The sequence below is a fragment of the Heteronotia binoei genome, chromosome 1 (assembly GCF_032191835.1).
Source record: "Heteronotia binoei isolate CCM8104 ecotype False Entrance Well chromosome 1, APGP_CSIRO_Hbin_v1, whole genome shotgun sequence".
Lineage (NCBI taxonomy): Eukaryota > Metazoa > Chordata > Lepidosauria > Squamata > Gekkonidae > Heteronotia > Heteronotia binoei.
The window spans coordinates 267,524,196-267,594,501 of record NC_083223.1 but is presented as its reverse complement, the minus strand read 5'-3'; the positions used below and the strand labels follow the sequence as shown (position 1 = coordinate 267,594,501).

At 50.2% G+C, this 70,306-nt stretch overlaps 2 protein-coding genes across 2 annotated transcripts in view; one reads left to right on the top strand and one right to left on the bottom strand.

The window, feature by feature from the left end:
* TDRD10 (tudor domain containing 10) overlaps window positions 1-35,225 on the top strand; it is a 66,748-nt gene extending 31,523 nt beyond the window's left edge. The window contains exons 6-12 of the mRNA XM_060255450.1: window positions 2,845-2,893; window positions 8,449-8,527; window positions 9,145-9,292; window positions 21,269-21,414; window positions 25,795-25,949; window positions 31,079-31,149; window positions 34,686-35,225. Of these exons, the coding sequence (XP_060111433.1) occupies window positions 2,845-2,893; window positions 8,449-8,527; window positions 9,145-9,292; window positions 21,269-21,414; window positions 25,795-25,949; window positions 31,079-31,149; window positions 34,686-34,757 (720 nt within the window). The 3' untranslated portion in view covers window positions 34,758-35,225. The remainder of the gene's footprint in view (window positions 1-2,844; window positions 2,894-8,448; window positions 8,528-9,144; window positions 9,293-21,268; window positions 21,415-25,794; window positions 25,950-31,078; window positions 31,150-34,685) is intronic.
* A 5,948-nt stretch (window positions 35,226-41,173) lies between these two features.
* Window positions 41,174-67,069, bottom strand: UBE2Q1 (ubiquitin conjugating enzyme E2 Q1). The gene is made up of 13 exons (XM_060255748.1): window positions 66,731-67,069; window positions 65,702-65,806; window positions 64,105-64,209; window positions 58,601-58,651; window positions 56,789-56,929; window positions 52,646-52,730; window positions 52,410-52,470; window positions 50,270-50,360; window positions 50,095-50,153; window positions 47,061-47,109; window positions 46,084-46,179; window positions 44,859-44,925; window positions 41,174-41,722 (listed from the first exon to the last, which is right to left on the bottom strand). Exons 1-13 carry the CDS (start codon window positions 67,052-67,054, stop codon window positions 41,691-41,693), a joined length of 1,266 nt encoding a protein of 421 aa, XP_060111731.1. The 5' UTR covers window positions 67,055-67,069; the 3' UTR covers window positions 41,174-41,690.
* Window positions 67,070-70,306: the final 3,237 nt, after the last annotated feature.

Genomic DNA, 70,306 nt, shown 5'->3' with positions numbered 1-70,306 from the left:
TTATCTGGGAGAACTGGGTTTGATTCTCCACTTCTCCACTTGCACCTGCTAGAATGGCCTTGGGTCAGCCATAGCTCTCGTAGGAGTTGTCCTTGAAAGGGCAGCTGCTGTAAGAGCTCTCTCAGCCCCACCTACCTCACAAGGTGTTTGTTGTGGGGAAGGGAAGGGAAAGGAGATTGTGAGCCGCTCTGAGACTCTGCGCTTCAGAGTATAGGGCAGGATATAAATCCAATATCATCATCTTTTAAAGCCACCCACGGCAGTAGTATTTCCTGTGTCCTTGTGGCAGGGAGTTCCACGAGGCTGCTTTTACACGCGCTTGGATAATCCATTTTCATTGCGCCTCAGCAGTCGTTTGCAATGAGGGTTTTTTTGGTTTTGAGTGGGAAAATTCAATTGCGAATGATAACCAGCACCAGGGCTTTTATTTTTTAGCAGGAATGCAGTTCCGGCTGGCTTTAGTGCCGGGGTGTGTGGCTTAATATGCAAATGAGTTCCTGTTGGGCTTTTTCGACCCACAAAAGCCCTGGCAGGAGTGCATGATTTCACATGTGTGAAAGCAGCCTAAGTCAGTTCCAATTTGTAAGAAAAAGTGCTTTGTTTTATTTCTTCCACATTGGTCTTCCATCAACTTCACAAGCCACCCCCCCCCCCCCCCCCCTGTTTTCTGTTATGGGATGAGGAGAAAAGGTTCTTTATCCTCTTCTCTCAGAAGCGAATGCAGAGTGATGGTTAAGAGCAGTGGACCTCTGATTTGAAGAATCAAGTTTGATTCTCCACTCCTCCTTCACATGCAGCCTTTTGGGTGACCTTGGATCGGTCACACTTCTCTCAGAACTCTCTCAGCCCCACCTACCTCACGAAGGGACAGCTGTGTGGAGAGGAAGGGAAGGCGATTGTATGCCGCTTTGTAGGGTAGAGTAAAGTGGGGTATACAAATCGAGGGCTTTTCTTGTAGCAGGAACTCCTTTGCAGTACAGTACAGCTTCAGTACAGTACAGTTACTCCTTTGCAGTACAGTACAGCTGGTCTTGAGGACAAAAGGAGATTGAGGAAGAGTCGCACTGCTACAGCACCAACCCCAAATCAGACTTTCCCCTGCAGCCACTGTGGCCGGACCTGCCTGTCCCGCATTGGTCTTGTCAGCCCCCAGCGAGCCTGCAGCAGACGTGGACTACTGCACCCTTCTTAAATCTTCATTCGCGAAGCCAAGCCGAGAGAGAGAGAGACAGTGTCTTTATACAGCACCAAGCCGACAAAAAACGCCTAATAATTAAACAAATCTAATCATTCAGTGGCAAAATTATCCATGGTTAAAATAGAACAGTGAAAATTAATAAAAGGAGCAAGAAAATCAAGAAATAAATGCATTTCGAATACAAAGACGAGCATTACAAAACTTAGCTAACCTGTTTTGTGATATTCTGATTGGCATCTGAGAGGTGCAGACTCTGTTAGCCCTGGCTTAGCCTTAACCCAAGAGAAAATGTATTTAGCATGGACCAGGGGTGCCCAACCAGTCTGTGGCCTGTTAGCAACCGGGCCGTGAGTTGTATAATTATCACATTATATATTGTAATGTAATAATAAAAATAAGATGACATTGGATTTATATCCTGCCCTCTACTCCGAATCTCAGAGTGGCTCACAATCTCCTTTCCCTTCTTCCGCCACAACAGACACCCTGTGAGGTGGGTGGGACTGAGCGAGCTCTCCCAGAAGCTGCCCTTTCAAGGACAGCTCTGCAAGAGCTACGGCTGACCCAAGGCCATTCCAGCAGCTGCAAGTGGAGGAGTAGGGAATCAAACCCGGTTCTCCCAGATAAGAGTCTGCACACTTAACCACCACACCAAAATAAAGTGCACAATTGTATCATCCCAAAACCATCGCCGCTGCCCCACCCCCCTGCCAGTCCATGGAAAAATTGTCTTTCACAAAACCGGTCCCTGGTGCCAAAAAGGTTGGGGACCACTGGGCTAGATGATTCCAAGGACATCTTAGAAGCAAATGTTTGATTGCTTCTATTTTTTGCAGCTCACACTGGCAAAGTCTCTGAGCAAAAGGAACTTTCTTATACCTTCGTCCAAGAACAGCAGAAGGCGGGGGTTGCTGCTTTGCATATTAGGCCACCGTTGACATTTACTTTTCAAAAAGTTTGCATCAGTGACTATGTTTTATAACAGGGGTGGCCAAACTTGCTTAACATAAGAGCCATATAGAAGAAACATCAGGCGTTTGAGAGCTGCAAGGTGCGAACATCAGACGTTTGAGAGCAGGAAGGAAGGCAAATAGATGGGGGGAGGGAAGAAGAGGCGGAACGGAAGCAGTGTCCGCTTTAAATGCATTCTGCAATGTCTGAGAGCCACAGGACATGAGTATCAGACGTTTGTGAGCAGAAAGGAAGGAAGGCAAATAGATGGGGGGAGGGAAGAAGAGGTGGAACGGAAGCAATGTCCGCTTTAAATGCATTCTGCAATGTCTGAGAGCCACAAGACACGAGCATCAGACGTTTGTGAGCAGAAAGGAAGGAAGGCAAATAGATGGGTGGAGGAGAGGTGGAAAGAAAGCAACTTTAAATGCGTTCTGCAAGCCGCTGGCTGGCTTGGCTCGAAGAAATGATTTAAAAAGAGAAAGGTCTTCTCCAAGTCAGCTGCCGGGTAAGTGGGGGCTTCGAGAGCCACACGATATGTTGAAAGAGCCACATGTGGCTCCTGAATTGCAGTTTGGCCACCCCTGTTTTATAAGATTACACGCAGGTTTCATAAATACGAAAAAATAGCCCTGTCTTCCTTCATATTTTTAACTTAGGAGTGATGATAAAACTTCATTTCCCCCCCTTTGTAGGATCTGGAGCTGGCCCCTAATCCTAATGGATCGCCCGTGGGCATTGGTGGTATGTTCCCTATGAGGGGTGTTACAGTTTTTCAAGAATGTCGTCTTGCTTGAGTTATGTACTTGCCTGTGTTCGGTGGGGCGTGAAATCTCGGCTTCTGTAGAAAAACAATCCGGTATTGCTGTGCTTTCAGACTTTTTTCCCTGGGGGATGTCTGGGGAAACCTGCAAGGGTACTCAGAGGCAACCGTCCCTCGCCACACCAGTGTTCCCTCTAAGCCAGGGATGGCCAAACTTGCTTCGCATAAGAGCCATATAGAATAGTACCAGCGCCACTTGAGGTGGCACAGCTGACTATATTGCATTCACTTTCTTTGAATCCCACCTTTCTCTCCCAATGGAGACTCAGAGCTGTTTGCCTCATTCTCTTCCATTGTATCCTCACAACAAGCCTGTGAGGTAGGCTAGGCTGAGAGGGGGGGATTGGCCCAAGGTCACTCAGCAAGGTTCCATGGCAATGAACATAAGAACATAAGAGAAGCCATGTTGGATCAGGCCAGTGGCCCATCCAGTCCAACACTCTGTGTCACACAGTGGCCAAAAAAACCCCCAAGTGCCATCAGGAAGTTCACAAGTGGGGCTAGAAGCCCTTCCACTTTGCCCCCCCACCCTCAAGCACCAGGAATACAAAGCATCACTACCCCAGACGTTTCCAACAATATGCTGTGGCTAATAGCCACTGATGGACCTCTGCTTCGTGTTTTTATCCAAACGCCTCTTGAAGCTGGCTATGCTTGTAGCCGCCACCACCCCCTGTGGCAGTGAATTCCACATGTTAATCACCCTTTGGGTGAAGAAGGACTTCCTTTGATCCGTTCTAACCCGAATGCTCAGCAATTTAATTGAATGCCCATGAGTTCTTGTATTGTGAGAAAGGGAGAAAAGTACTTCTTTCTCTGCTTTCTCCATCCCATGCATAATCTTGTAAACCTCTATCATGTCACCCCACAGTCGACATTTCTCCAAGCTAAAGAGCCCTAAGTGTTTTAACCTTTCTTCATAGGGAAAGTGTTCCAAACCTTTAATCATTCTAGTTGCCCTTTTCTGGACTTTTTCCAATGCTATAATATCCTTTTGGAGGTGTGGTGACCAGAATTCTACACAGTATTCAAAATGAGACTGCACCATCAATTTATACAGGGGCATTATGATACTGGCTGATTTGTTTTTAATTCCCTTCCTAATAATTCCCAGCATGGCGTTGCGGGGATTTGAATCTGGGTTTTCCAAATCCTAGTCCGGGGTGGCCAAACTTGCTTAACGTAAGAGCCACGTAGTAGAAACGCCAGATATTTGAGAGCCACAAAGAAGGAAGGAAGGAAAATAAGCGGTGGAAAACCAGTCCAAGTGAGATTAGTAAAAGGGAACACAGGCTGTTGCAAATCAAATGCAAGACTGTGATCAGGCAGGCAAAAAGGGACTATGAGGAGCATATTGCAAAAAACATAAAGACCAACAATAAAACTTTCTTCAAATATATTAGAAGTAGGAAACCAGCCAGGGAGGCAGTGGGGCCCTTGGATGACCATGGGGTAAAAGGATTACTGAAGGAGGATAGGGAAATGGCTGAGAAGCTAAATGAATTTTTTTGCCTCTGTCTTCACTGTGGAAGATGAGAACTTTTTGCCCGCCCCAGAACCACTAATTTTGGAAGGGGTATTGAAAGACTTGAGTCAGATTGAGGTGACAAAAGAGGAGGTCCTACAACTGATAGACAAATTAAAAACTAATAAGTCACCGGGTCCGGATGGCATACATCCGAGAGTTCTGAAAGAACTCAAAGTTGAACTTGTGGATCTTCTAACAAAAATCTGTAATCTTTCATTGAAATCTGCCTCCGTTCCTGAGGACTGGAAGGTAGCAAATGTCACCCCCATCTTTAAAAAAGGTTCCAGAGGAGACCCGGGAAATTACAGGCCTGTCAGTCTGACTTCAATACCGGGAAAGTTGGTAGAAACCATTATCAAGGACAGAATGAGTAGGCACATTGATGAACACGGGTTATTGAGGAAGACTCAGCATGGGTTCTGCAAGGGAAGATCTTGCCTCACTAACCTGTTACATTTCTTTGAGGGGGTGAACAAACATGTGGACAAAGGAGACCCAATAGATGTTGTTTACCTTGACTTCCAGAAAGCTTTTGATAAAGTTCCTCATCAAAGGCTCCTTAGAAAGCTTGAGAGTCATGGAGTAAAAGGACAGGTCCTCTTGTGGATCAAAAACTGGCTGAGTAATAGGAAGCAGAGAGTGAGTATAAATGGGCAGTCTTCGCAGTGGAGGACGGTAAGCAGTAGGGTGCCGCAGGGCTCGGTACTGGGTCCCATGCTCTTTAACTTGTTCATAAATGATTTAGAGTTGGGAGTGAGCAGCGAAGTGGCCAAGTTTGCGGATGACACTAAATTGTTCAGGGTGGTGAGAACTAGAGAGGATTGTGAGGAACTCCAAAGGGATCTGTTGAGGCTGGGTGAGTGGGCGTCAACGTGGCAGATGCGGTTCAATGTGGCCAAGTGCAAAGTAATGCACATTGGGGCCAAGAATCCCAGCTACAAATACAAGTTGATGGGGTGTGAACTGGCAGAGACTGACCAAGAGAGAGATCTTGGGGTCGTGGTAGATAACTCACTGAAAATGTCAAGACAGTGTGCGTTTGCAATAAAAAAGGCCAACGCCATGCTGGGAATTATTAGGAAGGGAATTGAAAACAAATCAGCCAGTATCATAATACCCCTGTATAAATCGATGGTGCGGTCTCATTTTGAGTACTGTGTGCAGTTCTGGTCGTCACACCTCAGAAAGGATATTATAGCATAGGAGAAAGTCCAGAGAAGGGCAACTAGAATGATTAAAGGGCTGGAGCACTTTCCCTATGAAGAAAGGTTGAAACTCTTGGGACTCTTTAGCTTGGAGAAACGTCGACTGCGGGGTGACATGATAGAGGTTTACAAGATAATGCATGGGATGGAGAAAGTAGAGAAAGAAGTACTTTTCTCCCTTTCTCACAATACAAGAACTCGTGGGCATTCGATGAAATTGCTGAGCAGACAGGTTAAAACGGATAAAAGGAAGTACTTCTTCACCCAAAGGGTGATTAACATGTGGAATTCACTGCCACAGGAGGTGGTGGTGGCCACAAGTATAGCCACCTTCAAGAAGGGTTTAGATAAATATATGGAGCACAGGTCCATCAGTGGCTATTAGCCACAGTGTATGTGTGTATATAAAATTTTTTTCCACTGTGTGACACAGAGTGTTGGACTTGATGGGCCGTTGGCCTGATCCAACATGGCTTCTCTTATGTTCTTATGTTCTTAGATGGGTAAGAGGGAGGGAGAGATGGAAAGAAAGCAACGTTAACTTTAAATGCATTCTCCAAGCTGCTGGCTGGCTGGTGTAGCTTGGAGAAGTGATTTAAAGAGAGAGATTCCTTCTCCAAGGTGGCCAACAGGTCAGTGGGGGCATCAAGAGCCACAAACTATGTGGGAAAGAGCCACAAATGGCTCCCGAGCCATGGTTTGTCCACCCCTGCTCTAAGCTAAGTTAGTGTGAGCCAACTCGCAGTTTTTTAGCCTCTAGCTCACACATTTTTGTCTCAGCTCAGGAAGGATGGCCGCAGAGCAAACTAATTTATGCAGTAGCTCGCAACTTGAATGCCAGCAGCTCACCAAGTAGATTGTTTTGCTCACAAGGTCACCCAGCTTAGAGGGAGCATGGCCCACACCCACCTGAATCATTTGAAAATGGAGCCCATTTTGTTTTTCAGGGGCGGGAGCAGGGATTCTCTGCCTGGCAGGAAGGGGATGGCATCTGCTTCCCCTTTTTTCTAAGAGTGGGAGCTCCACAGAAGTTGCCGTGGCCTGCAGTCGCTTTGCTTCCAGGTCACCGTAGGGCACAAGCCAGAAAATGCACTGGTAGGTAGGAATGAGCACGAACCACGTTTTTGCAGTTCGGTTTGTGGCCGAACCACGAACTGATACGTCAGTTTGTGAACTGAACTGATAACGTGTCGCTTCGTGAACCCTGCTTTCTGCTCCCTGCCACCTTTTTTCTGCTTGTAGCCGCTTTGGGTAAGGCACAGAAATGACTTTCTAAGGTTTAAATGGCTTGGAGCCATTTAAACTCCTGCTTTCTGCTCCTGCCAGTCAGCTACACTTTGTGAAGAGCAGAAAGCAGCGAGCGATTATGGATATGCGCTCTCCCTGTTACCAGTTCCTAGGCGAAAGGCATGACTTTCTGCCCTTGTGGCAGGCCTGTAGCCATAGAGGACCCCGGGAACATGGCCCCCAACCCCCCTTGGACTTTTATGGCCCTTCTGTTCCCTGGTCCATGCTTTATCTGTGCCGCTTTGGTGGCCCCCACTTCGCGGGCGCCTCCCCTCCCTCCCTCCCAACTCACCAACGCGGTGAAGAGCGGGCTTCAGGGGCTCTTTCAAGATGCCACCCCGGCACTGCCAGTCACATGACCAGTGGGAAAAGTCGCTCCAAGGCCGGCAGTTCGTGCGCTGGCCTTCTGCCGTGCTCAGCAAGTTCAGCAGTGGCCGCGCCAGCGCTGAGCTTGCTGAGTGTGCCGGAAAGCTGGCGTAGGAACTGCTGGCCTCAGAGTGGTTTTTCCCGCCGGTCATGTGACCGACGGGGGGCATCTTGAAAGAGCCCCTGAAGCCCACTCTTCGCTGTTTCACCGCATTGGTGAGTTGGGAGAGAGGGGGAGGTGCCGTGCAGAGGGGGGCGGGGCCACCAGAACAGCATGAAGATTGGGGCCAGATTGGGGGCCACCACAGGGGGGGCCCTCCGTCCAAAAGTTTTTTCCCGTGGGCCCCCCCATCTGGAATTTTCTGGCTATGGGCCAGGCTTGCGGCTTCCCTCCGTCTGAATTCTGGTTTAAGAATACTAGATTTAGATGTATCATGATAAATTGAGAATTCCACTACGTTTTGTTGTGTTTTGTAATTACATAATATTTGATTATAAAAAAAGTTTTGTTTAAAATATCTACATGCATATATACCGCCAGCGAGTAGAAGAGCTGAAGAGATAGAAGAAGGGAGAAAAACTTTTACTAATAGTTTAGCGGTTAAGCGTGTGGACTCTTATCTGGGAGAACGGGGTTTGATTCCCCACTCCTCCACTTGCACCTGCTGGCATGGCCTCAGGTCAGCTATAGCTCTGGCAGAGGTTGCCCTTGAAAGGGCAGCTGCTGTGAGAGCCCTCTCAGCCCCACCCACCTCACGGGGTGTCTGTTGTGGGGGAGGAAGGGAAAGGAGATTGTGAGCCGCTTTGAGACTCTGTCCTTGAAAGGGCAGCTGCTGTGAGAGCCCTCTCAGCCCCACCCACCTCACAGGGTGTCTGTTGTCGGGGAGAAAGATAAAGGAAATTGTGAGCCGCTCTGAGACTCTGATTCAGAGAGAAGGGCGGGGGATAAATCTGCAGTCTTCTTGGATCTTTTCATCTCTGTGCTCTCCTCTCTGGACAGAAAGGTTGTGTTTTGGCTTTCACCGCTAACAGCGGCCAATAGATCCACTTGCTAAGCAGATGTTGTTTTAGCCCTTCCGTCTTCCCGCAGACCTCGTTCCAAACCCCAGCGTCCAGTCTGTGCCACCCTCAACGAAGAAGAACATTTATGCGATTCCTGTAGAAATGAGGTAAGCAAAAAAAAGGAGCATATGTTGGCCAGTCATGGTGGCAGCATTCAGATGTTCCAAAACAGGCTATAAGAGGATTGTTCAGATGTCCCCAAAAGAGGCGTGTGGTGTCATGATTAGAATGTTGGACTAGGATCCAGGAGACCCTTGGCTGAGAGCCTATTTGGTGTAGCGGTTAAGAGCAGCGGACTCTAATCTGGAGAACCGAGGCTGATTCCCCACTCCTCCTCCACATGCAGCCGGCTGGGTGACCTTGAGTCATTCACCGCTCCCTCAGAGCTCTCTCCGCGCCACCTGCCTCAGAGGGTGTCTGTCACAGGGAGAGGAAGGGAAGGAGAGCATAAGTCTCTCTGAGACTCTTAAGTGGAGGGTGGAGTAGAGGCCCATGACTCCATGAAAAGCCATGTGCAGAATGGGAAGAACAAAGAGCGCAGAGAGAGAGAAGGGGTCAGAGGGCAGCTCTCAGGTTAAGACAAAGAGAGGCATCCCATTCAATGAGATAACACTTCTACTCCCTTAGAGTGATATAGGTCAGTTTGGCCCGTGTCACTTCCAAAGCTCATTTGTGTGCGGGGGCAGCCTCAGTTGTTCTTCGCTCTGCCTGGGCTGCTTTCCAGATCTTCCTCCTTGGTGCTGATGCTGCGGGACTGCTTCAAGGACCTGGGTTGGCTGCTCACCATTTCCCGGACCTGCGGAGAAGCGGCGCTCCTGGTGACTGACACAGTGCCACAGACTCCGTTCTTCTGGGCAATTCACCTTACCGAGGTTGGTGGTGGGCAGGGGGTGTGATTGGCGTCCAACCTGTTCTCCCCCCTCCCAACTGCTTCATTTTCCCTATTCCTGCTAGAGTTTGCGTTCCTTCAAGGCACGGGACGGCAAAGCTCAGCGGGCAGCTTTATCTTCGCACCATCGGCAACTGCAGTCCACTGTAGGGACATACGCTTATATAGAGGTCAAAATAGAAGCAAACATGAATGGCAGAGGTCATCAGGCCATAGATCATAGAGCAGGTGTCTCAAACGTGCGGTCCAAGGGCCAGATCAGGCCCCCGGAAGGCTCCTGTCAGGTCCCAGAGCAACTCACTGCCCTCTGCTTCCTTCTCCCTCTCTCTTGCTTCCTTCTGCCTCACAGCTTGCTTTGCCAGGCTTGCTCGATTGCACAGGAGCTACAGAGCAAAGCCTCTATTTTCTCCATTGGCTGACCAGCACGTGAAGCAGCTTATGTACAAAAGCTCGCATTGCCCAGCCATTTCATGTTTCCCCCTGGGTCTTAGGCTCCAAGCACTGGCCGTGAGATTTCTGTAATGAGTGTCAATAAAGTAAAAGTAGGTTGGCAACTTACGCGCACCTGAACAGCTTATTACAGCACAGACATTACAGCACATTACGCCACAGACATTACAGCTTGTTACAGCACAGTTGTCTCTAGATTTTGATGCAATAACTCGGAGCAAGAGGTGTCATTTATCAGAGACCGTTAAATAAAATATTGCAAGAGTGCTCATCTTTTAAGTAGGTTTTATTTTAAGTTTTAAAAAAAAGCATCTTTAATTGTGTTTGTGCTCTTTATAAAGTTTATATCTCCGCTTCCTAGCATTACAGTTTATGACGCACATGGCCCGGCCCGACAAGTTCTCATTTATGTCAGATCCGGCCTCTGGTTTAAAGGCCTGTCAAATCAGGATCTGAAACCACACTTGGATTCATTGACCTCAATTAGTCTTAGCCAGGCCTTGAATTCAGCAGGAGCTCACAGGAGCACAGATCCTGAACCTTTCTGAGGATTCCCCCTCCTTCTCCCCACCAACCTTGTGCATTGAATAGGAGGTGCAGCTGCATAACAATCCCTGGATTAGGAGAGGGACGGTGGCTCAGTGGTAGAGCATCTGCTTGAGAAGCAGAAGGTCCCAGGTTCAATCCCCGGCATCTCCAAAAAAGGGTCCAGGCAAATAGGTGTGAAAAACCTCAGCTTGAGACCCTGGAGAGCCGCTGCCAGTCTGAGAAGACAATACTGACTTTGATGGACCCAGGGTCTGATTCAGTAGAAGGCAGCTTCATATGTTCATATGAGAGCAGGCAGCCAATCAGCCACCAGGAGCTTTACCACACCCCTAGCAGCCCTCATTAACCTGTGGAGATGTCCGTGCCACCTTTTCTCCACTTCTTATGTGATTTTGGGTGGCTTGCTGGCCTTTTGACTGGGGGGGGGGACCCAGGAGAGCCCCAGGTGAGTGAGGCCTGCTTGGGCCGGCTGGATAAGAACATAAGAGAAGCCATGTTGGATCAGGCCAACGGTCCATCAAGTCCAACACTCTGTGTCACACAGTGGCAAAAAATTTTATATACACACATACACTGTGGCTAATAGCCACCGATGGACCTGTGCTCCATATTTCTATCTAAACCCCTATTGAAGGTGGCCATACTTGTGGCCGCCACCACCTCCTGTAGCAGTGAATTCCTTTGGGTGAAGAAGTACTTCCTTTTATCCGTTTTAACCTGTCTGCTCAGCAATTTCATCGAATGCCCACGAGTTCTTGTATTGTGAGAAAGGGAGAAAAGTACTTCTTTCTCTACTTTCTCCATCCCATGAATTATCTTGTAAACCTCTATCATGTCACCCCGCAGTCTACGTTTCTCCAAGCTAAAGAGTCCCAAGTGTTTCAACCTTTCTTCATAGGGAAAGTGTTCCAGCCCTTTAATCATTCTAGTTGCCCTTCTCTGGACCTTCTCCAATGCTATAATATCCTTTTTGAGGTGCGGCGACCAGAACTGCACACAGTACTCCAAATGAGACCGCACCATCGATTTATACAGGGTCATTATGATACTGGCTGATTTGTTTTCAATTCCCTTCCTAATAACTCCCAGCATGGCGTTGGCCTTTTTTATTGCAAACGCACACTGTCTTGACATTTTCAGTGAGTTATCTACCACGACCCCAAGATCTCTCTCTTGGTCAGTCTCTGCCAGTTCACACCCCATCAACTTGTATTTGTAGCTGGGATTCTTGGCCCCAATGTGCATTACTTTGCACTTGGCCGCATTGAACCGCATCTGCCACGTTGACGCCCACTCACCCAGCCTCAACAGATCCCTTTGGAGTTCCTCACAATCCTCTCTGGTTCTCACCACCCTGAACAATTTAGTGTCATCCGCAAACTTGGCCACTTCACTGCTCACTCCCAACTCTAAATCATTTATGAACAAGTTAAAGAGCATGGGACCCAGTACCGAGCCCTGCGGCACCCCACTGCTTACCGTCCTCCACTGCGAAGACTGCCCATTTATACTCACTCTCTGCTTCCTATTACTCAGCCAGTTTTTCATCCACAAGAGGACCTGTCCTTTTACTCCATGACTCTCAAGCTTTCTAAGGAGCCTTTGATGAGGAACTTTATCAAAAGCTTTCTGGAAGTCAAGGTAAACAACATCTATCGGGTCTCCTTTGTCCACATGTTTGTTCACCCCCTCAAAGAAATGTAACAGGTTAGTGAGGCAAGATCTTCCCTTGCAGAACCCATGCTGAGTCTTCCTCAATAACCCGTGTTCATCAATGTGCCTACTCATTCTGTCCTTGATAATGGTTTCTACCAACTTTCCCGGTATTGAAGTCAGACTGACTGGCCTGTAATTTCCCGGGTCTCCTCTGGAACCTTTTTTAAAGATGGGGGTGACATTTGCTACCTTCCAGTCCTCAGGAACGGAGGCAGATTTCAATGAAAGATTACAGATTTTTGTTAGAAGATCCACAAGTTCAACTTTGAGATCTTCTTCGTGGTCTCTGTGCAGTCCCACACATGGGTTTTCCCGTCAGGACGAACCCTAACTCGGAGATTTTAAAAGCTAGCCTAGGCGTTATTTTTGGCGCGCACTCCCTTTCGCTCTGGGGAGCAGGCATCCACTGCGCATGCCTGGAGCGAGAGGGAGGCGCCCCACCCACTCAGTTTCTTTCCAACCGCCGCCCGGGATAGTCTTACCTCGCTGCGCTCCTCGTTTACCTCAAACGTCTAGCCTCCGTTTTTCTTCACTTTTCCTCTTCATTCTATTTCCCTCGCTATTTTTTCTTATATTCTTATACTCTCTAAAAAAAAAAAAAAAAAAGCATAAATATCTTCCCCGCTTTTACCTCAGACCTCCCTTCCCCCACCCCCACCCCGGGCGTATGGAAGGAAGAGACAGTAAAATAACCTTTAAAAGGTGTTCGCGTTGTAGGGCGAAAATCCCTACCTCAGACGGACATTCGCTTTGCCTATTCTGCTTGGGAGAAACCCATAAAGTGGACGCCTGTGCGCATTGCCTTCAATTCGGCAAACAGGCGCGCAAAAACAGAGCCGCTAGACTAAGAAGCCATCTTATGGAGTCTGTGCTTCACCCTGAAATGTCTCAATCTTCTTCTGTGAGTAAGTCGCCTCCCCTCCTGACTCCCCAAGGAGACGGCGCACGGTCGGCAGCTTCAGTGGCCATTGTTCCCAGCAAGCATAAGCCCGGCGATGCCGCGAAAGTCGGCGACGGCGCGAGAACGTCAGAGCTAACGGCCGCGTCTACTAAAACGAAAAGTGGGAAGCACACTAAGAAGCACAAGCACTCCGATCCGAAGGGCCAGAAGGATTCGAGGAAACCTACCGATCCGAAGGACCCGAAAAAATCTACCGACCCGAAGGACTCGAGAAAACCTACCGACTCGAACAAATCTTCGGAACAACAAACAGCCCACGAGCCTGACAGACAATGTGAGCCCTCCACACCTGGAACCGATACCCAGGAAGTGACCACTCCGATTACGGAATCACCGCATCAACAGACGGAAGAGGTTATTCCGATTCCGTCCCGATCCCCTTCTCTACAAGGATCCATACCAGACCCTCCGCTGGAGAAGATCCGAGACCCGTTGCAGTGGACTCAACAGCACATCAACCCTAGATCGTTTCGCGATATGTCGAATCCCATCCAATACAGACATGACGCTTACAGGTACTTTGATACCCATCGGTTCCCAGCCAGGTCTCCCAGCATCGAGAGACATCGGTACCATCGTACGCGTTTCCCGGAGAGATCCCCTAGTAGGGGGAGGGACCGCTATCGCTACAACCCGAGGTCTCGGTCTCCATCTATGTCCCCGAGACGACGCCACTACGCTTCGAGGTCTCCATCAATGGATTCCCATGCTTGTTGCGGCTACCACCATTCTCGGTACCGTACCGATTACCACAGGAACCAATCCAAGGAAGTGACTCCTGTCCAACGGAGTAAGCAACTAACAAAACAGCCATCTCCGACTCCTTCCACTTCGACTTCTAAGCTTAAAGGCACGAGTCCAACCAGACCTAAAAGCACGACTCCAACCAGACCGGACCCACCAGCACCCGAACCTGACTCGGATGCCGAATCCGACGCACAATCATCGGACTCGATACAATCGATGTCCCCTGGATCCCCTGCCTCGGATATCGCCAAGCCCGCGGATTTGTCACCTTCCGAAGGGGCAAAGACATACTTGGACTTGATTGCCAACATGGCCTCTGCACTTAACGTTACCCTCACCTCAGATGCACCCAAGGTAACAGACGTGGTACACGACTTGGTGCACTCAGATTTACCTGCTGGGTCCTTTCTGCCGATGTTACCGGTACACCTAGAGGCCATCAAAGAAGCTTGGGACAACCCAGCATCTATTCCCCCGACTTCAAAACGAATTGAATCTCTTTACAGGATCCAAGCAATGGAGTCGAAATTTCTATTTAGCCATCCAGCCCCGAACTCTCTGATAGTTCATTCTTCTTCTAAATCGAAACAGACTCGTCACCCTGTACCTCCTGAGAAGGAAGGCAGGAAATTAGACACCCTGGGAAGGAAAATGTATTCAATTTCTACGGCAAATGCCAAAATCAACAATTATTTAGCATACTTCGCCGCGTATACCCACAATATCTCCTCCCAACTAAATACGCTCGTCTCTGCCCTACCTGAACCTTCCCAGAAACAAGCCTGCAAGCTGCTACAGGAGCTCAACAGGGTTTCAAAGCAACAGATAAATACTATCCGCCACTCTGTGGGGTGCACTTCAAAGGCGATGGCTGCCTCAATTGCCCTAAGACGACACGCTTGGCTTCGGTCCTCTTCGTTGCAGCCTGATCTTAAGTTTAAAATCGAAGACCTTCCCTTCGACGGCCAAGGTCTCTTTAATGCAACGACAGACGATATATTGACCACCGTGGACGACAGCCGCAAACGAGCAAAAAGGCTCGGAGTAGCGCAACAACAACAACAGCAGAGCTATAAGCCCAGACCATGGAAACCAACGCCGTTTAAACGTTCCAGATCTCCTCGACAATCTGAATACTGGAAACGTAAGGCTCCTCCTTCGAAGCAATCTTTTAACCAGAGACAGCAGAGACCACAACCACCTAAAAAGGCTGCGTCTTCATCAAAGCAGTCTCTTTGACTTCCTACCTTTACCAGTTCAACACATTTCCAGACTTCTTCCATTTCACGAGAACTGGCAACAAATAACCACGGACAAATGGGTTTTAAACATCATTTTGAGAGGCTACTCGATAGAGTTTCAAACACCACCAACAAAACATCATTTTGTCTCAACTCCACCATCCCCTTCCCTTCAGGAAGAAATAGACATCTTAACTGCCAAAGCGGCTATAGAGCCTGTCCCAGACCAGTACCATCGGACCGGATTTTATTCCCGGTACTTTCTAGTTCCCAAAAGGGATGGGGGACAGCGTCCGATTCTGGATCTAAGAGCCCTAAACAAATTCATCCGTCACAGAAAATTCAGAATGATCACCTTACAATCGATTCTGCCCTTAATCCCCCGAAACTCTTGGATGGCACTGGTAGATTTACAGGACGCATACTTCCACCTGACAATACACCAATGCCACAGAAAGTTTCTGCGTTTCGCCGTGGGCAACAACCACTACCAGTTCCGAGCCCTACCCTTCGGACTCTCCACAGCACCACGGACATTCACGAAATGTATGGCGGTAATTGCGGCATACCTCAGACAACGCGGAATTGCAACCTACCCATACATAGACGATTGGCTCCTCGTGGGAGCTTCAAAGGCACAGTTGATGAAGGACATTTCTATGACACTTGCGCTCTTAGCAGAACTGGGCCTCCAGGTCAATCATCAAAAGTCACACCTGACCCCAACTCAAGACATCCATTTTATAGGGGCTCGCTTGTGCACCACGGACCACAAGGCATACCTTCCTGTAGACAGGATATCTTCCATTCAGACACTGGCCACACAAATAATACAACAACCCAAACAAACGGCCTTCAGCATTCAGCGCATGTTAGGACTTATGGCAGCGACGACTGCAGTTTTAACACACGCGAGACTACGCATGCGAACCCTGCAAATCTGGTTCGTCCGTGCGTTTCGGCCCCAACGCCAGTCTCAAAGAACCATCCTCACTGTTCCAAACCACATCCTCCCCTCACTCGAATGGTGGACAGTACGAGCTCACCTGCTTGCAGGAATGCCATTTTTAAGGCCAAGCCCATCAGCAGTAGTTACAACAGATGCCTCGAGGTGGGGCTGGGGAGCCCATCTCGACATACTCACTGTCCAGGGGCAATGGACACCGTACGAACAGTCGCTCCACATCAATTGTTTAGAGCTTCTAGCTGTTCACAGAGCTTTAAAATCGTTTCTCCCATCTCTTCAAGGCCGGCATGTACAAATTGCCTCAGACAATGTGGCGACAGTTTTTTATATAAACAGGCAAGGAGGGACTGCTTCCACCCGTCTTTGCAAAAGAGCAATGCACCTTTGGCACTGGAGTATTGCTCACCAGATCCATCTCACTGCGGTACATCTTCCTGGCGTCCAGAATGCTCAAGCGGACAGGCTGAGCAGATATCTCATCAACGACCACGAGTGGTCCCTCCACAGGTCATATCTTCTGCCAGTATTCCGGAAATTCGGAACCCCCTCAATAGATGCGTTTGCTGCACCAGACAATGCACAGTGTGCTATCTTTTTTATGAGAGGTCCGCCCTCACAACAGTCTGCAGGGGATGCCTTCATACAGACATGGACCGGTCCACTACACTTCCTCTTCCCACCCTTCCCACTGATAACACGATGCATACAGAAAATTCAACTAGACAACACAGATTGCATTTTAGTGACGCCATGGTGGCCACGCCAACCATGGTTCACAACCCTCCTCTTTCTGTCGAAAAATACTTACCATCACTTTCCTCCAGCACAGAACCTCCTGTCTCAGCAGAACGGCAGGGTTCTCCATCACGACCCGAACAGGCTTCGCTTAACGGCTTGGAGGATATGTTCTCAGACTTTCCTGAAGGAGTAAGACATGTTCTCTTAAATGCGAGGAAACCATCAACGAGAAAGTCATACTCCATGAAATGGAAAAGATTTTCCATCTATGCTACCAAGCATAACTTCAGACCTTTATCGGCTTCCATACCTCAAATCTTGGCATATACACTGCATTTGTCAGAAAAGGGCCTTACGTACTCATCTTTAAAGGTGCACTTTGCAGCAATCTCAGCTTTTCACCCGCATGTACAGGGTCGGACTGTCTTTTCACACCCTGCTGCGAAAGCCTTCTTAAAAGGAATCTTACATTTGCACCCACCATTGCGGCAAATGTATCCTAGCTGGAGTTTATCGCTAGTGCTAAGCCAACTAGTAAAACCGCCTTTCGAACCTATGGCTACGATACCGCTTCACCTTCTCTCATGGAAAACGGCACTATTAGTCGCACTCACCTCTGCTAAGAGAGCAAGTGATATTTGTGCGTTCAGAGCAGACTCACCTTACACCATTTTTCACCACGATAGGGTGGTGTTGCGGCCAGACCCTGCCTTCTTACCCAAGGTAGTTTCCGCATTTCATTTACACAGAATCACAACCTTACCTGCCTTTTTCCAACGTCCTACGGACAAGGGGCAAGAAGCTCTACACTGTCTAGATGTTAGAAGAGCACTCGCTTACTATATAGATAGAACAGCATCGTTCCGTACGGACTCCAGACTTTTTGTGGCCTACGGCCGCCTTAATAAGGGCAAAAAGATATCTACACAGAGACTGTCAAAATGGTTGGTTGCTGCTATAGAGCTGTGCTACAAACTCGCAAAGCAACCAGTCCCATCTGCCATACGAGCTCATTCCACAAGAGCTTTGTCAACGTCATCTGCCCTTGCCAGGGGTGTATCCATGGAGGACATTTGCGCCGCTGCCGCCTGGTCTTCCCCTTCGACCTTCGCCACGCACTACGCTTTGGACGTTCATGCTAGGCGAGATGCATCCTTCGGACAGGCAGTGCTCCGCTCCATCTTTGACTAAGGAGGCGGTCTCGGCTTGGTGAGTAATTGCTTGCCTTATAGCCTGTTATGTGCTGACTGTGTTGCACTAACCTTTGTGTTATTCTTTTCTCCAACTCTAGTGCCAGCACCCACCACCTTGCAGGTCAGCTTATCAGTCACCCATGTGTGGGACTGCACAGAGACCACGAAGAAGATAAACAGGTTACTCACCTGTAATTGATGATCTTCGAGTGGTCATCTGTGCAGTCACACACGCCCGCCCAGCCGTCCCCGCTGCTGGCTACTGGTCCTATACTACCGCTCATCTACTATGTCAGCGGCGGGGAAAGAAACTGAGTGGGTGGGGCGCCTCCCTCTCGCTCCAGGCATGCGCAGTGGATGCCTGCTCCCCAGAGCGAAAGGGAGTGCGCGCCAAAAATAACGCCTAGGCTAGCTTTTAAAATCTCCGAGGTAGGGTTCGTCCTGACGGGAAAACCCATGTGTGTGACTGCACAGATGACCACTCGAAGATCATCAATTACAGGTGAGTAACCTGTTTTTCTTTCAGAACTCTCGGATGTATGCCATCCGGACCCGGTGACTTATTAGTTTTTAATTTGTCTATCAGTTGTAGGACCTCCTCTTTTGTCACCTCAATCTGACTCGGGTCTTTCAACACCCCTTCCAAAATTAGTGGTTCTGGGGCGGGCAAAAAGTTCTCATCTTCCACAGTGAAGACGGAGGCAAAAAATTCATTTAGCTTCTCAGCTATTTCCCTATCCTCCTTCAGTAATCCTTTTACCCCATGGTCATCCAAGGGCCCCACTGCCTCCCTGGCTGGTTTCCTACTTCTAATATATTTGAAGAAAGTTTTATTGTTGGTCTTTATGTTTTTTGCAATATGCTCCTCATAGTCCCTTTTTGCCTGCCTGATCACAGTCTTGCATTTGATTTGCCACAGCCTGTGTTCCCTTTTACTAATCTCACTTGGACTGGTTTTCCACCGCTTAAAGGAGTCCTTCTTACCTTTTACAGCTTCCATTACTTTGTTTGTTAACCACGCAGGCCTTTTCTTATGCCTGTTTGTGCCTTTCCTAACTTGTGGTATGTATTTTATCTGAGCTTCTAGGATTATAGTTTTAAATAGCTATAGGATCTTATAGTTTTAAATAGCTATAGGATCTTATAGTTTTAAATAGGATCTCTAGCCAGCCCAAGCAGGCCTCGCTCACCTGAGGCTCTCCTTTCTTGCGTCAAATTGCTTTTCGCTGCAGGGGGCGGCATATGCTAATGAGCTCCACCACCTATTTTTCCTACAAAATGTGCTGTGTGAACACGGGGGATCCTGGACTTTCCGAGGTCCTGCATTCATGTGCACCCTGGCCATAGAGAGATCGGTATCGACGAAGAAAAACAACAACAGAAGAGCCCGTCACCAAGAAAAAGGCAGGCAACGGGCCGGTGGCCGAATCCAAGAGAGCAGAGATTTATTGAATTAATAATCTCGGTGCCTTTTGTGTCAGCTTCATCAGTGGCTCTAGCAGAATGAGGGATTATTAATTCAATAAATATCTCCTCTTTTATCGCACTGTTGGCTTTTTGTCTGCTTCTTCCTAGCTTCTTCACTTTCTAGCGAGAGTGAAAGTGACCATCTGCAAACAGCACAGGCTTCAATAAATGAAGCGTAGTTGAAAATGAGCCATGGTTTTGCTTTTCACCTAAACCAAGCCTTTGCGTTCCTTTCAAGCGAAATGGCTTTCATTTCCATTTTAATCCCTAAACAATTGGTTACAGTCAGCAATCATTCCCCAAAAGACTGTTATAATTCCTCATATCAGTTTTGTGTGTTCGGTTCAGCTTCAGAAGAATAGGATACTCTGGATCAATACTCCATTTAAGCCAGGGATGTCAAACATGTGGCCCACGGGCCGAATCAGGGTCCACCCCGCCCCCAGAGGGCTCCTATCAGGCCCCAAAATGACTGGCTGTCATCGGCTTCTTTCTTCCTCTCTCTTGTTTCCTTCTGCATAACACCTTGCTTTGTCAGGCTTGCTCAATCGCACAGGAGCTACAGAACAAAGCCTCTATTTTCTCCATTGGCTGAGGCTTCTCCCTTGAGAGGAAGGAGGGGGAGGGAGAGCTTGCTTTGCCAGGCTCTCTCAATTGCACAGCAGTGCTATTGAGCCAAACTGCTCTTCTATTGGCTGAGGCTCCTCCCCCTCCTGGTCCCCTGGGGAAGGAAGGAAGGAGCCAGAGCTTCCTTTGCCCAGTCCCCTGGATCCCATGGGAGAGATGCAAAGAAAGCACATTTAAGGCCAACAAGTGCTAATGTTTTAAAAGCAGGTTTTAAGTTTTTTTACAAAATGTTTAATTGTTTGTCTGTGTCCTTTATAAAGTTTATATCTTTGCTACCTAATCATAAATAGGTACACACAAGGCCTGGCCCGGCTTGGCCCCACAAGGTCTCATTTATGTCAAATTCGGCCCTCATAACAAAATGAGTTTGACACCGTTGCTCTAAGCTGTGGAGTCTTGTGAGCAAAAATACTACTTTTGAGCTACTGCATAAGTGAGTTCGCTCTGGAGCCGTTTTTCCTGAGCGAAGACAAAAACGTGTGAACTGGAGGCTAAAAAACTGTGAGCCAGCTCACACTAACTCCGCTTAGAGGGAACACTGCTCTGAATAAAGGCTTTTTAAAATTGTGCTGCCTTGAGATTCAAGCATAAATATTTTTTATTCCAGTATATGGAAGGTTGGCTGAATTGCATAGCGGGGTGGGAAGAGAGTGAAAGGGTGAATGGCAGCATTGAGAGGTTCCTGTGGACATGTGCATTTTTATTGGAAACTTGAAACCCAAAGAACCAGGGTCCCCCCCCCCCCCATTTTGCCATTTTTATTAAATGTAAAACAAAAATATAAATACGATCGTGATACAAAAATATCCGGCTCAGTTACATAAAAAGAAATCTTAAATTACATTTCCTCTACAAGATAAAACAAAAATTAGATAACCATGTTAAGCCACAGGATATAGTATTAAAATGTATGCCAATGTATGTTGTATACGGTAGAAATCTTATACAAAACTAGTAAAATGCAGGGGTGGAATTCTAGCAGGAGCTCCTTTGCATATTAGGCCACACCCTCCTGATGTAGCTAGTCCTCCTGGAGCTTACAAAAAAGAGCCTTGTAAGCTTTTGGAGGATTGGCTGCATCAGGAAGGGTGTGGCCTAATATGTAATAGAGCGCCTGCTAGAATTCCATCCCTGGTAAAATGTCACCGTAAAGCCAAAAAAAAAGAACCAGTTCCTTCAGATGGACTGAATTTTATGAGGGACGGAAACTTGATTTCTGTCTGCTTTTGTGTCCTCGCGTGTCAGTTTTCAGTCAGAGCTGAAATTGCTTGCCTTTGCTGTTTGTTTGAACTTTAAAACGCAGGAAAGCCATCAAAACATGCAGAAGCTCTTCAGCGCTTTAGCGAAAGTGGAATCCCAGCTGCCCTTCCTGGCGGAACAGGATGTCCAGCGAGGGACACGGTGTATGGCAGAGTGCATTCTGGGGGAAGAAGGCGGAGCTTGGAACAGGTGAAAGAAATACCAGCGAACGAACGTTCGAGTGGGGTGTGCGGGGACTGACTGAGACAGGCTGAGATTGGGAGGTTGCAGGGTCCATCTGCCCCAGGAGGCTGTTAAATGCAGGGGGGCAAGCAGACATTCCAGAAAGCCCAAGAGCAGAGGCCTTCCCCTTGATGTTGCCCCCTCCCATGCCAAACAGCCAGACCTCTCGGCTCCTCCCCACCACCACTCTGCCTCTTATGGAATTCACTGTCACAGGAGGTGGTAGTGGCTACAAGCATAGACAGCTTCAAGAGGGGATTGGATAAAAATATGGAGCAGAGGTCCATCAGTGGCTATTAGCTGCTGGGTATAGATGGAACTCTGAGGCAGTGATGCTTTGTACTCTTGGTGTGTGGAGGGGGGGGAACAGTGGGAGGGCTTCTAATGTCCTGGCCCAACTGGTGGACCTCCTGATAGCACTTGGGTTTTTTGGCTACTGTGTGCCACAGAGTGTTGGCCTGGATGGACCGTTGGCCTGATCCAACATGACTTCTCTTATATTCTTATGTTCCTGCCTGCCTAGGCTGTGTCGGCAGCCATGGGAGCCTCTACTTGCCGCCGCCATGGGAGGGAGGCGGAAATCTCAAAAACAACTGTGTCAGAAACACATAACACTTATGACAAATTTACAAAAATCTATATTGTGCAAAAGCATCCAGAATTCATTCCAAAGATGTAAATCCCATAGAGAGCATAAAGTCCCCAAACAAAAACACAGTTCCCAAGGATGACTCCGGAAGATTCCAAAAAGTCTATAAGGAGTGCTGCTACTCAGAAATTCCAAACAGAGTCCTTCCGCTGATGTCGGCTTCCGAAGGAGAAAGTCTTGCCTTCACGCAATCACCGGCAAGACTTTCTCCTTCGGAAGCAGACATCAGTGGAAGGACTCAGTTTGGAATTTACTTCTGAGTAGTAGTACTCCTTATAGACTTTTTGGATTCTTCCAGAGAAACTGTATTTTTGGGAACTGTATTTTTGTTGGGGACTTTATGCTCTCTATGGGATTTACATCTTTGGAATGAATTCTGGATGCTTTTTCACAATATAATATAGATTTTGTAAATTTGTCATACGTGTTTCTGACACAGCCTCCTGTCTCACACAGAGGCCTCAACCAGTTCCTCTGGAGGGCCAACAACAGGGCAGAGAGACCGAGGCCTTCCCCTCATAAGAACATCAGAAGAGCCCTGCTGGATCAGACCAGTGAGGGTCCATCTAGTCCAGCATCCTGTCTCACTTAGTGGCCTCAACCAGTTCCTCTGGAGGGCCAGCAACAGGGCATGGAGGCCGAGGCCTTCCCCTCATACGAACATCAGAAGAGCCCTGCTGGATCAGACCAGTGAGGGTCCATCTAGTCCAACATCCTGCCTCACACAGTGGCCTCAGGCAGTTCCTCTGGAGGGCCCACAACAGGGCAGAGAGACCGAGGCCTTCCCCTCATAAGAACATCAGAAGAGCCCTGCTGGATCAGACCAGTGAGGGTCCATCTAGTCTAGCATCCTGTCTCACTTAGTGGCCTCAACCAGTTCCTCTGGAGGGCCAACAACAGGGCAGAGAGGCTGAGGCCTTACCCTCATAAGAACATCAGAAGAGCCCTGCTGGATCAGATCAGTGAGGGTCCATCTAGTCCAGCCTCCTGTCTCACACAGTGGCCTTAACCAGTTCCTCTGGAGGGCCAACAACTGGGCAGTTTCTCCTCATAAGAACATCAGAAGAGCCCTGCTGGATCAGACCAGTGGTCCATCTAGTCCAGCATCCTGTCTCACGCAGTGGCCTTAACCAGTTCCTCTGGAGGGCCAACAACTGGGCAGTTTCTCCTCATAAGAACATCAGAAGAGCCCTGCTGGATCAGACCAGTGAGGGTCCATCTAGTTCAGCCTCCTGTCTCACACAGTGGCCTCAACCAGTTCCTCTGGAGAGCCAAGAACAGGGCAGAGAGGCCGAGGCCTTCCCCTCATAAGAACATCAGAAGAGCCCTGCTGGATCAGACCAGTGAGGGTTCATCAAGTTCAGCATCCTGCCTCACACAGAGGCCTCAACCAGTTCCTCTGGAGGGCCAACAACAGGGCAGAGAGGCTGAGGCCTTCCCTGATGTTGCCTCCTGGTGCTGGTATTCAGAGGAGGTTCCCCTCAGTCACTATGATAGCCACTGATAGGCCTCTCCTCCATGAATCTGGCTAATCCTCTTTTAAAGCTGTTCATTCCTGTGACCCCGGCAGCAAATTCCACATTTTAATCACTCTCTGAGTAGAGAAGCATTTCCTTAAGGAAATGGTTTCTTTTGTCATTCTGAATCTGTTATCCATCAACTTCATTAGCTGCTCCTGAATGCCACTATCAGGAGAGAGGGTTTCCTTTCCACTTTCTCCACCTCAGTCATGTCCTTTGTGTTGATTGGTGTAGTGGTTAAGGAGGATCTCCGCGGGCAGCTGCTGGAGTGACTTTGGGCCGGTCACTGTTCTCAGAGCTGTTCCGCTTAAAAGCAGTTCTTAGAGAGGCTCTCTCGGCCCTTACCTACCTCACAGGGTGTGCATTGTGGGCAGAGATGGGGGAAGGAGATTGTAAGCCGCTTTGAGACTCCAAGTGAAAGGTGGGGTATAAATCCAATTTCTTCTTCCTTGTTAGCTGCCTTTGTAGAGAAGGTTCTCCATGCCTTGATTGCTTTGTCTTGGAGAGGAGCGACAAGTGGAGTGCCTCAAGGATTTGTCCTGGGGCTTATTTTGTTCAACATCTTTATCAATGATATGGATGAAGGAATAGAGGGAATGCTTATTAAAGTTGCAGATGATACTAAATCTGGAGGGGTTGCAAATACAGTAGAAGACAGAAACAGGATCCAGGCTGGAAAACCGAGCTAAAGCCAATAAAATGAATTTTAACAGGGATAAATGTAAAGTTCTGCATTTAGGTAGGAAAAATCCAATCCATGGTTATAGGATGCGGGAGAGTTGTCTTGGCAGTAGTATGTGTGAAAAAAGATCTAGGGGGTCTTAGCAGACCGTACGCTGAACATGAGTCAACAGTGTGATGCGGTGGCTAAAAAGACAAATGCAATTTTGGGCTGTATAGTGTCCAGAAGTATAGTGTCCAGATCACTTGATGTGATGGTATCGCTTTGCTCTGCTCTGGTAAGATCTCATCTGGAGTATTGTGTTCAGTTTTGGGCACCACATTTTAAGAAGGATATAGACAAGCTGGAACGGGTCCAGAGGAGGGCGACAAAGATGGTGAGGGGTTTGGAGACCAAGTCCTATGAAGAAAGGTTGAAGAAGCTGAGCATGTTTAGCCTGGAGAGGAGGCAGCTGAGAGGTGATAGGATCACCATCTTCAAGTGCTTGAAGGGCTGTCATCTAGAGGATGGTGTGGAGTTGTTTTCTGTGGCCCCAGAAGGTCAGACCAGAACCAGTGGGTTGAAATTAAATCAGAAGAGTTTCCAGCTCAACATTAGGAAGAACTTCCTGACCGTTGGAGCGGTTCCTCAGTGGAACATGCTTCCTCAGGAGGTGGTGGGTTCTCCTTCCTTGGAGGTTTTTAAACAGAGGCTAGATGGCCATCTGACAGCAATACGGATCCTGTGAATTTAGGGGGAGGCATTTGTGGGGTTCCTGCTTTGTGCAAGGGGTTTTCTCCCTTTCCCACAATACAAGAACTTGTGGACATTCAATGAAATTGCTGAGCAGTCGGGTTAGAACAGATAAAAGGAAGTACTTCTTCACCGAAAGAGTGATTCACATGTGGAATTCACCGGCACAGGAGGTGGCGGCGGCTGCAAGCATAGACAGCTTCAAGAGGGGACTCGATAAACAGATGGAGCAGAGGTCCATCAGTGGCTATTAGCCACAGTATATTGTTGGAACTCTCTCTGGGGCAAGTGATGCTCTGTGTTCTTGGTGCTTGGAGGGGGCAACTGTGACGGCTTCTGGTGTCTTGGCCCCACTTGATGGACCTCCTGATGGCACCTGGCTTTTTTGGCCACTGTGTAACACAGAGTGTTGGACTGGATGGGCAATTGGCCTGATCCTACATGGTTTCTCTTATGTTCTTACGGGATTGGACTAGATGGCCCTGTAGGTCCCTTCCAACTCTGTTATTCTATGTGTCTATGAATTTATTTTATTGCTTTAAGAAAAACCCAAAATTCTGCCCTTCTTCCAAAGTGACGCAGGGATGTGGCTCTCCCCTCCTCCATTGTAATGATACTTAAACAAAACCTCCGTGTTCTCAGGCACTCTACCTTTTTAGTTTGGGAGGGTGTGGGTGAACACCGGGGCAAGGCAGCTTCCATCAGGCTGAGATAGCGATAGAGAAGATAACAGGTGGCTCTTTGGGCCGGTCGCTCTCTTTCAGGTGCTGGGTTTTAGAGAAGGTGGGGAATCTGGCCATCGTGTTCTTCATGGATTTCGGCCGCTCCGCCACCGTCCCGCTGAACACTCTGCGAAGGCTGGACAAGGATGACTTCTGGAAAATCCAGCCCTTAGCACAGCCATTCATGCTCCACGAAGGTAGGCGGCTGGCAGGGCTTTTTTTATATATTGGATTTATATCCCACCCTCCACTCTGAGTCTCAGAGCGGCTCACAATCTCCTCTATCTTCCCCACAACAAACACCCTGTGAGGTGGGTGGAGCTGAGAGAACTCTCCCAGAAGCTGCCCTTTCAAGGACAACTCTTGTGAGAGCTATGGCTGACCCATGGCCATTCCAGCAGCAGCAAGTGGAGGAGTGGGGGAATCAAACCCGATTCTCCTAGATAAGGGTCTGTGCACCTAACTACTACACCAAACTGGCTCTCTCTCTTTCTGTAGCAGGAACTCCTTTGGCTACATCAGGGAGTGCGTGGTTTAATATGCAATCTTCCCAGAGCTTACAGTAGGCCATGTGCTAACAGCCCTGTAAGCTCTTGAAGGATTGGCTACGTCAAGGGGGTGGAGGCTAATATGCAAAAGAGTTCCTGCTACAAAAAAAAAAAACCCTGGCTGGTATACCCAGGTGTGCGGAAATGAAAGAGGCTGTTTTAAAATAGCTGGTCGCTATCTCAGCCTGTCCCTGTATGGATGGTAAAGCTCACACAATGGAACCTGTCACAAATGTGTGTGTGTGTGCCCATCTACGCGACCCTCCCCTGGTAGTTGGGAAAATGTGACTCGCTTTCTCTAATCTCTCTTTGGGGCAAGAACGTGTCCTCGGGGGCTGACCAGTGAGCTTGCTTGGGCTGCCGAAAGAGGGCCCAAATACCCGAGAGGCCTCAGGAGTCTCCTTGGTTGCTGCAACAGCCCCCCAGGCAGGGCTTTTCTTGTAGCAGAGACTCCTTTGCGTATTAGGCCACGCACCCTGATGTAGCCAATCCTCCAAGAGCTTAGCGGGCTCTTCTTACAAGGCCTGCTGTAAGCTCCAAGAGGATTGGCTGCATCAGGGGTGTAGCCTAATATGCAAAGGGATTCCTGCTACACAAAAAGCCCTGTTAGGCTGCACCCCACCCTGATGTAGCCAGTCCTCCTGGAGTTTACAGTAGGCCCAGTACTAAGAGCCCTGTAAGCTCTTGGAGGATTGGCTACATCAGGGGTGTGTGGCCCAGGGATGGAATTCTAGCAGGAGCTCCTTTGCGTATTAGGCCACACACCCCTGATATAGCCAATCCTCCTGGAGCTTACAGTAGGCCCTGTACGAAGAGCCCTGTAAGCTCTTGGAGGATTGGCTACATCAGGGGTGTGTGGCCCAGGGATGGAATTCTAGCAGGAGCTCCTTTACATATTAGGCCACGCCCCCCGATATAGCCAATCCTCCTGGAGCTTACATTAGGCCCTGTACGAAGAGCCCTGTAAGCTCTTGGCGGATTGGCTGCAGCAGGGGTGTGTGGCCTAATATGCAAAGGAGCTCCTGCTATAAAAATGTCCTGTTAGGCCGCACCCCCCTGATATAGCCAGTCCTTCTGGAGCTTACAGTAGGCCCAGTACTAAGAGCCCTGAAAGCACTTGGAGGATGGGCTACATCAGGGGTGCGTGGCCTAATATGTAAAGGAGTTCCTGCTATTAAAAAAAGCCCTGGGCATGTCCATCAGACTTGATTTGGAGAAGCCCTGGCCTGGATAGCCCAGGCAAGCTAAGCAGGTCCAACTCTGGCAAGTGCTGGGATGGGAGACCTCCAGCAGTCACGGAGGCAGGAGCAGGATCTGTTCAGCCGCCTCTTTGAATAGCCTCCAGGTAAGAAAAGCCCTGCCCTCAGCTGTCCAAGACATCAGCAGAAGTTGTGCCGGAGGACCTTGTTGGAGACGGGTGAGCATTGAGAAGCACCAGGCATGGCCTTGGGTCAGCCATAGCTTTGACAGAGGTTGTCCTTGAAAGGGCAGCTGCTGTGAGAGCCCTCTCCAGCCCCACCCACTTCACAGGGTGTCTGTTGTGGGGGAGGAAGGGAAAGGAGATTGTGAGCCGCTCTGAGACTCTTCGGAGTGGAGGGCGGGATATAAATCCAATATCTTCTTCTATCTTCTTCAGGCAGGGGAGGGATAGTATGAGGCAGGGGGTGGGATGGGAGTGAAGGGGATGAGGTGGGGGCCGCAATGTGAGAGAGAGGAGGGAGGAATAGGGACTTTAGAGGTAAGGCAAGCAGTTGGGGTGAGGCAGCGGACAGGGAGCATGGGATAGAGAAGGTAGAGAGAGAAGTCTTTTTCTCCCTTTAACCCAATATGAGAACTCGCGGGCATTCCATGAAATTGCTGAGCAGTCAGGTTAGGATGGATCAAAGGAAGTCCTTCTTCACCCAAAGGGTGATTCACACGTGGCATTCACTGCTACAAGAAATGGTGGCAGCTTCGAGCATAGCCAGCTTCAAGAGGGGACTAGATAAGCATCTGGAGCAGAGGTCCATCAGTGGCTCTTAGCCTCAGCGCATTGTTGAAACTCTCTGGGGCAGTGATGCTGTGTCGTCTTGGTGCTTGGGGGAGAGGGCACGGTGGGAGGGCTTCTAGCCCCACCCGTGGACCTCCTGATGGCACTTGGGGGGGGGGGGGTTGGCCACTTTGTGACACAGTGTTTTGGACTGAATGGACCATGGGCCTGATCCAGCATGACTTCTCTTACGTTCTTATGAGCTGTGGGGGGCTGATGAAGGCTGGAAGAGGGAAGTGAACCTGGGTTAGGGGAGGGAGGGAAGAAACGGAGGAGAATTCCAGCCTATTCCTTAGCCGCCGCCCCTCCCCTGTCTTTTTTAATGAAAACTCAGCCTGAGGAAGTGTGTTGTGGAGCCCAAAAGCTAGCTTGCTTCTGCCTGGCTTTTGAGAGTTTGACATTTCCTTGTCACGGCGTGGAAACCTGATGACTCTACAGTGCCACTTGCGGGCCAGGCAAGGGCAGTGCGCTTTGAAACTGGGGCCATCCAAATGTTTGATCTTCAATAGTTTTTTCAGGGGGAAAGGTCACGAGTCGGGGGGGGGGGGGGTTCTACCCCAAACACCCCATCCCCTATACCAGGGGCCGCCAAACTTGCTTAACGTAAGAGCCTCATAGAATAAATGTCAGATGTTTGAGAGCCCCAAGACATGACTGTCAGATGTTTGAGAGCCGCAAGACAGGAAGTGGGGAAGGCAAACAGATGGCTGTGGGGGGGGGAGAGGTGGAAAGAAAGCAACTTTAACTTTAAATGCCTTCTCCAAGCTGCCAGCTGGAGAAGTGGTTTAAAGAGAGAAATGCCGTCTCCAAGCTGGCCAGCAGGGCAGTGGGGGCTTCAAGAGGCACACAATTTGTGTGAAAGAGCCACATGTGGCTCCCAAGCCACAATTTGGCCACCCCTGCCTTATACTCTAGCACAGTTGTGGCCAAACTCACTTAACTTAAGAGCCATGTAGAATAAATGGTAGACGTTTGAGAGCCACAAGACATCAACATCAGATGTTTGAGAGCCGCAAGACAAGGGAGGGAGGCAGGCAGGTAAATAGATGAGACGGGTGGAAAGAAAGCCACTTTAACTTTAAATGCCTTCTCCAAGCTGCCTGGGCTTGAATAAGTGGATTAAAGAGAGGAATGCCTTCTCCAAGCAGGCCAACGGGTGAGGGGCGGGGCTTCGAGAGTTACACAAAACGTGTGAAAGAGCCACATGGCGGTTCCCGAGCCACAGTTTGGCTGCCCTTGTTCTAGCATGAACTCAGGGCCTTGAGTGCACTCCTTTTTGACTTTTTAAATCCTTGTTCTTTTCCCTCCAAACGGTGCAGCTTGACAAGCAGCCGGTAAGGTCTGGCCGATGTTTTGGAGGGCAAGCGACATCAGGGCTGGACATGCTCTTTTAAGTGGCATCAGCTTGCTAGAGCCATGCAGCCGGCAAAGAGGGTGGGGTTGTCTTTGCCCTGAAGGCCCGGTGGTGGTGGTGGTGGTGGTGATGAATCAGGGCTTTTTTTGTAGCAGGAACGCCTTTGCCTATTAGGCCACTCCCCCCTGATGCAGCCAATCCTCCTGGAGCTTACAGGAGGCCCTGTACAAAGAGCCCACTAAGCTCTTGGAGGATTGGCTACAGCAGGGGGGCATAGCCCAATATGCAGAGGAGCTCCTGCTAGAAAAAGAACCTCGACGATGATGCGTGTTTCTTTTGAAAAGGAACCTGCCATTGAAGGTTGTGGCTGCCTCTTTGGAGGCAAAAAACATCCGGAGAGCTACCGTTGGCCACCCCTGCATTAGATAGGTATATAGGTACATTACAGATAGGCAGGCAGAAGATGATGGATGGATTAGATAGAAGAATAGATTAGATAAATGGCTTTTTTGAGCATGAACACACAGGAATGCTGTGTGGCCTAATATGCAAATGAGTTCCTGCTGGGTTTTTTCTACAAAAAGGACTGGATGGATGGAATGTTTTGTTGAAAAATAGTTGGTGGAGCTTATTAGCATAACTCATGAGCATATGCTCCCCCCCGCCAGCCAAAAGCAACGTGATGCAAGAAAGGAGAGCCCCTGGCGAGCGAGGCCTGCTTGGACTGGCTAGAGATCCAGCCAGCCCAAGTAGGCTTCACTCACCTGGGGCTCTCCTTGGCCGCCCCCTCCCCCACTCCCACAGTCAAAAGTCCAGCAAGCCACGCATCACCCAAAGTCACATAAGAAGTGGAGGAAGGGTGGTGTGGGCTTCTCCAGGGGTTAATGAGGGCAGCTCTCCTAATCCAGGGATTGTTATACAGCTGCACCTACTATTCAATGGACAAGGTAGGTGTGGGGGGAGTAGGAGGGGAGGTCAGAAAGGTTCAGGAGCTGTGCTCCTGTGAGCTCCTGCTGAATTTAAGGCCTAGATAGATGGATGGATGCATTTTTGCCAGCTTTGTCTATTATTGCTGACCATATGGAGTGGGCCCCGATTTGAAAACAGCATGGTTTAAGAACTTAGCTCAGGAGCCAGAGGCGAGCCGTAAAGCAGTTTTACTTGGCCCTCCAACTTGAAATCATGTTAGTTTAACCCAGTTAGCCTTTGGTCACTGGGAACAGGACCCTTTTGGTGGTAGCAACTTGCTTGTGAAGGTTCTGCTGCCTGTTAGCTGGTCGAGAGCCATGCTTTTTCTTCCAAGCCAAATGAGCAGTTTTTAGAACCGTGAAGCCAAAGCCAGAATCCTCCGTCGCCCTCCCCCATTTATTTATTATTTTTTTCTGTCTCTTGTAGATGTTTTTCCTCCTCAGATCGTGGCCCGTCAAATCTTGGAAGGGAGGCTGGAACAAAAGTCACAAATGGAGGTAGGAGTTTATGTAAAGAGTGTCACAGTATTCCGTGGGGTATTGGGGTGAGGTGGAGAAAGGAGGATGTTACATAGAAATGGGTTTTTCCTCCTTCATGTTTGAGGACTGGCACCATTTTCCTACCAAGATATCGAGGAAGAAGATATTGGATTTATATTCCGCCCTCCACGCCAAGTCTCAGAGGGGTCACAAGCTCCTTTACCTTCTTCCCCACAACAGCCACCCTGTGAGGCAGGTGGGGCTGAGAGAGCTTTCCCAGAAGCTTCCCTTTCAATGACAGTCTCAGAGGGGTCACAAGCTCCTTTACCTTCTTCCCCACATCAACCCTGTGAGGCAGGTGGGGCTGAGAGAGCTTTCCCAGAAGCTTCCCTTTCAATGACAGTCTCAGATCAGTCACAATCTCCTTTGTCTCCTTCCCCCGCACAACAAACACCCTAGGAGGTAGGTGGGGCTGAGAGAGCTCTCCCAGAAGCTGCTCTTTCAAGGACAACCTCTATGAGACTCAAGGCCATTCCAGCAGCTGCAAGTAGAGGAGTGGAGAATCAAACCCAGTTCTCCCAGCTAAGAAGTCCATGCACTTAACCACTACACCAAACTGGTTCTCAGTAAGTGGACTCGCACTGGTTCTGTTCCAGTGTCAGACCCGAAATCCTTGCGATCGCTCCCTTTGACATGAAAGCCAAGCATGCCGTCAGGGCCCGTATCAGCTATATCGGCACCGGTGTTCCCTCTGAGTTAGCGTGAGCTAGCTCACCGATTTTTGGTCTCCGGGTCACGTATTTTGGTCTTAGCTCAGGAAAAACAGCCCCAAACTAATGTATGCAGTAGCAAACAGATTTAATGTCAGCAGCTCACAACTTTAATGCCAGCAGCTCACAAAGTAGAGTTTTTGGCTCACAAGACTCCCTGGCTTAGAGCAGGGGTGGTCAACAGTAGCTTTCCAGATGTTTTTTTGCCTACAACTCCCATCAGCCCCAGCCATGCTGGCTGGGGCTGATGGGAGTTGTAGGCAAAAAACATCTGGAGATCTACTGTTGGCCACCCCTGGCTTAGAGGGACCACTGATCGGCACCGGCTGATCTGATGTCTAAGCCAGCTCTGGCCACTCTCAGCCCCAGGCATTGAATGACCCGGGCGCTCCCATTCCCCACCTTCAGAACCAACAGCGAGAGCTCTAGCTCTTTGAAGAAGCTGTGGCTCGGTGGCAAAGCACCCAGAAGGTCCCGGGCACAATCCCGCTGTGTCCAGCTCAAAGAACAGCAGCTAACACAGAGTAGGGAGGGCTCCTGTCTGAAACCTGAAATCTGCTGCCCGTCAGAGGAGCCGCCGCTGGAGGAAGCGAACCAGTGACTTGTATAAGGCAGTGGGACACATTCAGCCTTGGGTAGATGCCGTATCTTTTAAAATGGGGGTGGCCAAACTTGCTTAAACATAACAAGTGAATGAGCCTGAGATGGTATAGTTAATGCTGTTAGGCAGGGCCGGATCTTGGGGGGGGGGGCACATGGGGTACCTTGCCCCCAGTGGCGCTGGGGGTGCTGAATTGGGTGCTTCCTGGGGGGCAAATGAGAAGAGCAAGCCGGCAGATCGGCTGCTTTTCTCGCCTATCTCTCTTGTGTGCGGGGTGACATGATAGAGGTTGACAAGATTATGCATGGGATGGAGAAAGTAGAGAAAGAAATCCTTTTCTCCCTTTCTCACAATACGAGAACTCATGGGCATTCAATGAACTTGCTGAGCAGTCAGGTTAACACGGATAAAAGGAAGTCCTTCTTCACCCAAAGGGTGATTAACACGTGGAATTCACTGCCACAGGAGGTGGCGGCTACAAGCATAGCTTTAAGAGGGGATTGGATAAAAATATGGAGCAGAGGTCCATCAGTAGCTATTAGCCACAGTATATATATATATATGTGTGTGTGTGTGTGTGTGTGTGTGTGTGTATATATATATATATATATATATATATATATATATATATATATATATATATATATATATAGGTATATATAGGTATATATACACACACACATATATTGGCCACTGTGTGACCCAGAGTGTTGGACTGGAGGGGCCATTGGCCTGATCCAACATGGCTTCTCTTATGTTCTTATGAGAGGCGTCAAGAGCAGCCCGGCACCCCCCATCTGCCTCCCTCCCCATTTAAAGACTCCGCGGCCAGCTGGCTGGTGGGGCCTTTAAATGGGAAGGGAGGCAGATCGGCTCCTTTCACCCACCTCTCTGCAAGGCAGAGAAGCGGTGAAAACAGCCTCGCGCTTGGATCGGCCTCCCCTCTCATTGAAACGGGAAGGGAGGCAGATCAGATCGGTTCCTTTCACCCTCTCTCAGCAAGGGTGGAAAAGCAGCCCCGAGTTTTTTCCCCTCCCCCTGGGTAGGGGAGGCAGCACTCTAGCGCTGGTACTGCCCCGCCCACACGCCATTTTTTGAGCAGGAGTGCATTTTTTTTTACTCTTGCCCCCCCCCCCTCAAAAATATGTAGATCCCACCCTGCTGTGATTGTGGTGTCTTGGGTGTATGCGGCAGCAGAGTTGGCACTTGGGTTTATTCCAGTGTATTTCTCTTTTAGAATAGCGTATCACAGGGGTTTTTTTGCCTTCAACTCCCATCAGCCCCAGCTATTGGCCGTGCTGGCTGGGGCTGATGGGAATTGTAGGCAAAAAAAAAACATCTGGAGAGCTACCGTTGGCCGCCCCTGGTGTATCAGAATAATGGTTTATGTATTGACATACTCAAACAAGGGATACCGGCTGTTCATCTCATTACATATACTAACCCATCTTCCACTCTATTTTAATGTATTCTTTTTTCAAATGGCGAACTAGGATGATGTTTATATGTGTGTTACATGTTTAAATTAAACCTCCGAGAAGCCTATGCCCTCATTTGAACCCAGAGCTAACGTTACAAGAGGCTCTCATTTATTGCACTTCACACCCAGGATATTTAATGACATAGACATCAATCTGCTATTCCGACTTATATTACCCTTCGCTGTTGTTTCAGCCCAGTCAACGCAAACTAGCAGACCCCAACTTGTGATTCTTTTAATCCGCTAAAAAAACATTTCCATGACTTTGCATCACTCACTGCCCACTTCCTCTATATTTAGAACTGCTCAGTGGTAGAACATCTGCTTGGGAAGCAGAAGGTCCCAGGTTCAGTCTCCGGCATCTCCAACCGAAAAGGGTCCAGGCAAATAGGCGTGAAAAACCTCAGCTTGAGACCCTGGAGAGCCGTGACGGACCGAGGGTCTGATTCAGTATAAGGCAGCTTCATATGTCCATATTCCAGCCTACTATCTGATGAAGTGTGCTCTTAGCGCACGAAAGCTTACATTCGGAATAAAACTTTGCGGGGCTTAAAGGTGCAACGTGACTCCCGCTTTGTTTTTCTGCTTCGGACCAACATGGCCGCCCACCTGCATCTGATATTTAATAAATTTCACTGGTAAGAGTGGGTGAAGAAAGGCGACACACCTACAAACATTCTTTTTTTCTTCCTTTCCTTCCCAGGTCCATATCTTGAGGTTCGTCGCCAAGACAAAACAAGGAGAGCGATCTTCGAATTCTCCCCTGGGATCGTGAGGAAGATACTGCCTTGCTGGGGGTTTTTTAAGTTGAAGGTGCCAATGGACAGGGTTTCGCACTTAGCTCCCATGGTGAACGTTTTATTTGTCTCCTCCTCGATCATTGAGCAGAGAGGCTGCCTGCTATATTTTACTTTGCGGACTCGCTTCTGCAGCTGCTTAGAACCTAGCTCCGGGTCTCCTTTAATAAAATTCTTGGAAGTTGCTTAGGGAATGTAGGATATCTTTGCCTCCCCCCAAAATTGTGAGCGGTTGAAAGTTGCTTAGGGAGTGTTGTGCTTCGGGCGTTTGTTCCCTCCTCTCCCCCCCCCCCAATTGTGAGTTGTGAAACAGCTAGTAGTAGAAAATATGGAGGGCAAAAAAGAGTTTGTTTTTTTAAAAAATTGTATTCAGGATCAACTGATTTTGTTGAGGTAGTAGTTCACTAGTTTGTGGGTTATAGTTTAATAAATTTTTGTACCCAGAATATCTTGATTTGCTTTTTTTTTTTTAAGGGGGGTGCTACATGAAGGACCTGCTGAATTTTGCCCATTCTTACAAACTGCTTTTAGATTTTTTTGGGGGGGGGTGTCTGAGAGCCAGCTTGGTGTAGTGGTTAAGTGTGCAGACTCTTATCTGGGAGAACCGGATTCCCCACTCCTCCACATGCAGCTGCTGGAATGGCCTTGGGTCAGCCATAGCTCTCCCGGGAGTTGTCCTTGAAAGGTCAGCTTCTGGGAGAGCTCTCTCAACCCCACTCACCTCAAAGGGGGTCTGTTGTGGGGGAGGAAGATAAAGTAGATAGTAAGCCCGTAAGGAAGACCAAGCACAGAAGAATAGATGCTTTCAAGCTGTGGTGCTGGAGAAGACTCTTGAGGGTCCCTTAAACTGCAAGATCAAACCAGTCAGTTCTAAGGGAAATCAACCCTGACTGTTCCCTGGAAGGTCAGATGCTGAATCTGAAGCTCCAATACTTTGGCCACCAGATGAGAAGGGAGCACTCCCTGGAGAAGATCCTGATGCTGGGAAAGACAGAAGGCAGAAGAAGAAGGGGACAGCAAAAGATGAGATGGCTGGACAGCATTACTGATGTAACAAACACGAATTTGAGCAGACTTCGGAGGATGGTGGGAGACAGGAGGGCCTGGCGTGACTTGGTCCATGGGGTCGCAAAGAGTCAGACTCGACTGTGCAACTGAACAACAAGCTGCTCTGAGACTTGATTCAGAGAGAAGGGCAGGATATATATCTACAGTTCTTCTCTCTTGTATTTCTGGAAACACTCACAGGAAAGGCTGTCTGTTCAAGTTTCACATTGATTTAAAAAGCAGGCTTGGAGCAGCATAAACAGGCTTCTTCTTTGGATGTTGCAAGGATTTCCTAGGATCACCTGTTCCATCTTCAAGTGCCCCACGATTTGTGGCTCAGTCCTGATTTGGGAAGCCACACAGGCTCAGACGTTGAATCATAGAGTTGGAAGGGACCTCCAGGGTCATCTAGTCCAACCCCCTGCACAATGCAGGAAACTCACAAATACCTCCCCCTAAATTCACAAGATCTTCATTACTGGCAGATGGCCATCTAGCCTCTGTTCAAAAACCTCCAAGGAAGGAGAGCCCACCACCTCCCAAGGAAGCCTGTTCCACTGAGGAACCGCTCTAACAGTCAGGATGTTCTTCCTAATGTTGAGCCAGAAACTCTTTTGATTTCAACCCATTGGTTCTGGTCCGACCTTCTGGGGCCACAAAACAATTCCGCACCATCCTCTCTAGGACAGCCCTTCAAGTACTTGAAGATGGTGATCGTATCACCTCTCAGCCGCCTCCTCTCCAGGCTAAACATGCCCAGCTCCTTCAGCCTTTCCTCATAGGACTTTGTCTCCAGACCCCTCACCATCTTTGTCGCTCTCCTCTGGACCCGTTCCAGCTTGTCTATATCCTTCTTAAAATGTGGTGCCCGAAACTGAACACAAGACTCCAGGTGAGGCCTTGCCAGAGCAGAGCAAAGCGACACCATCACTTCACGTGACTTGGGTGGTGCTGTGCTTGGGAGACCCACAAGGAAGTCCAGAGTATAGATATCAAGAGGCAAGCCACCTGTTTGTCTCTTGGCTTGAAAACTTCACAGGGGACTGTTAAGCGCCCTGGGACTTGATGGGAGTCTCACAAAGTCTCCTTTCCACCTTCCGGAGGGCTACTTAAGCACGTCGTTGTAGGCAGAGGGCCCACTGATTCTTAAACCAGGCACTTTCCCTCTTGGGAGTCTTAAGCAGGGCTGGTCGTGATGTTCGGATCGAAGGCTACCTGGGAAATTGCTACAAGCGGAATGCAATGGCAAACCACCTCTGAAATCCGGTGTGGCGTAGTGGTTAAGAGCGGCGGACTCGAATCCGGAGGACTGGATTCAATGCCCCGCTCCTCCACATGCAGCCAGCTGGGTGATTTTGGGACGGTCACAGCTTTGTCAGCCCCACCTCCCTCACAGGGGAAGGAAAGGTGATTGTAAGCCACTCCAGAGGCTCCTTCAGGTAGCAAAGAACAGAGTCCAAAACTTTTCTTCTCTTGCCTTGAAAACTCCACAGTCACCAGTACTATGACTTGACTGCATTTTCCACCAATGGGAGCTTTAGAACCATACTACTTCACTGTGCAGCTCAGGGGTGGCCAAACTGCACCTTGGGAGCCACATGTGGCGCTTTCACACACATTGTGTGGCTCTCGAAGCTCCCACGGCGGTCAGCCGGTTTGGAGGAGGCATTTAAAGTTGCTTTCTTTTCACCTTCCTCCCCATCTTATCTGCCTGCCTGTCTTGCAGCTCTCAAACCTCTGACCTGCATGTCTTGCGGCTCTGGAACATCTGGCGTTTATTCTATGCGGCTCTTAGGTTAAGCAAGTTTGGCCACCCTTGGCGTAGACATCTCACACACGGGACAAGCGGGTGCGGCTTTTAGCCTGCCCCAAAGGTTTGCGTATGGCGGCGGAAAGCCTCAAAGACCTCTCGCGTCAATGCCCGCCGGCTGCCGTTGACTCTATCGGCATTCAGGATAAATCCAAGAAGGCAGTAACATTAGAACAGCGTCTGCCCCGACATAGTAGGAGGCACGGTCCGGGCGCAGCCACCGTTGACTTTAGAATCATTGCTAACCGCAGCAGCCTGAAGGATGGTTGTTTTTTCTTAAAGCCCAAGGTTCCTAGTCCTTATTGCTCTGGAGAGGCAAAATAAGACCTAGTAGCTGCACTCACACATGCTATATAATCAGGACCTTTTTTGGTAGAAAAAGCCCAGCAGGAACTCATTTGTATATTAGGCCACACCCCGACATTACCGTTTTGTGCAGGGTTTTTGTAGAAAAAGCCAGGCAGGTGCTCATTTGGATATTAGGCCACACCCCATCGCCATTTTCAGTTTTGTAGGAGTAACTTGCATATTAGGCCACACCCCTGACACCAAGCCAGCTGGAACTGCCTTCCTGCTCAAAAAATGCCCTGTATATAATGCCGTTTCAATCCACTTTCAAACTGGCATTTACTGCGGGACCCGGCAAAATCCACTTTGAAAGTGGATTGAAACTGCATTAGATAGCGGGGGGGGGGGGGCAAACTGTGGCTCTCAAAGCTCCTGCCACCCTGTTGGCTGGCTTGGAGAATACATTTAAAGTTGCTTTCTTTCCACCTCCCCCACCCCTTTCCCTTCCGGCTCTCAAAACATGACGTTTATTCTGTGCGGCTCTTACGTTAAGTGAGTTTGGCCACCCCCCACGTTATAGCATATGCGATCGCAGTCGTTCGTCTAACTCGGCAGGGCCATGCACTACTCAGCCGTCACCTGCGTGGCTCAGGCTCGTCTCATCTTGCTGGATCTTCAGCACTAAGCAGGGGGAGCCCTCGTTAGCGTCTGGATGGGAGACCTCCGAAGAAGGGAAGCGTCCCTAGCCAGAGATAGCCAAGGTCAAGTCACTTCTGAAGGTCTCCTGCCTTGAAAGGCTACAGCGTCGCTGTGAACTGCCTGGGACTTGAATGCAGCCTGCTTCGTTCTGACCCCAGCAAGGGTCTTTCAAGGTAAGTGACAAGCAGAGCTGATGTGCCGTTGCCTTTCGCGGCAGAATCTTTCCACCTGAGTACAGGTCTTGTTTAGTTCCTGAAATCAGGCCACGCCCTGTCGCCTTCTCTCCCTGACGGCACTTAACACATATGCTATTGGGGTTGTTCCCAGTAGAGTCACCTTGGGCCAGAGATTAAGAGCATAAGAGATGCCACGTTGGATCAGGCCAATGACCCGTCCAGTCCAAAACTTCGCGTCACACAGTGGCCGAAAAACCCAGGTGCCATCAGGAGGTCCATCACTGGGGCCAGGTCACTAGAAGCCCTCTCACTGTTGCCTCCCCAAGAACCAAGAATACAGAGCATCACTGCCCCAGACATAAGAGAAGCCATGTTGGATCAGGCCAATGGCCCATCCAGTCCAACACTCTGCAGCACACAGTGGCCGAAAAACCCAGGTGCCATCAGGAGGTCCATCAGTGGGGCCAGGACACTAGAAGGCTTTACAAGACAATGCATGGGATGGAGAAAGTAGAGAAAGAAGTCCTTTTCTCCCTTTTTCACAATACAAGAACTCGTGGGCATTCAATGAAATTACTGAGCAATTTGGGTTAAAACGGATAAAAGGAAGTCCTTCACCCAAAGGGTGATTACCATTTGGAATTGTGTGTGTGTGTGCGTGTATATATATCACTGCCCCAGAGCTCTATCTACACCTTGTGGCTAAGAGCCACTGATGGACCTCTGCCCCAAATGTTTATCCAGTCCTCTCTCGAAGCTGGCTATGCTTGATAGCTGTCGCCACCTCACGTGGCAGTGAATTCCATGCGCTCATCCAGTCTTTGGGTGATGACAGAATTCCCTTGAGCCGTTCTAACCCAACCGCTCAGCAATTTCACTCGAGTGCCCACGAGTTCTTGTATTATGAGAAAGGGAGAAAAGTCCTCCTTTCTCTAGCCCAGGCATAATCTTGTAAAGTGCTATCATGTCACCCCTCAATCACACCATAGGTTGGTGGTGGTGGGGGGGAAGCACAGACTACACAGTTCAACGACTAGGAGCCCTTTCATTTAAACTCACTTCAGCGGAACGTTACCCGAGGCCTCTATCATAATCAGTGTTCCCTCTAAGCTGAGTTAGGGTGAGCCAGCTCACGGATTTTGAGCCTCCAGCTCCCAGACTGTTGGCTTTGCTCAGGAAGGATGGCCCCAGAACACACTGATGCAGTGGCTCACAACTTTAATGCCGGTTGTTCACAAAGATTTTTTTGCTCACAAGACTCCACAGCTTAAGAGGGAACGTGGATCATAATTGCCCCTGTATAAATCGACGGCGCTGCCTCATTTGGAATACCGTGTACAGTTCTGGTCGCCTCAACAAAGAGGCAGCATTGGAAAAAGGACAGAAAAGGGCAACCGGAGACGATTAAAGGGTTGGAACACTCTGCCTATGAAGAAAAGTTAGTGCGCTTGGGGCTCTTTAACTTGGAAAAATGGCTGAAGGGTGACATGATAGAAGTGTATAAGACTAAGCAAGGGATAGAGAAGGTAGGGAAAGGGCTTTTCTCCCTTTCTCACGAGACAAGAACTTGTGGGCACTCCATTAAGTTGCTGAGTAGCCAGGTTAGAATGAATAAAAGGAAGTCCTTCGCCCAGAGAGAGATAAATACATGGAATTCACTGTCATAGGAGGTGGCAGCGGCTACAAGCATAGGCAGGTTCAAGAGGGGATTGGATAAACATCTGGAGCAGAGGTCCATCAGTGGCTCTTAGCCACAAGATATAGATGGAATTCTCTGGGGCAGTGATGCTCTGTATTCTTGGGGGAGGGGCAACACTGGGAGGACTTCTAGTGTCCTGGCCCCACTGGTGGACCTTCCGATAGCACCCGTTTGGCCAACTGCATAACAGAGTCCTGCACTAAGAACATAAGAGAAGCCATGTTGGATCAGGCCAATGGCCCATCCAGTTCAACACTCTGTGTCACACAGTGGCCAAAATTTTTTTATATATGTATATATATATATATATACACACACTGTGGCTAATAGCCACTGATGGACCTCTGCTCCATATTTTTATCTAAACCCCTCTTGAAGGTGGCCATGCTTGTAGCTGCCACCACCTCCTGCGGCAGTGAATTCCACATGTTAATCACCCTTTGGGTGAAGAAGTACTTCCTTTTATCCGTTTTAACTGGATGGCCTGATCCAATATGGCTTCTCTTATGTTCTCTACTAGCTTCACTCTCCCTTTTCCCAATGCCAGGCTACATAAAAGGGAAGAGGAGGTATACAAACCGAAGGGCGCGGGACAGGTTTCCCTGGACGCGCCGCGATCCTCATCTGCCCACCATCACCTAGCTTGCGAACAAGTTAGGTAAGACTAGTGCCCCCTTCAAATTAACAAATGTAATTGTTTTCCAAAGATACATTTTTCCCATACACATCCATCATACACTGTAACCAAAAAAAAAAAGAAAGAAAAAAAGCAGTGTACATGAAAATAAGAAAATAAATTAAATCCATAGCAGAGGGAGAGAGGCGTTGGTGCCCTGGGCTGCAGCGGAGCCGGAAGCTGCCCGCGATAACAAGAGAATGGAGTCTTTTTTTGTGTGTGTGTCGTGTGGGTCGGGGTGTGGTTTGTTTTTAATAAGAGTGACTTGCCGGGTTGCCTGCTTTTAGCGCGTGTCCGGGGCGTGCCGCAGAGCCCCACGCCCCCGGCCGCTCACGCGACAGTTTTCAGTTTTCCGTAAAAAGTTTGTTAAAGAGCCGCTCGACATTTTGTTGTTGTTGTTGTCTCGCTAAACGGGCAGGGCGGTCCTGCCCTGGGTGGGAGAGGAGGCGTCTTGGACGAGCCGAGCGCAGCATTCAGCGGAGATGTCGGATTGGTCCAGGCGGCCCCGGCCCCGGGCTATCCGTCTTCCTTGGGGGGCGTGTACCAGCCTGCGAAGGAAGAGCCGATGGCTGTGATTAGACACGGGGGTTGGGGGAGGGAAGTATCTTTCACACGCAAACAGCGCAGGAGACCTAGGGTGGCTAGAAATTCACTCGGGCAAACTACAGCGCCGAGATAGGCAGAACCCGGTAGGCAGCCGTGTCGGTCTGAAGCCACAGAACAAAGTAGGAATCCAGTCGCACCTTTAAGACTGACCAAAGTTTTATTTGGAATGTAAGCTTCCCTATGCTAGAAGCACACTTCGTCAGACAAAAGGACGGAATGGCCAACAGTCCTAAACAGAGAGAAAGTGAGCAGTGAGTAAGCACTGGAGATGTTTGTTAGCAGATCAAAAGGGGTGGGACGGTGGCTCAGAGGTAGAGCATCTGCTTGGTAAGCAGAAGGTCCCAGGTTCAATCCCCGGCATCTCCAACTGAAAAGGGTCCAGGCAAACAGGTGTGAAAAACCTCAACTTGAGACCCTGGAGAGCTGCTGCCAGTTAGGGGAGGGACGTTGGCTCAGTGGTAGAGCATCTGCTTGGTAAGCAGGAGGTCCCAGGTTCAATCCCTGGCATCTCCAAAAAAGGGTCCAAGCAAATAGGTGTGAAAAACCACAGCTTGAGACCCTGGAGAGCCGCTGCCAGTCTGAGTAGACAATCCTGACTTTGATGGACCGGGGGTCTGATTCAGTAGAAGGCAGCTTCATATGTTCATATATAAGCACAATTTGGGGCCTGGTGATCGTTAGTTTATGTTAACTGGGCTGCATCAACAAGGAGGCAATGTAAGTCAGAATAGCAGATTAATTATGTCATTAGGGGTGAAGCGCCATACATAATGATCGCCAGACCCCAAATTGTGCTTCTTTTAACCTCCTGACAAACATCTCCATGACTCTGCATGCTAACTCACTGCCCACTTTATATTTAGGACTACTTGCCATTCCATCCTATTGTCTGACGAAGTGTGCTTCTAGCACACGAAAGCTTACGTTCTGAATAAAACTTTGTCGGTCTTAAAGTTGCAACTTGACTCCTACTAAGATAGGCAGCAAGCCATCCAGATTCCGTATGACTATCCGGCTGGAAAAGGGATTCAAAACGTGATGGTTTGCTCGTTCTCGAGAAAAGGGGGTATCAGTGCAGCAGAGTAAAGGTCCTCAAACTTTTTGAGCCTGTGGGCTCCTCCAGAATTCTGGCACCCTGTGTGCAGCCGTAAGAGTTCTCAGCAACAGAGATAAGAGTTCATAAAACAAAGAACAAAACAGAGGCTGAAGCCAGCTGCTGTGAAAAGAATTAAAAATGGAAGTAGAGGTGGAAGCACCGACCAATGCAACACCGGCATTGAGGGGCACACAGTCGGAAGAGACGTCATCGCCCTCCCCTTGATTTAAACCTGCTCAAATAGGCAGACTGTCAGCAAAGGAGGCTGGTAAAAGGAGAAGGGCATGGTGTTCCAAAGGCACAGCACCACCACCGAGGAGGGCCCTGTATTTTGGGCCCACTCGCTTCATCCCCAAAGGCTTGGAAGGAAGCACACAGCATCCAGGTGGGAATGCACAGGCGTGCCAGTATCTGAAAGGGTCAGCGTGACTCAAAACCCAGTCTCTTATAAGAATATAAGAAGAGCTTTGCTGGATCACGCCAATAGTCCATCGAGGCCAGTCCCTGAGTTCTAGTATTTTGGGAGAGGGAGAACAGCTTTCTTTCGTCAAGTCTCTCCACTCTGTGCATAAATTATAAACCCCTACCTTGTACCCCCTTAGTGATCCCGCAGATTCTTCCGCCTTTCCTCCTGGGGAAGGTGTGAAATTAAAGTGGGAAATTCCTAGTGGGAGAGCCAGTTTGGTGTAGTGGTTAAGTGTGCGGACTCTTATCTGGGAGAACCGGGTTTGATTCCCCACTCCTCCACTTGCAGCTGCTAGCATGGCCTTGGGTCAGCCATAGCTCTGGCAGAGGTTGTCCTTGCTATGAGAGCCCTCTCAGCCCCACCCACCTCACAGGGTGTCTGTTGTGGGGGAGGAGGATAAAGGAGATTGTGAGCTGCTCTGAGGCTCTTCGGAGTGGAGGGCAGGATATAAATCCAATATCTTCATCTATCTCACAGGGTGTCTGTTGTGGGGGAGGAAGGGAAAGGAGATTGTGAGCCGCTCTAAGACTCTTTGGAGTGGAGCGCGGGATATAAATCCAATATCTTCATCTACCTCACAGGGTGTCTGTTGTGGGGGAGGAAGGGAAAGAAGATTGTGAGCCGCTCTGAGACTTCGGAATGGAGGGCGGGATATAAATCCAATATCTTCATCTACCTCACAGGGTGTCTGTTGTGGGGGAGGAAGGGAAAGGAGATTGTGAGCCGCTCTGAGGCTCTTTGGAGTGGAGGGCGGGATATAAATCCAATATCTTCATCTACCTCACAGGGGGTCTGTTGTGGGGGAGGAAGGTAAAGGAGATTGTGAGCCGCTCTGAGACTCTTCGGAGTGGAGGGCGGGATATAAATCCAATATCTTCATCTACCTCACAGGGAGTCTGTTGTGGGGGAGGAAGGTAAAGGAGATTGTGAGCCGCTCTGAGACTCTTCGGAGTGGAGGGCGGGATATAAATCCAATATCTTCATCTACCTCACAGGGTGTCTGTTGTGGGGGGGGGGAAGGGAAAGGAGATTGTGAGCCGCTCTGAGACTCTTCGGAGTGGAGGGCGGGATATAAATCCAATATCTTCATCTACCTCACAGGGTGTCTGTTGTGGGGGAGGAAGGGAAAGGAGATTGTGAGCCGCTCTGAGACTCTTCGGAGTGGAGGGCGGGATATAAATCCAATTTCTTCTTCTTTTCCCACTTGGCTGTTTATTAAGAACCCTGATCAGCACTATCCAGGAGCAGTGTTCCCTCTAAGCTGAGATAGCGTGAGCTAGCTGACAGAGTTTTTGCCTCCGGCTCACACATTTTTGCCTTCGCTCAGGAAGGACAGCCCCAGAGCACACTCACTTATGCAGAAGCTCACCGCTTCAATGCCAGGAGCTCACAGAGTAGAATTTCGGCCCGCAAGACTCTGCAGCTTAGAGGGAAACGCTGCCCAGGAGACTCCCTGGCCCTTTCAAAGGGCTTACTTGACTTTGCCGCCCCCGCCCCTCCGTTGCCTAGTCCTTACCGTTCTTCTCATGGATCTGGACCAGGGATTTGTACGACTGTTGTGCTCTCGTCAGGCTGTACTGGTTCTGCGGGGAAGATCGGGTTGGCTTTTAGATCACAGGAAGGACTTGCTCAGTGCCCCCAGCCCGGCCCCTAGAAATGTCACCGTAGGCTATGTACTGGTTGTGAGGGATCTCGCCTCCCGGTCTAAAGAAGCGCAGAACCACAGAGTTCGGAGGAGCCATCCAGTCCAACCCCCTACTCCAGGGGTGGCCAACGGTAGCTCTCTAGATGCTGTTTGCCTACAGCTCCCATCAGCCCCAGCCATTGGCCATGCTGGCTGGGGCTGATGGGAGTTGTGGGCAAAAAACATCTGGAGAGCTACCGTTGGCCACCCCTGCCCTACTCAATGCAGGATCCATCTGGCCCTGATTTGCGTACATAAGAATCCACAGATAAATCAACTTCGACTTTATTAAAATATATTATTATTAAAACATACCATTACTATTAAAATATACCATTCAGCGTTTATTGTATATGCATCCCTTTTTTTCTACCGCAAGGGTGGCTGAACTTGCTTTAACGTAAGAGCCACACGGAATAAACGTCTGAGCGCCACAAGACACGAATATCAGATGAGGGAGGGCGGAAAGATAGAAAGAAAGCAACTTTAAATGCATCCCCCCAAGCCGCCAGCTGGCTTGGAGAAGTGATTTAAAAAGAGAAATGCATTTTCTTCTACTACTGGGGTGGCCAAACTGGCCCAATGCAAGAGCCACATAGAATACATGTCAGATGTTTGAGAGCCGCAAGACATGAACGTCAGATGTTTGAGGGAGGGAGGAAGATAGGGGAGGGAGGAAAAGGTAGAAAGAAAGCAACTTTAAATGCATCCGCCAAGGCACTAGCAGGCTCGGAGGAGTGATTTAAAGATATGCCTTTTCCAAGTCAGCCGACAGGGCTGTAGGGGCTTTGAGAGCAACATGCTATGTGTGAAAGAGCCACATGTGGCTTCCGAGTCACAGTTTGGCCACCCCTGGTCTACTACATTGTCTTCTCTGTCTTCTGCCCGAACTCACTTTCTGCATGATATGTTGTGCCTAAGACAGCTGAGTTTTTGTTGTTGCTGGACGCTTGCATGACTTTCCAGTTCTACGATTCCAGTCTTACAGCATTTTGCTCCCAGCCTCAGTGAGCAAAGCAGACGACACATGAAAAATTATTATTTTTTTAAATCTTACTTTGTTGGCGCCAAACTGGACCCTGGCTTTGCCTTTCACCAGCGTGGCGCTGATCTGCATGATCACAGATTCCACTGAATAGGCGCTGCTCCAGCCCTGGAAAGAGACACGAGGGCCGTCAGCGCCGAGGGAGGAAAGTGGGAGACCCCCAAATCCAGCCTCGTCCTCCCACCCCCTCCCCGAAGCAAGGAGGACTCATGACATTACATTTCCCAGTCCCTGCATTTAGACTGAACACCTGAGAATATTAGAAGATGCAAAACCCAATCCAAAAACTGGCAAAAATGGGATGGAAGAGAGGCCATGGCTCAGTGGGAGAGCCTCTGCTTGGCACACAGAAGGTCCCCGGTTCAATCCCCGGCATCTCCAGTCAAAAGGACCAGGCAGGAGGTGATGGGAAAAGATCTCTACCTAAGATCCTGGAGAGCTGCTGCCAGTCTGAATAGACAATACTATATGGACCAAGGGTAGGAAGGGGCCATGGTTCAGTGGAAGAGCCTCTCCTTTGGCATGCAGAAAGTCCAAGGTTTAATTCCTGGCATCTTCAGTTAAAAGGACCAGACAGTAAGTCATAGGAAAAGCTGCTACCCAAGACCCTGGAGAGCTGCTGCCAGTATGAGTTGGCAATATGTCCCTTGATGGACCGAGGGTGGGGAGGAGCTGTGGCTCAGTGGCAGAGCCTCCGCTTGGTATGCAGAAGGTCCCAGGTTCAATCCCTGGCAACTCGTTCAAAGGGGCCAGGCAGGAGGTGATGGGGAAAGCCTGGGACCCTGGAGAGCAGCTGCCAGTCTGAGTAGGCCATGCTGACTCTGACAGACCGAGGCTCTCGTTCGGTACAAACCAGCTTCATTAGGCAGGGACCAAACAAGATTAAGCGGCTGCTGTCTGGAAGACCAGGGCCTTGATCAGGTGGGCCGAAGGGTAGCCAGCTGCTCAGAGGAAGGGAGGAGGCGGAGCCTCAGCCACGAGCCACTCACCTGCTTCGTCAGGAGCTCCATGCAGATGGCCCCCCCGCCCAGGACGTACCTTAGAGGGAAGGCAAAGAAAAGAAACCTAAGTCGGCTGCAAGGCCAGGAGACGAATCCTCTTGAGAGGAAAGCAGCCAGGCGGGGTCCTTCCTAATCCCACAATGCATCTGACTCCCCCCCCAGCCATAGCAGTGCAACAGGAAAGAGTTCTGAAATCAGTATGATGCCCACTCCTTTGGCACCTCACCCAGGATCTCCCCCCCCCGCCCAATTCCTCCAAATCAAGGTATTGTATTATTTAATGTATTTGGTATTGTATTATTTAATGTATGCGTGTGTGTGTTTGTGTGTTTGTGTGTGCACATGCACATGGAAGTCACAGTGACCTCTAGTGGCTGACCCCTCCTGGGGGCCTGGAGGATATTCAGGGAGGTGGCAGAATAAAGCCTGCCCCGCCCTCCCGACTGCTGGTATTCCCAGGAGGCCTCCCATCCAAATTGACCCTTTTTATTTATCTTTCTAATTCATACCCTACCCCCCCCAAAAATGGGCTCAGGGTGGCTTGCGGCATAAAACCATCAACAATAAAACAGTAAATCAACAAACACTAGCACAAAAAAAGAAATTATGCCTCGTGTCGGGCAAGCACAAATACCCCCCGAGGCTTCAGTGCCCAGCCAATGTTCCCTCTAAGCCACGGGGTCTTGCGAGCAAAAATCCTACTTTGTGAGCCAGTGGCGTTAAAGTTGTGAGCTGCTGCATCGATTAGTGTGCTCGGGGGCCATCCTTCCTGAGAGGCTAAAAATCTGTGAGCTGGCTCACGCTAACTTCAAGTACGTGAAGGGCTGTCCTATAGAAGATGGGGTGGAATTGTTTTCTGCGACCCCGGGAGGCAGGACCAGAAGCAACAGGTTGATATTAAATCAAATGAGTTTCTGGCTCAACATGAGGAAGAACTTCCTGACCGTTCGAGCGATTCCTCCGTGGAACAGGCTTCCTCGGGAGGTGGTGGGCTCTCCTTCCTTGGAGGTTTCTAAACAGAGGCTAGATGGCCATCGGACAGCAATGAAGAGCCTGTGAATCTGGGCAGGCGTTTGTGAATTTCCTGCACTGTTCAGGGAGTTGGACTAGATGACCCTGGAGGTCCCTTCCAACGCTATGATTCTACGATTCTAACTCAGCTTAGAAGGAATGCTGGTGCCCAGATAATGTCCAAAGCAGCAAGAACAGGGGGGATGTAGACAAGGGAGGCTGGGATGGTTGATACTCCACCACCTCAGCCAAAAGCCTTAGCTTAGCTTGTGAGATTTGAGGAGGTCAGGCTTAATTCTTCTCTCCCCCGGTTTAGTTTTTTTTTAAGTGTGTGTGTGTGTGTGTACGCGCGCATGCCTGCACCTGGAAGTCAGGGCATCCTCTGGTGGCTGACCCCTAGTGGGGGCTTGGAGGATATTCAGGGAAGCGGCTGAATAGAGCCCGCCCTTGCCCCCGACTGCTGGTATTCCAAAGAGGTCTCCCATCCAAGAGCTTGCCAGCTAAGCTTCTGAGATCTGACAAGACTGGGCTTGCCAGGACTTCTCCAAAGCAAGTCTGATGGGACATGCCCAGAGCTTTTTTTTTGTAGCAGGAGCTCCTTTGAATATTAGGCCATGCCTCCCCCTGATGTAGCCAATCCTCCTGGAGCTTCCAGGGCTCTTAGTACGGGGCCTACTGTACGCTCCAGGAGGACTGGTTACATCAAAGGGGTGTGACCTAATATGCAAAAAAGCTCCTACAAAAAAAAAAAGCCCTGGATACAAGCCCGCCCCACCCACCCATCTCTCTCCTAAGAACATGAAGAAGGCATGTTGGATCAGGCCAATGGCCCATCCAGTCCAACACTCTGTGTCACACAGTGGCCATAAGAGAAGCCATGTTGGATCAGGCCAATGGCCCATCCAGCCCAACACTGTGTGTCACACAGTGGCCATAAAAACATAAGAGAAGCCATGTTGGATCAGGCCAATGGCCCATCCAGTCCAACACTCTGTGTCACACAGTGGCCATAAGAACATAAGAGAAGCTATGTTGGATCAGCCCAATGGCCCATCCAGTCCACACTCTGTGTCACACAGTGGCCATAAGAACAGAAGAGAAGCCATGTTGGGTCAGGTCAGTGGCCCATCCAGCCCAACACTCTGTGTCATACAGTGGCCATAAGAACATAAGAGAAGCCATGTTGGGTCAGGCCAATGGCCCATCCAGTCCAACACTCTGTGTCATACAGTGGCCATAAGAACATAAGAGAAGCCATGTTGGATCAGGCCAGTGGCCCATCCAGCCCAACACTCTGTGTCATACAGTGGCCATAAGAACATAAGAGAAGCCATGTTGGGTCAGGCCAATGGCCCATCCAGTCCAACACTCTGTGTCATACAGTGGCCATAAGAACAGAAGAGAAGCCATGTTGGGTCAGGCCAGTGGCCCATCCAGCCCAACACTCTGTGTCACACAGTGGCCAAAAACCCCAGGTGCCATCAGGAGGTCCATCTGAGGGGCCAGGACACTAGAAGCCCTCCCACTGTGCTCCCCTCCCCCAAGCACCAAGAAGAATACAGGCCATCACTTGCCCCAGACAGACAGTTCCATCAATACGCTGTGGCTAATAGCTCACATGCCTCCCACCCAGGACAAAGGCCATTTTGCAGAGTGCACTCAGAAGTAAAAAAAAGAAAAGAAAAAGAGCTCTTGGGAGGTGGGGGGGGGGGGGGGAAGCAGCGGGATAGGAAGCCCAGAGTCTAAAAGAAGCAGCAGAGGTGGAAACAGAATCTTCACCCATCTCCATCGGCCCACTAATCCTCCGCTTGAAGGCTTCCAGCGCAAAGCAGCAATGAGCACCTCTGAGCCTGGGTGCGGTGCCTTTGCGCCGCTACTACAGCAGCACGGCCAGCCGCTGTGCAACCACGTAAGCTGCAGCGCTCTCTCCTTTTAGGAAGCTCAATGCTGCGTTCCCAGATCGCGACGGGTAACCAGAATTGCGGACGTCCAGGACTGAGCGGGCACTTACCCACCCGAGAGCACAGGAGACACGACTCTTACGAAGGGCGGGTCGAAGGGAAAGTTATCCTGAAGGGAGAAGAAGAGAAGCTGGGCGACTGGCTTTGCTCGGCGCCCCTTTCCTGCCCTTCCTCCCTCCCCCGTCGGCCTCCACCTCCCTCCCTTCCCTCCTCCTCCCAGCTAACCTTAAAAGTGAAGTTCAGGAGAATGAAGTCCGTCCCCTCTTTTTCTTTCAGGATCTGCAAGTCGCTGTGCAAAGCACTGTCCTCGTCCACCCTGAGCAGAGATTTGGGGTGAGGGGGTGGGGCAGAGTGGTGGAGAAAGAAGCGGGAGGAGACATAAGAGAAGCCATGTTGGATCAGGCCACTGGCTCGCCCAGTTCAACACTCTGTGGCACACAGCAGCTAAAAAAGTTCCAGGTGCCATCAGGAGGTCCAGCAGTGGGGTTGGGACACCAGAAGCCTCTCCACTGTGCCCCCCCCCCAAGCACTAAGAATACAGAGCATCACTGTCCTGACAGAGTGTAACATAAGAGAAGTCATGTTGGATCAGGCCAATGGCCTGTACAGTCCAACACTCTGTGTCACACAGTGGCCAAAAAACCCCAGGTGCCATCAGGAGGTCCATCAGTTGGGGCCAGGACACTAGAAGTCCTCACACTGTTGCCCCTCCACAAGCACCCAGAATACAGCGCATCACTGCCCCAGACAGAGAGTTCCAACAATACGCTGTGACTAAGAGCCACTGATGGACCTCTGCTCCAGATGCTTATCCAATCCCCTCTTGAAGCTGTCTATGCTTGCAGCTGCCGCCACTGTGGCAGTGAATTCCATGTGTTAATCACCCTTTGTGAGGAAAGGCAGGAGGGCTCCATGAGCACAGAACCAGCCGGAGGCACTGCAGAACTCAGAATTTATTTATTTTATTTTGTGGACTTCTATTCTGCCCTTTCTTGTAAATGGGCTCAAGGCAGATTACAGCATGAATGCGGTACACCTGCTGCTGGACTGCACCACTGTCGGGAGAATGCGGTACAGCTGCTGCTGGAGGGGAGGATTCTGCATTCATTTTGTGTGTGTGTACGTGTGTGTGCATGTGGAGGAACCTCCCTACACACAGGGGTGGGGGGAGAACCCAAATACACAAAGCAGAGCTGTTGCTACCTGCTCTGCCTCTCTTCTCCAGCTCCTGGGACTATAAAGAAAGTAGCCTGAGGAAGGAAGGAAGGAAGGAAGGAAGGAAGGAAGGAAGGAAGGAAGGAAGGAAGGAAGGAAGGAAGGAAGGAAGGAAGGAAGGAAGGAAGGAAGGAAGGAAGGAAGGAAGGAAGGAAGGAAGGAAGGAAGGAAGGAAGAGAGGGAGGGAGGGAGGGAGGGAGGGAGGGAGGGAGGGAGGGAGGGAGGGAGGGAGGGAGGGAGGGAGGGGCTCTGCCTCCTTGGGGAAACACTGTTAGTTCCATAAAGAGCAGAGCTATTGGGGCCTGGCTTGGTCTTGCAAAATAGTCTGTTAATGGTAGGTCGTAGCTGCAAAATTTGCCTGCCTTGCACATATGCAAAATGTGATTTTGTCTACTGTGCATTTTGAATACTGGAAGCCTAACAAAATAAATAAAGCTGCCTCGTAGCGATCCCGCTGGGCAACGTGGTCTCATCGGACATGCGCCGGGAAGGGCCGTGCGGCTCAGTGGCAGAGCCTCTGCTTGGCATGCAGAAGCTCCCAGGTTCAATCCCCGGCATCCCCAGTTCAAAGGAGCAGGCAGCAGGTGATGGGAAAGACACTGGGACACTGGAGAGCTAGGGGAAGGGGCTGTGGCATAGAGGCAGATCCTCTGCTTGGCATGCAGAAGCTCCCATGTTCAATCCCCAGCATCTCCAGTTCTCCCTGTGACATTAGTTCCCAGGCAAAAATATGCGGGAGGACCGATCCCGCTCTCCCCTCGCCCCCCGAGGCACCCGACTGCCTGTCTCCAGCCCAGCTGCCTTGTCGTTCTCCCCCACCCCAGCACCCTCTTTGAAGAAGACAACTGCAGATTTATACCCCGCCCTTCTCCCTGAATCAGAGTCTCAGAGCGGCTCACAATCTCCTTTATCTTCTCCCCCCACAACAGTCACCCTGTGAGTGGGGCTGGAGAGGGTTCTCACAGCAGCTGCCCTTTCAAGGACAACCTCTGCCAGAGCTCTGACTGACCCAAGGCCATCCCAGCGGCTGCAAGCGGAGGAGTGGGGAATCAAACCCGGTTCTCCCAGGTAAGAGTCCACGCACTTAAACCACGACACCAAACTGGCCTCTCTTGTGGTTCACTTTGTGGCACCTTTGCAAGAGACTTACTTCAGGAGTTTGACGTTCCAGTCGTACAAGCTGTCGTTCACTAGTTCAACTGCATAGTTTCCTGCGGATGATCAGAGGAGCATGAAAAGATGGTGTTCCTCGACCTGCCTCTCCGCTTCCACCATACCCGAGGCTTCTCGCCGGCAGGGTCGCGGCTCAGCTTCCACCTGCCCTCCAGCTCCCCGAACCAGGTCTTTCCACCCGGATCCCTCCCGCCCACCCCGCTCGATACTCACCGCCTTTGAAACTTGCCGATCGGTAAATATCCCTGAGCTCCTTCATTAGCCGGTCGGTGGCCTGCACGGACCCAGACACTGCCCCCTGCGAGAGATTGGAGAGGAACCTCGCTGTTACGCACATCTCGCCAGCGACACTGCTTGACAACCGGCAATTCCGGGAAACGCAGGCCTGCCCTCTCTCCTGGTCTGTCCGATGGACGGAAGGCAGGCAAGCATGTATTACAGCCCCTCCGCAGAGGAGGAGGAGATTGTATTTATACCCCACCCTCTGCTACCCGAAGGAGTCTCAGAGCGGCTTCCAAATCTCCTTCCCCTTCCCCTCCTCAGTAGCTGAGGGTCCTCCCCCCCCCCTCTCATCTCCCGGAAAAGGAAGGAAAGAGACAGAGCTAGCTTCACTGATACCATCACTTTTCTCTCCAACAAGGACCCCAAATAGCTACAGGGGTGTCAAATATAGTACCCAGGGGCCAAATCAGGCCCCTGGAGGGCTCCTATCAGGCCCCTGAGTAACTGGCTGTCATCTGCTTCTTTCTCCCTCTCTCTTGCTTCCTTCTGCATCTCAGCTTGCTTTGCCAGGTTTGCTCAATCGCACGGAAGCTACAGAGCAAAGCCTCTGTCTTCTCCATTGGCTGAGGCTCCTCCCCCTCCCGGTCCCCTGGGGAGGGAGGGAAAGAGCCAGAGTTTCCTTTGCCCTGTTTCCTGGATCCCATGGGAGAAATACCAAGAAAGCACCTTTAAGACCGAGCGCTAATGTTTTAAGGTTTTAAAAAAATCTTTGTGTGTCTGCGTCCTTTATATATCTCTGCTACCTAATCTTAAATAGGTACACACATGGCCCAGCCCGACAAAGGCTCATTTATGTCAGATCTGGCCCTCATAACAAATAAGTTTGACACCCCTGCTTTAAGAAGACGATGACATTGGATTTATATCCCGCCCTCCACTCCGAAGAGTCTCAGAGCGGCTCACCATCTCCTTTCCCTTTCTCCCCCACAACAGACACCCTATGAGATGGGTGGGGCTGGAGAGGGCTCTCACAGAAGCTGCCCTTTCAAGGAGAGTCTCAGAGCAGCTCACAATCTCCTTTACCTTCCTCCCCCACAACAGACACCCTGCGAGGTGGGTGGGGCTGGAGAGGGCTCTCACAGCAGCTGCCCTTTCAAGGACAACCTCTGCCAGAGCTATGGCTGACCCAAGGCCATTCTAGCAGGTGCAAGTGGAGGAGTGGGGAATCAAACCTGGTTCTCCCAGATAAGAGTCCGCACACTTAACCACTACACCAAACTGGCTCTCAAAAAAATACTTTTAAGGGGAAAAGTGCAGATTCAACTAGAACTGCAGTATGTTGCTTCCAGAAATGACTGTATTGCCTTCCTAGCTAACACAACAAAAACATACATGCAATTTCTACTGAGAGCAACGGACAGTAGGATGTGCACCTGCGACAGAGTCTTCGAATGTGTGCTTTTTTTCTTTTTAACGGCAAGCAACTGCATAGACAAGCTCTGCATCCTGCTGGTTAAAAACTGCAGCTCTCACAGTGACGTACAGCCTGAACAAATAACTTCTACCGTAGAAGGAGGCTGAAGGAGGAGACGTGATGTCTCCCTTTAAGTGTCTGAAGGGCTGTCACTTAGAGGGCGCAGAGTGTTAAAGCTGCAGTACTGCAGTCCTAAGCTCTGCTCATGACCTGAGTTCGATCCCCAGTGGGAGCTGGGTTTTCGGGTAGCCGGCTTGAGGTTGACTCAGCCTTCTGTCTCCTTCCGAGGTCAGTAAAACGAGTCCCCAGCTTGCTGGGGGGAAAGCATAGAGAACTGGGGAAGACAATGGCAAACCACCCCGTAAAAAGTCTGCCGTGAAAACGTTGTGAGAGCAGCGTCACCCCAGAGTCGGAAACGACTGGTGCTGGCACAGGGGATCTTTCCTTTCCACTTAGAGGGCAGGAAGCCGTTTCTGTTGGTAGCAGAGAAGGGGACTCGCCAGAATGGGTCTGAATGAAGGGCAGGAAGGGACCTGCTGGAAAAGCTTCCTTATGGTAAGAGCCATTCAACAGTGGAACGGGCTGCCTAGGGAGGTGGGGAGCTCCTCCACACTGGCAGTCTGTAAGCGGCAGCTGGTGTCAAGAGTGCTCTCGTCATAAAGTGGGTGTGCCAACCTGTGACTTCGACAATGTGGATAGAGCCAAGTGGGCAGCTGTGTTGGTCTGAAGCAGCAGAACAAAGCAGAAGCCAGTTTGGTGTAGCGGTTAAGTGTGATTCCCCACTCCTCCACTTGCACCTGCTGGGATGGCCTTGGGTCAGCCATAGCTCTCGCAGGAGTTGTCCTTGAAAGGGCAGCTGCTGTGAGAGCCCTCTCAGCCCCACCCACCTCACAGGGTGTCTGTTGTGGGGGAGGAGGAAGAAGATGATGATGATATTGGATTTATATCCTACCCTCCACTCCGAAGAGTCTCAGAGTGGCTCACAAGTTCCTTTCCCTTCCTCCCCCACAACAGACAACCTGTGAGGTAGATGAAGATATTGGATTTATATCCCGCCCTCCACTCCGAAGAGTCTCAGAGCGGCTCACAATCTCCTTTACCTTCCTCCCCCACAACAGACACCCTGTGAGGTAGATGAAGATACTGGATTTATATCCCGCCCTCCACTCCGAAGACTCCCCCACAACAGACACCCTGTGAGGTGGGTGGGGCTGAGAGGGCTCTCACAGCAGCTGCCCTTTCAAGGACAACCCCTGCCAGAGCTATGGCTGACCCAAGGCCATTCCAGTAGGTGCAAGTGGAGGAGTGGGGAATCAAACCCGGTTCTCCCAGATAAGCGTCCGCACACTTAACCACTACACCAAACTGGCTCTCGAGATAAAGGAGATTGCGAGCTGCTCTGAGACTCTGATATTCGGAGTGGAGGGCGGGATATAAATCCAATATCATCATCTTCTTCTCAATAAACTCGATCTCTTGAACTCACTTGAGTCGTCCAATGGTGAAGAACCTGCGGGAGCTGACAGCTGGACAAACGCTTGCCAGGCTGATCCTGCAACAGCCAGCTTCAAGAGGGGGTTAGATAAAAATATAGAGCAGAGGTCCATCAGTGGCTATTAGCCACAGTGTGTGTATATATATCTTTTTTTTTTTTGGCCACTGTGTGACACAGAGTGTTGGACTGGATGGGCCATTGGCCTGATCCAACATGGCTTCGCTTATGTTCTTATGGCCACTGTGTGACACAGAGTATTGGACTGGATGGGCCATTGGCCTGATCCAACATGGCTTCTCTTATGTTCTTACGGCCACTGTGTGACACAGAGTGTTGGACTGGATGGGCCACTGACCTGATCCAACATGGCTTCGCTTATGTTCTTATGGCCACTGTGTGACACAGAGTGTTGGGCTGGATGGGCCACTGGCCTGATCTAACATGGCTTCTCTTATGTTCTTATGCACTGAGTAGGGGGTTGAACTAGATGACCTCTAGGAGCCCTTCCAACTCTGTGATTCAAGGAGTCTCCTGCAAGCAGTGTTCCCCCTAATGGAATGGATATGTAGCCCTGCTCACTGTACCCGATTCCTCGTCTGAAGAAGTGTGCTTAGAGAGCACACGAAAGCTTCTGTTCTGAATAAAACTTTGTTGCTCTTAAAGGTGCACATGACTCCTACTGCTTCAGACCAACACGGCTGCCCTCTTGGATCCCTCTAAGCTGAGCTGGCGTGAGCCAGCTCACAGATTTTTAGCCTCCGGCTCACACAGGTTCGTCTCGGCTCAGGAAGGATGACCCCCAGAGCACACTAACGGATGCAGAAGCTCGCAACTTTTAACGCCAGTAGCTCACAAAGTAGAATTTTTGCTCACAAGACTGTATTTTAGAAAGAACACTGACTGTAAGTGCTGTGAAGAAATACTTTCTCCTGTCCATCCAATTCGCTGAGTCAAGCCAAGGTTTAGGACTATATTTCCCGGGGAGCGGGGTGGGGGTGGGGAGAGATCCTATCTGCTTTTTCCCAACCCGTGCACAGATTTTTATGAACTTTCATCAATCCCTTTTGACCGGAAGCTGGGAAGCTTCAGTTGCCACCCCCCCTCCCCGTTTCCAGCCCGCCGATCCCCTTTTCCCCGCCGGACCCTCCCGCCAGGCGACACGTACATTTAAGTAATCTTGCCTCTGGTTCTTTTTGATTTTCTCGAGGATGGCCAGGTTCTCCTTGCCGATGCCGTCGTCCTCCGCCTTCTTCCCTTCCGCCGGCTCCTCCTCCTTCATCTCGTAGTGATCCAGCTCTTCCGTGTCCTTGCGGAGGAGAAAAGGGGAAAGAGCCGCCTGGTAAGAGTTCTGGCCCCACAGCAGAGAGCGCCTCCTCGCTCGCTCATCTAAGCTAGGCCTTCTGCAGGGGCCAACCTGCAAACGGGCAAAACTGATGACTGCCCGTGTCTTCTCTGCGGTGGCCCCTGCTCGTGGAAGAGCTCAGGAAGACTCCCACTCTCCTGGCTTCCTGCAAATGATGCCACGGTGGCCACAGGGATAAACAGCTCGAAGAGAGGATTAGATAGGTTCATGCAGGAAAAGTCTACCTGCGGCTACTGGCTGCGGTGATTGAGGGGAACCTTCACATTCAGAGGCACTAATCCTCTGAATCTCAGAGCCAGGAGGCAACATGTGGGTCTCGGTCTCTATGACCTATTGCTGGCCCTCCAGAGGAACTGGTTGTCCACCACGTGAGACGGGATGCTGGACTGGATGGATCACTTAGCTGATCCAGCAGGGCTCTTCTTGCTTTCTTATCGGGGAAGGCCTTGGTCTCTTTGCCCTGTTGTTAACCTTCCAAACTGGCTGGCCACTGTGTGAGACAGGAGGCTGGACTAGATGGACCCTCACTGGTCTGATCCAGCAGGGCTCTTCTGATGTTCTTCTGAAAGGAAGGCTTCGGCCTCTCTGCCCTGTGGTTGGCCGTCCAGAGGGACTGGTTGGCCACTGTGTGAGACAGGAGGCTGGACTAGATGGACCCTCACTGGTCTGATCCAGCAGGGCTCGTCAGATGTTCTTATGAAAGGAAGGCTTCGCCCTCTCTGCCCTGTGGTTGGCCGTTCAGGGGGACTGGTTGGCCACTGTGTGAGGCAGGATGCTGGACTAGATGGACCCTCACTGGTCTGATCCAGCAGGGCTCTTCTGAGGTTCTTATGAGGGGAAGGCCGCAGCCTCTCTGCCCTGTTGTTGGCCCTCCAGAGGAGCTGGTTGAGGCCACTGTGTGAGACAGGAGGCTGGATTAGATGGACCCTCACTGGTCTGATCCAGCAGGGCCCTTCTGATGTTCTTATGAGGGGAAGGCCTCGGCCTCTCTGCCCTGTTGTTGGCCCTCCAGAGGAGCTGGTTGAGGCCACTGTGTGAGACAGGAGGCTGGACTAGATGGACCCTCACTGGTCTGATCCAGCAGGGCTCTTCATATGGTCTTATGAGGGGAAGGCCTAGTTGGCCCTCCAGAGGAACTGGTTTGGGCCAATGTATGAGTCAGGATGCTGGACCAGACAGACCATTGGTCTGATCCTGCAGGGCTCAGAGTTGCACTGTACCCAGTGATTCACCAAACTACTTGGATAAATCCTTAGAAACTGTCTATGTACCACTGAGTTCCACTTGCTGAAACTAGGACCTTACCGCATAATTTTTGCATCGTTTCACATGTCGTGGTTCACCCTTCAGTGCTATGCTGTTTTAGATTTCTGATTGGTTCTACAACCCTAATCCTAATTGCATCATGCCAGAGCTGACTGTGCCAACTCATTCTGTGTCATTCGCCCGGAGTCCATCGTGTGAGAAAAACAGATAACAAATAATGTAAATAAAATAAACATTCTGACCAAGGAACTTCTGGGGGGGGGAAGGGGGGGATCAATGTGGCCCAGCAGCCCTCAGCTGGGAGATTCCAGTGTCTTAAAAAAGAAGAAGGGGAGCCACGCCCCGTACCTCTGGCATCTCCTCATCATCTTCTTCAGAGGACACTTCTTCCTGGGTGCTCTGTACAACAATGGAAGACAGAAAGAGGTCAGACTTGGAGCTCCCTAAGATGCCGTTTCTGTTGCCTTTCACGCATGGTTGCCATGGGCTCACCCAGAGACAGCGCCCCTCTCTTTTTTTTTTTTAATGGAAAAGCAATTGAGCTAGGCCTAGAGTGACCTCTAGGATTCTCTGTCTGGGGCAGTGATGCTCTGTATTCTTGGTGCTTGGGAAGGGGCCACAGTGGGAGGGCTTCTAGTGTCCTGGCCCCACTGATGGACCTCATGATGGTGTTGGACTGGATGGGCCACTGGCCGGATCCAAAATAGCTTCCCTTACGGCCTTATGTCTGAGGCAGAAATGCTTTATATTCTTGGTGCTTGGGAGTGGGGGTGGGGCACAGTGAGAGGCCTTCTAGTGTCCTGGCCCCACTGATGGACCTCCTGTGGCCACCTGGGTTTTGGCCCCTGTGTGACACAGAGTGTTGGACTGGATGGGCCATTGGCCTGATCCAACATGACTTCTCTTATGTTCATATGTGACACAGAGTGTTGGACTGGATGGGCCATTGGCCTCATCCAACATGGATTCTCTTCTGTTCTTAAGTTCATTCACATTACATTGTGAAGTTTAAAAGGCATTTATACACGTCTAAGATCTATAAACACCCTATTTCCATGCATCATAAAAAGAATATTAAAAGCACTGATTAAACCAATCGATACTCCAGCAGCAAAACAGACATTATCATCAAAAATAACAAACTATCTACATACTCAACACTTATAATCGTCCAAGCATATAAAACAGTTTGTACAGAGAAAGGTATTACAACTAACACACTTTAGGATAATAAGGATTAGACGGGAGAAATCTCTGTTGCAGAGAAATATTTAGTAACAGGAGACCGCAGCGTTGTCTACAGAACTCAACAGGATTTGACGCATTCCGTTATAAAAAGGACCCATAATTTAATGGCCCATTGTTCAATCGTGGGTGTTGAAGAATCTTTCCACTTTTGCTGCAAGTAAAAGTTTAGCAGCTGCTGACAATTATCGCCAGCCTGTCAGAATCTTCAGCTCTACAAGCTGCAGAGCAGGGGTGTCAAACTCACTTGCCATGAGGGCCAGAACTGACATAAATGAGACCTTATTGGGCCAGGCCATATCAGGCTGGGCCATGTGTGTACCTATTTAAGATTAGGTAGCAGAGACATAAACTTTATAAAGGACACAGACAATTAAATATATGTTTTAACTTTAAACATGCTTAAAACGTTAGCACTCATTGGTCTTAAAGGTGCTTTCTTTGTGTCTCTCTCATGGGATCCAAGGAACTGGACTAAGGAACTCTGGCTCTTTCCTTCCTTTCCCAGGGGACCAGTGGGGGGGGGGAGCCTCAGCCAATAGAAGGAAAAGAGGCTTGGCTCAGTAGCTCTGCTGTGCGATGGAGAGAGCCTGGCATTCTCTCCCTCTCCCCTTCCTCCCCAAGGGAGGAGTCAATGGAGAAAATAGAGGTTTTGCTCTGTAGCTCTGCTGTGCAATTGAGCAAGCCTTGCAAAGCAAGGTGTTCTGTGGAAGGAAGCTAGAGAGAGGGAGGAAACAGATGACAGCCAGTTTCTCAAGGGCCTGAGAGGAGCCCTCCAGGGGCCTAATTCAGCCCCCGGACTGCATGTTTGACACCGGAGTGCCTGTCTCTTTAAGAACCCTGAAAACAGCGAGAGGCATGTGCGGAAAATGGCTTCTCCTGTCCTGCTGCTTCCTTAGCCCATGCTTTCCCAAGATCATTCAGTGTCCCCCCCCCCCCCCCCCGGGCATTCCTTGCCAACTAGAGTTGCTAGCTAGCGGCTGGCACCCAGAGGAACACTGAAGGGGGCGGATGTGCACTGCCATGCTGACAGCATATCATTTCTCTGTTGAACTTGAACGTGAGGTCACTCTGGGAGTCGGTGGAGACTCTGTGATTCTGGCACAGATTTCCTACTGAATCCTAGAGCGGCATGATGTCACTTCCGGGTTTGTACCAGAAATGACATCGCACCACTGATGTGACAGTGACTTTCCTCTTATTCCTCCTGCCCCCCCCCCCCGAATGCCTGCGGAGTGGTGGCAAGCTTCTGCCATCGGAAAGTCTTGCCAGTTCCACTGCCTACTCAAACATGGGGCAAAAGGCTGGGAAAGTGGTGAGAGCATTTGCTTAGCATGCAGAAGGTCCCCGGTTCAATTCCCGGCATTTCCAGTTCACAAACTCTGCAGTAGGTGATGTGAAAAGACGACCCCCTGGAAAGCCACTGCCTGTCTGAGAAGATGACACTACTGACTTTGATGGACTGAGGCCCCAATTCAGTACAAGGCAGCTTCGTTGCATTCATATACAACTAGGCCAGGGGTGTTAAAATTCATTTGTTATGAGGGCTGGGCCTGACATAAATGTGACCTTGTCAGGCCGGGCCACGTGTGTCATAGAATGCAGCAGAGATATAAACTTTATAAAGGACATAGACATCCACAACTAAAGATTTTTTAAAAACTTAAAATAAAACATACTTTAAACATTAGCACTCGCTGGTCTTAAAGATGCTTTCTTTGTATCTCTCTCGTGCGATGCAGGGAACTGAGCAAAGGAAGCTCTGGCTTCCTTCCTTCCCTCCCTCAGGGGACGGGGGAGGAGCCTCAGCCAATAGAAGGAAGAGAGGCTTGGCTCAGTAGCTCTGCTGTGTGATTGAAAGAGTCTGGCAAAGCAAGCTCTCCCTCCCCGCTTTGTCACCAGGGGAGGAGCCTCAGCCAGTGAAGGGCAACTAGAATGATTAAAGGGCTGGAGCACTTTCCCTAAGAAGAAAGGTTGAAACGCTTGGGACTCTTTAGCTTGGAGAAACGTCGACTGCGGGGTGACATGATAGAGGTTTACAAGATAATGCATGGGATGGAGAAAGTAGAGAAAGAAGTACTTTTCTCCCTTTCTCACAATACAAGAACTCGTGGGCATTCGATGAAATTGCTGAGCAGAAAGGTTAAAACGGATAAAAGGAAGTACTTCTTCACCCAAAGGGTGATTAACATGTGGAATTCACTGCCACAGGAGGTAGTGGCGGCCACAAGTATAGCCACCTTCAAGAAGGGTTTAGATAAATATATGGAGCACAGGTCCATCAGTGGCTATTAACCACAGTGTATGTGTGTATATAAAATTTTTTGCCACTGTGTGACACAGAGTGTTGGACTTGATGGGCCGTTGGCCTGATCCAACATGGCTTCTCTTATGTTCTTATGTTCAGTGAAGAAAACAGAGATGTTGCTCTGTCGCTCCCGTGCGATTGAGCGAGCCATTATGCAGAAGGAAGCGAGAGAGAGAGAACGAAGCAGATGACAGCCAATTGCTTGGCGGCCTGATAGGAGCCTTCCGGGGGCCTGATTTTTTCCCTTTCTCACAATACAAGAACTCATGGACATTCAATGAAATTGCTAAGCAGTCAGGTTAGATCTGTTAAAAAGAAGTCCTTCTTCGCCCAAAGGGTGATTAACACATGGAATTCTCTGCCACAGGAGGTGGCGGCGGCTACAAGCATAGCCAGCTTCAAGAGGGGATTGGATAAGCATCTGGAGCAGAGGTCCATCAGTGGCTCTTAGCCGCAGCGTATTGATGGAACTCCCAGTCTGGGGCAGTGATGCTCTGTATTCTTGGTGCTTGGGAGGGACAACAGTGTGAGGGCTTCTGGTGTCCTGGCCCCACTGATGGACCTCCTGATGGCCCCTGGCTTTTTTGGCCACTGTGTGACACAGAGTGTTGGACTGGATGGGCCACTGGCCTGATCCAATATGGCTTATGTTCTTATGATTTGGCTCCTGGGCGGGATGTCTGACACCCCTGAACGAAACACTGCAAAGACTGGACCTGGGACCTCTTGCATACAAAGCAAATGATCTTCCATGGAACCATACATTTAGCTCAAGGGAGGGGAGAGTAAGATCCTTATCCTTCACATGAAACCCATCTGGAACATACGGCTCATCCCCTGGGACCAGGATGAAACCCAGCGGCAGATGAGAACCCCACTTTACTTCCCAAGCAGGCCCTCAAAGCACCACTGGCCAGGGAAAGGCAAAGAAGGGGACGGTAAAGAAGGAGAAGGCTGGGAGTGCGAAGAGCGCGTCTCCTTCACACTGCCCTTTAACCTGATGAGATGTCAGCTCAGAACGGCCAAAAGAAAGGACTTTGCTACCCTGGGGATAATTAACTTCTGGAATTTGCTGTCCAGGGTGTGGCAAGCATCATTCACTCAGATGGCTTTACGAGGGGGTTAGAGAGATTTGCAGAGGAGGGAGCACCAACAGCTCTTAGCTGTTCTGGCAGAACGGAACCTCCATGCTAAGGGGTGCAGGACCTCCGAGTGTCAAAGTCTAAGGAGCAGCAGCAGAGGGAGAAACGGCGACAACAATCTGTGTGGCCCCCCCCCTGCTATCGGCCTTCAACAGTAATGGGACAACCCAGAAAATAATAATAACAACAACGAAGAAGAAGATTGATGACAGCTCTGCGAGAGCTATGGCTGACCCAAGGTCATTCCAGCAGCTGCAAGTGGAGGAGTGGGGAATCAAACCTGGTTCTCCCAGGTAAGTAGTCCGCACACTTAACCACTACACTGAACTGGCTCTCTAAGCAACAGAAAAGTAATTTTAAAATAACTCCCCTCCCCTTTGGAGACTTTTTTTTTGTCCAATAGCAGCAGCAGAAGAATTGCATATTTATACCCCGCCCTTCTCTCTGAATCAGAGACTCAGAGCAGCTCACAGTCTCCTATATCTTCTCCCCCCACAACAGAAACCCTGTGAGGTGGGTGGGACTGAGAGGGCTCTAAGAGCAGCTGCCTTTCAAGGACAACTCTGCGAGAACCATGGCTGACCCATGGCTATCCAAGCAGCTGCAAGTGAAGAAGAAGATACTGGATTTATATCCCGCCCTGCACTCCAAAGAGTCTCAGAGCGGCTCACAATCTCCTTTACCTTCCTCTCCCACAACAGACACCCTGTGAGGTGGGTAGGGCTGACAGGGCTCTCACAGCAGCTGCCCTTTCAAGGACAACCTCTGCCAGAGCTATGGCTGACCCAAGGCCATTCTAGCAGAGGCAAGTGGAGGAGTGGGGAATCAAACCCGGTTCTCCCAGAAAGAGTCCACACATTTAACCACTACACCAAACTAGCTCTCTCTTGAAATTTTGGAGAGCACCAAAAGATCTATGAAATGCCTTCATTTTGGTTCTGTTTTTTAAAAAAGTGGCTGTTGCTTTTCAAGCTAACGTTAAGAAGTAGTAAAGACTTTTTAAAGTAGAAAGACAGAGCCCCATCCAACTCTGATTCTACTATACAAAAGCTATAAGCCCGAACGCTCCAGGATGGACACCATCTCCAGCAGCATTCACAGCAGCAGGGCTCCACTCGGGGCAGAACGGGTTCAACGGAGCCCTTGGTGGGACTTACCTGCTCTGCGGGCAGAGGCTGGTCTAGCATCTCCACGTCCGGATGCTGCGGGAGGTTGTAGAGCTTGCAAAGGTCGGAAATGATCCGCTTCAGGTGTTGCAAAAGCTTTCGCGAGGAGGGAGGAGAGAGATGGAGGGGAAAATGTTAGTTGAAGGCAAACGGCCACGCTTGCCCAGCCAAAATAATTCACTCTGCATCCGGGTTTCAAAAACAAGAAACATTCGCAGGGGATGGGGGGATACACTTCTGGGTAATAGTAGTAGATATTGGATTTATATCCCACCCTTTACTCTGAATCTCAGAGCGGTCACAATCTCCTTTACCTTCCCCCCCCCCCGCCCACAACAGACACCTGTGAGGTGGGTGGGGCTGAGAGAGCTCTCCCAGCAGCTGCCCTTTCAAGGACAACCTCTGCCAGAGCTATGGCTGACCCAAGGCCATTCCAGCAGCTGCAAGTGGAGGAGTGGGGAATCAAACCCGGTTCTCTCAGATAAGAATCTGCACACTTAACCGCTACACAAGACTGGCTTCATCAGAAGAAGATGATGATGATATTGGATTTAGATAGATAGATTTATATCCTGCCCTATACTCTGAATCTCAGAGCAGTCACAATCTCCTTTACCTCCCCCCCTCCCCTACAACAAACACCCTTTGAGGTGGGCGGGGCTGAGAGCTCTCCCAGAAGCTGCCTTTCAAGGACAAGTACAAGAGCTATGGCTGACCCAAGGCCATTCCAGCAGCTGCAAGTGGAGGAGTGGGGAATCAAACCCGGTTCTCTCAGATAAGAGTCCACGCACTTAACCACTGCACCAAACTGGCATACTTAGTAGTCAATATGAGCAAGATCTTGGGGTGTGGGTGGACTGTAAACTAAACATGAGCCGTCAATGTGATGCAGTATCAAAAAAAGGCTAATGCAATCTTGGGGTGTATCAATGGAGGCAAAACATCCAAACTGTGAGATGTCATAGGCTTGTGTCAGGTCGCACCTGGAATACTGTGTGCAGTTTTGGAGGCCTCACTTAAAAAAAAGGGTGTGGACAGAGTAGAGCCGGTACAGAAAAGAGCAACGAGGATGATCAGTGGCCTGGAGACCAAGCCCTGATTGGCTGCCTAGGAAAGTGCTGAGCTCCCTCTCACAGGCTGTCTTCAAGAAGTGGCTAGACGAACATTTGTCAAGGATGCTTTAGACTAATCCTGCATTTAGCAAGGGGTTGGACTAAATGGACTCTATAGACCAGGGGTGGCCAAACTGATTTAACGTAAGAGCCACATAGAATAAACGTCGGATGTCTGAAAGCCACAAGACATGAACGTCAGAGGTTCGAAGGAGGGAGGGAAGGAAATAGATGGGGGAGGGAGAGGGGAAAAGAAAACAACTTTATACGCATTCTCCAAGCTGACAGCTGGCTTGGCTTAGAGAAGTGATTTAAAGAGACAAATGCCTTCTCCAAGCCAGCTGATTGAGGGGGGGGGGGCTTTCGAGAGCCACACAATATGTGTGAAAGAGCCACAGTTTGGCCAGCCCTGCTATAGACCTTTACAACTCTATGATTTACTCCTTCTGCAGCTAGATCGTTCCTCCGGGCCTCACCAATGTGTTTCCTTTCTTCACGTCGGCTAGCCTCTCTAGGATCGCCGCTAAATTAGGATCGTCCGATTCCACGGACCATATCGGAGGAACAGCTGGGTAAGACTCCTGGAAAAGGGGAAGATCAAGATATAATGTTGCACATTGGGACGGATCAGAATGGTCATTTCTCTCTTTACTGTCTCCACACCACCCCAGCAAACAGTACCCCAAAACATCTGCTTATTCCCCAGTGGAAGGCACATGGATTTTACAGAAGGAGCTGGCTAGGCACATTGGGAAAGAGGATGCTAGAAATGATGGACTGCTGGTCTGATTCAGCAGGGTTCTCCCTATATTCTTAATGCCCCAAATAAGAGCTGTGGAGAGAACCCGAATCCAGATCTCTCCCACCCTCTTCCCTTCTGTTATTTGCATTCTGTGAAATGGAACACATAATTTCATCCTCACGAGCACCTTCTGAGTCAACTCTGGCTGACAATAAGTGACTAACTGAAGGTCTACCAGGGCAGCGTGGAGATTTGAAGAAGACTACAGATTTATACCCCGCGCTTCTCTCAGAATCAGAGACTCAGAGCGGCCCGTTCAAGGACAACTCTTGCAAGAGCTATGTCTGACCCAAGGCCATTCCAGCAGCTGCCAGTGGAGGAGTGGGGAATCAAACCCAGACTGCAAACTTAACTGGCTCTTCCTAATTTGAACTCAGGTCTCTCCCTCCTGATGTTAGATCAGGAACTGAACTGAACACTCCCTCCAAAGGGTGTCAGGCCCTCCAGCCGCTATACCCCGTGGTTCTTCCCCTCATAATAAAAGTTGAAAATCTTTTTTTCCAAAAAGCAGCGATCCCACCCCTTCCTTGAAGCCCCGCCCCCTATGCAGGCCCCGCCCCCGCGTCCAGCCTTGCCAAGGGTCTCCACCTCCAGCCCAAGAGGCCCCGCCCACCCGTCTCAGGCCCCGCCCCCAGTCCCGCGCTCTCCACGCCCCGCCCTTCGGAGGGGCCCCCTCCCCCCTCCGCTGCCCCCCGGCGCTCACCGTGATGTTGCCATGGATACGGACGGGCCCGCCGCTGGCCGGGCCAGGCAGGAACTCGCAGCCCAGCTCGTCGGGGCAGGCGCGGGCGATGCGGAAGCGCTCGTGCCCGCGGTGGAAGATGGACTCGAGCAGCCGCAGCTCCCGCCTCAGCAGCGCGCGCCCCGGCCCCGCCCCCAGCCCGGCGCCAGGCCCCGCCCCGCCCGGCCCCGCGCGCTGCATCTTCCCATCGAGCGGCCCCGCCGCGGCCCACGGGCCCCCCGCTTCCCCCCACACCGCACCAAGATGGCGGCCGGGAAGGGCCCGCAGACGGAAGTGACGTCGCATCTCGGCCCCGCCCGCCTCCGAGGCTCAAAGCGCCGCGCCAGGGGCAGCCTGCCCCCGGAAGTGACGTTTCCTCTGTCCCGTCAGCGAAGGAGGCAGGAGGGCAGCGACTACGAGGGGAAGGGGAAGAGAGGCGGGGACGGGTGAAGCAGCGCATGCGCACCGTTGCCGGAAACGACTTTCGGAGCTGAAATTCCAGGGGGGCGCTTAGTCCCGCCCTAAAATGGGCGGAGACACATGCAAAACTCACGCTAGCTTTATTGGCTGTTGCCCTCGGTGACGTCCGGACGCGGATACCCAATGGTGTGGTCGGAGTGTCACCCCGCCTCAGGCTTGTCCTAGCCAATCGCTACCCTCGGTTCTTGCCTTTAAACCAATGAGCATCCGCCGGGGGTGGTGAGTAGAACGTAGGAACGGCCCAGTGAGATGTGACCCCGCCCACGTATTGTTGACGTCACGCTGAAGAGGGAATACCCCGGGAGCGCCAGAAAACCCTTTTTGCTTCGTCACGCCGCTGCGCAGGAGGGAGGGGGGAGCCCGGAGGAGCAGGTAGACTGCCTCTGGAGGAGGGGGCTCCACGCAGTACTGCGCAGCCTGAGTCCAGGGGCACCTTTACGCCTTCCCACCATTACAACATCAGAAGAGCCCTGTTGGATCAGCCCAGTGGGGGTCCATCTAGTCCACGGGTGGCCAGACTTGCTTTACACAAGAGCCACATAGAATAAATGTCAGATGTTTGAAAGCCAGAAGACAAGGAAGGAAGGAAAGAAAATGGAGGGAGGAGAGATCGAAAGAAAGCAACTTTAAATGCAAGCTGCTGGCTGGCTTGGCTTAGAGAAGTGATTTAAAGAAACACATGCTTTCTCCAAGCCAGCCGACTGGATGGTGGGGGCTTTGAGAGCCACACAATATTTGTAAAAGAGCCACATGTGGTTCCAGAGGCACAGTTTGGCCACCCCTGATCTAGTCCAACATCTCCTCTCACACAGGGGCCTCAATCAGTTCCTCCGGAGGGCCAACAGGCATAGCACAGAGACAGAGGCCTTCCCCTCATAAAATTGTCAGGAGATTCCTGCTGGATCAGACCAGTGGTCCATCTCATCCATCACTGTGCCTCACAGAGTGACTAACCAGTTCCTATGGATTGCCAACAACAGGGCAGAGAGGCCAAGGCCTTCCCCTCATAGCAATTTAAGAAGAACCCTGCCGGATCGGACCAATGAGGGTCCATCTAGTCCAGCCTCCTGTCTCACACAGTGGCCTCAACCAGTTCCTCTGGAGGGCCAACAACAGGGCAGAGAGGCTGAGGCCTTCCCCTCATAAGAACATCAGAAGAGCCCTGCTGGATTAGACCAGTGAGGGTCCATCTAGTCCAGCCTCCTGCCTCACACAGTGGCCTCAACCAGTTCCTCTGGAGGGCCAACAGCAGGGCAGAGAGGCCGAGGCCTTCGCCTCATAAAAACATCAGAAGAGCCCTGCTGGATCAGACCAGGGAGGGTCCATGTAGTCCATAATCTCGCCTCACACAGTGGCCAACCAGTTCCGCTATGTGGCCTTCCCTGATGTTGTCTCCTGCCAATGGGATTCCCAGGTTGACTCCCTTTTAATGCGGAGCTTCCTTTAGTCACGATGGCTGCTAGCTACACCTTGACTAGTAGCCTCCTGGGGGAGAAAGGAGCTGAGCTCATCAGACGCTGTGACTGCTGCTCCCTTCCATTCTTTGTAGGCTTTTTTTTCAGAGGGACTTCATGAAATCAGATCTTTACCAACGACCTCTGTTAGCAGAATGGGGGAAGGAGGTTGACAGTGGAGAAATGTCGACTGAGGGGTGACATGATAGAGGTTTACAAAATTATGCATGGAGTAGAGAAAGTAAAGAAAGAAGGACTTTTCTCCCTTTCTCACAATACGAGAAGGTGTGGACGTTCAATGAAATTGCTGAGCAGTCGGGTTAGAACTGATAAAAGGAAGTACTTCTTCACCCAAAGGGTGATTAACACGTGGAATTCACTGCCACAGGAGGTGGTGGCTACAAGCATAGAGGACTCAAGAGAGGACTGGATAAACATGGAGCAGAGGTCCATCAGTGGCTGCTAGTCACAGGGTATAGATGGAACTCTCTGTCTGAGGCAGTGATGCTCTGTATTCTTGGTGCTTGTGGGGGGGGGGCACAGTGGGAGGGCTTCTAGTGTCCTGGCCCCACTCATGGACCTCCTGATGGCACTTGGGTTTTTTGGCCACTGTGTGACGCAGTGTTGGACTGGATGGGCCATTGGCTTGATCCAACATGGCTTCTCTTATAGTCTTATGTTCCTTCTGGCATGGGATCAAGTCCCTACTGTGGGACCTGGGAGAGAAACCAGGTAGAGATCACACAGCTGTTGGTGGCTGGTGACGTTCTGCGCACTCCTAGCTGTCTGGCCTTCTTGCTGCTCTCTAGACGCTACCCTTCAACAAGACTTTCCAAGGCAAAAGCATTCAACCCAACCAAGCTTTGAGTTCCCACACGAATACATGATGCTACCTTAGATTAGACCCTTAGTCCATAAGAGTCATTGTTGTCTGTTTGGACTGGCAATAGATCTCAAGGGTCTCAGGCAGAGAAAAGCTTTTCACATGACTTTCAGCCTCATGCAGGGCTGTGAAACATGTGGCCTGGGGGCCATATCGGGCCCCTGGAGGGATCCTATCAGGCCCCCAAGCAACTGACTTTCATCTGTTTCCTTCTCCCTCTCCTCTCAATCACACAGGAGCTACAGAACAATGCCTCTATTTTCTCCATTGGCTGAGGCTCCTCGGGGAGGAAGGTGAGGGGTGACAGCTTGCTTTGCCAGGCTCTCAATCGCACAGTGGAGCTACTGGGCCAAGCCTCTCTTCCTTCTATTGGCTGAGGCTCCTCCCCCTCCTTGTCCCTTGGGGAAGGTAAGAAAGAGCCAGAGCTTCCTTTTCCCTGGAACCCATAGGAGAGATACAAAGAAAGCACCTTTAAGACCCAACGAGTGCAAATGTTTTAATCATGTTTTCATTTTTTTTAAGTAATTTTGTTTGTCTGTGTCCTTTATAAAGCTATATTTCTGCTATCTGGCATTACGTTGTATGACACTCATGGCCCGGCCCAACAAGGTCCCATTTGTGTCAGATCTGGCCCTCATAACAAATGAGTTTGACACCCCTAGACCAGGGGTGGGTAAACTATGGCTTGGGAGCCACATGTGGCTCTTTCACACATATGGTGTGGCTCTTGAAGCCCCCACT

Excerpts from the sequence above, each read along its gene's own strand:
- UBE2Q1 (XM_060255748.1), bottom strand. The coding sequence starts at position 67,054 with ATGCGACGTCACTTCCGTCTGCGGGCCCTTCCCGGCCGCCATCTTGGT. Across the intron at positions 50,154-50,269 it reads TCCTGAACTTCACTTTTAAG|GATAACTTTCCCTTCGACCC; the intron begins GTTAGCTGGGAG and ends TTCTCCCTTCAG. Across the intron at positions 44,926-46,083 it reads TCCAGTTTGGCGCCAACAAA|AACCAGTACAGCCTGACGAG; the intron begins GTAAGATTTAAA and ends TCTTCCCCGCAG.